At 40.0% G+C, this 72,089-nt stretch overlaps 1 protein-coding gene across 1 annotated transcript; it reads right to left on the reverse strand.

Annotated features, from left to right (window-relative positions):
- Positions 1 to 19,890: 19,890 nt before the first annotated feature.
- AQP11 (aquaporin 11) lies at positions 19,891 to 50,978 on the reverse strand. The gene is made up of 3 exons (XM_044073346.1): positions 50,270 to 50,978; positions 28,793 to 28,909; positions 19,891 to 21,748 (listed from the first exon to the last, which is right to left on the reverse strand). Exons 1-3 carry the CDS (start codon positions 50,907 to 50,909, stop codon positions 21,636 to 21,638), a joined length of 870 nt encoding a protein of 289 aa, XP_043929281.1. The 5' UTR covers positions 50,910 to 50,978; the 3' UTR covers positions 19,891 to 21,635.
- Between the last annotated feature and the right edge of the window lie 21,111 nt (positions 50,979 to 72,089).

Here is a 72,089-nt window from a genome sequence, read left to right on the forward strand (position 1 = left end):
ATCTTATCAGGTGGGTGGCCAACAGGCTCACTGATAGGACCCACAAGGTCAAAATAGGTGCCTTCACCTCCGTCAGCAGATCTGTCACTAGTGCTACCTACAGACCATGACCCAGGCGGCCAAGTGTTTTTGTTCCATCTATGCCTTTACATGTACAGCTTTTTATAAAAATGTGTGAAAATGAGTTATGTGAATATATGCATGGATAACGGGCTAAGGGCTGTTACAATTTAACAGCATCACAGCACCGAGCCCTAAAGGATTTAAAGAATAATCAGGTTTTAAGCATCAGACCCTCCGATAAAGGAGGGTCTATAGTAGTCATGAATCATAAAGATTATAATACGAGTATGTTTACCATGCTGAATGAGAATACAACATATGCACAGATCAGCATGGAGAGGGTCAGATCTATTATTGATTATGTACATAGTGATGAGGATACAACATATGTACAGATAAGCATGGAGAGGGTAAGATCTATTATGGATTATGTACACATAGTGCCTTATATGAATTATTTATGGAAATTTCCAGTGAACGTGACTTTTGACTTTTTGTATGTGACTGAACCTAAGATACCACTGATAAACGGCATTCCCAAGGTTCATAAATCTTTGACTAAACCACCTCTATATTTGATTGTGTCAGGGGCAGGATGGGTGACACAAATATGTTCTTTATATGTGGAATGCAAGCTTAAGACAATGTTGGCTTCAGTCTCTGTTGTACTCAGGGACACTGAGCAATTTTTAACCGACCTCTTCATATTTTTGAAGAGTTGTGGTGATATGACAGGGTTTTTTCTTGTGACCCCTGATGTAGTGAATTTATTTACATGCATCCCAAATGAGCATGGTCTTGATACCATTAGAGAACCATTGACACAGAGGGAATTTTGACAACAGTCAGGTTGATATGGTTTGCCGCTTGTTGGATTTGGTTTTAAATAATAATTCATATGCAAATGCAGTAATGAACTCATGAGAGGAACCATCTGTGCTTGACAATAACAATATATACAGACCACACATTAGATTTTACCGTTGTTTTGTGGATGATGTTTTTATGCTGTGGGGAGGGGGACAAGAAGAATTATATGTTTTTCTTCACTACATTAACCATACCACTGAATTTTTGAGGTTTACTATGTCCATGTCACAGAAAGAGATGGATTTTTTGGATGTACAATTATTGGTTAACCAAACAGGTCAGACAGATACCAATTTATTCCAAAAGGGATGTTGGAAAAATAGTTACTGTCCTTTGAACTAGTATGCACCCCAGGCATATATATCCTAATGTCGTAAGAGGGCAATACATGAGAGCCTCTAGGCTATGCACACAAGAAGAAGCATTTCATGAAAACATTGATGCATTGAGTCAACATTTTTTGAAAAGGGGCTATAAGAAGGATCTTCTGATACAGCATAAGGAGAGGGTAGTCAAGGACAGAAAAAACACTGCTGCCCCATATTTCTCTAGACGTGCTTTTAGTGCGCATAAGGACAGGAGCTTTGTCAGTAAACTCAGATTTGGTTTTAAGTACACAAATGATGTAAGCTCTGTATGTAATATTATAAGAAAAACTGGGGCGAATACTCAAGTGACAAGACAGCTGAAATAGTTGGGAACAATCCCTCTTATGTATAAAAATTGTTTAAACATGAAAAGACTACTTTGCACAGGGAATTAGGTTCATAGGTTAGCACTAGGCTAACTGCCCTTGTGGGCTATTTTTTAAGCATAGCCAATTACCCTATGTGAGAATCAAATCCTGCACCTTGCGTCTGTAAGGTAAACCTCCCATCATGCCAACCTCCCACCTAATTGTAATACTAGGTCAAGGAACTTGCTATCTGCCAGACTTGGTACATACAGTTGCAGGCATTGCAGAGCCTGTATGTATATTTCACATGAACAAGTGTTTAAACAGCCACGGATGAAATATATTTTCAGTCCCAGATTCTATGCAGATTGTAGTACAACAAATGTGATTTATTTAGCCACATGCAAGTCCTGTACAGGATTCTATGTTGGTAAGACCAACAAGAGATTAAAAGATAGAATTTCTAGTCATTCTTATGAGATTAGGACTTGCAATATGAACAATGCACTAGCTAAACATATTAAAGAAAATGTTGGACATGAGTTTGTTTTTAGAGTACTACAAATAGTGTATGTGGGTCACCGGGGGGTGGGGGGGGCGATCTCACTAACTATACTGAAACAGTAGAACTTAAATGGATCTTGGGGCTGATAAACATCCTGTATTAATGCTCGTGTCCCTTTAAAACCTGTATTGAAAGGGAGGAAATTGGTTTAATGAAGTGATGAATTGACATAGCTGATTGAACACCTATCCGTTTTTAAATTGAGCTGTGATTTTGTGTTTTTATGATCTGAAGAAGCATTTTTTACAACATGAAAGCGCTTATCTGGTTCATTTTTACAAATAAAGACTTTCTGTGTGAAGCTGTGGTGCTCCTGCCAATTTTTATGCTTTGGATTTTCGGTGTTTATTTGGCAGTTACCTTTATCAGTGGTTGGGACTTGGTTCTTGTGTTTGTAGTGGTGTTCCCCAGGGATATGTCCTGGGACCCCTACTCTTTGAAATCTACTTGTCAGAGGTCCAGGCAAAGACAAAAAGCCTGTGGCTGACCACGTTTGCTGATGACTGGAAGTTGGGTGCTGTCATTGACTCCCCAAATTATGTTAACATATTACAAGAGGGTCTCACAGCAACAAATGACTGGTGCCAAAGTCATGGCCTTAAGTTAAAATCAAAAAAATATGTACTATCATACCATTCATCAAAAACATGGCCTCTACTGATTACCACATCAACAGCAACCCCTAAGCACACAACTTGTGGTGAGAGCAACAGTCTCACATTCGACCATCATGTAGCAGAAGTGGTCAGAAAAGCCTTTTACTTGGTTCATCTTATAAGTAAAGGGATTGCATCCATAAAAAAGAAGGTTATTACCTCTCTGTACTCCTCCCTCATTAGGCCAATAATTGAGTATAACACCTCTTTTGGTATGTACCTCTCCAAACACCTGCACCAACTGAAAAGGCCACAGAAATACCTCAGAAAGAGAATCCATGGCCTCCAACACCGGTTCTATATGGACAGGCTCAAATCGCTATCACTCTACTTGATATTGTATAGATTGCTCAGAGGTGCTCTGTGTCTCACAAGACAACATTGGACCCTGCCCTATTAGAGATGCTCCACATCTGCAAGTCTAACTCCTCATGCATTACCCACTTGAAAGGCCTAAATCTACTATGCAACATCACCAAAACCTGCTGGAGAGACAGGTTTGTTTCCCAGAGGCTGCCCAGTCTCTGGAACAGACTTCCTGTACATACCAAACAGAGTACCTCATTGACCCCACTTCAAGTGCAACCTTGAAGAGTGGGATGGGAAACCACAGATTTGTCCCAGGGGTTTCACCTGTGTCCCTCATTGACAGGGGCGACAGGTGATGACTGAGGTTTCTTTTTTGGGGATAAACACTTGGCTAGGCTTGTAAGGATTAGTTTACACTGTGCAGTCTGACCGCCAACCTCACCATTCTTCTAAACAGTTCTTCTTGAGAAACCCCCACACTCAGCCAGCCCCTTCTCCACATCAGTCTCTGATACTTGCAGCTCCACCAGTTCATCTAAATGGCTAGTCAAATGATTGTATTGGTTTATGTATAAAAAGGAAGTCATGGTGCTTGTTGACTGTTCTGAAGAAGACTGGGTTCCAGTTGAAAGCGCTTAACTGCTATAGGATTGTGGAATAAAAGACAAGAATTTACATCCTTTCGTGCACGAGTTTCTTTGGGAAGTTCCTGTTCTTTTCAGTATTGGAGTTGTTGAACTTTCTTTTTGTTTATTGGTTGACATGGCTGAACAGGAGACTACCTTAGAGGCTTCATTGTCTCGAGAGGAGTTTAATGGACTTCGGGCTGAAGTATCAGCCGTGCAGGGCGAAATACGTAAACTGTTTGAACTCTTAAACAGTATTGCTTCTAACAAGGTACTTCCAAACAGTATTGGTTTTAATAAGGCACTTCAGGCTTCTAATGATGGATTGCAAACTATGCCTGATTTGCATTCACCCCAAAGTGATGGTTGTCCATCAAAAGAAAGCACGCTGGCGTTCAGAAGGGAAGGGGAAGTCCCTGAAGAAAACCGGAAGGTGTCTGGCGTTGATGCATTGGGGCATGAGGCAACGAGTTTCAGGAGGAGGTTACCCACACCTGAACGTGGCTTTCCCGTAGCTTTACTATCTTCGGAGGATGCAGTTCATAACAACAAAGCCACAATTGATTTACCGGATACTAGTGACGGTTTTGCTATATCACCTAAAGAACAGCGACGGTTTGTTTTTCACGATGATGCACTCACACCAGCCCAGGACTTCACTTTTGATTTTAGTATATCGAGGGCAAGACGTGAGGCCGAACGGAATGGGGCTAGACCAAAGACGGTATACACGAATAAACCTAACGGGAGCATTCAGCAGAAACATCATGTTGACAAAAAAGGTACTGTTGCCTATATTATATCTAGCCCTAAACCTAAACAAACAAAAAGGATTTTTGACCAACCTGAACATAATAAAATAATGAATAGTGAATTGTTTACCACAAAGACAAATGAAAGAGAGCTATTTGAAAATGTGCTAAATGGACATGCTGATATGTATGACTTTGGTAAAAAGAATTACAATAAGAAATTTAATGAGAAAAATCACATATATAGCTCTCTGAAAGAAATGATTTATGACTTTGGTAAGAAACTTACTGCATACAACAATGCAAAAATAGATGTTAATTATTTAAAAAATTGTATAAATCTGAAGATGGTTCCTAAAGGTTTACGATTTTTTAAATTACCATTAGGCATATTTTATAATGTGGAAGTGATGAATGAATTTAATAGTATGTTTGATGGTTTTGGAATTGCTTTCATGGAACTGTTATTAAAATATCAACAAGAGAAACGTGACCTTTTAGGAGATGAGTTAGAAATCATGTATGAGACTATATGTAATGATGTAGATTATGAGACTTGGAATGAACTTTTTAAAAAACAATTTTTTCAAGCGGAGAGTAGGGCCAATATTATATTTGAGAGGAAAAGCAAGAAACTTACTAGGGACCACGAAGCATACAGTAACAACAGAGCTTATATATGGCCTAAAGTTAAAGAGTCAGAAGTAGGTTTTATGTCCACCCCCCGTTGGACTACACATAGGGATTTTCAGAGTGCCAAGCCTCTTTTTGCAAGACATCCCAACAAACAGTGGACCCAATACAAAAAATAGATCAACATTCCCACACAGGAGCAAGTGTAGTTACAGTAGACAAGACTTATGAAACTGAATCTGTGACATTTACCCCTCTTATTGATCAGAATATTGTTTCAGAGGGAAATACTATTAGTAGTAGGAAGTCATCTTTGAATTATCCTATGGTCACATGTTTTGAAGGTTTCAAAGTCTATAACTACACAGATGTGGAGGTAAATGACGACTTCATTCAGGTCATGCACAAAGGAATGAAATTTATTCCCACTGTTAGCAATAATTTAGTTGATAATATCAAGCAGGTGAAACTTTTTTGTCGCAAACTCAATTTGGCTGTGATTTTTGATGGCTCAACGGACCAGGCAGTTGGTACGGAAAACATACAGTTGCGCAAAAAGAGTTCCTATGTTCCTGTATCTCATCCCAGTATATCAAATTTTGAGAAATTGGTTAGTCAAGACATTTATAGACTACACAGGGACATTAGACATAGGAATTTGTTGCATAACGGTCCACCACAAAATCTTACTCAATCAGAAAAGGAATGTCTTAACCAAGTGATGCAGAATAAAGAGGTACGCATCATGAAACCCGACAAGGGTGGTGGGTTAGTACTTTTTTATGTTGAAGCATACAAGTCTTGTATTTATGATATCTTAAATCAGGCAGACACTTACGAAAATGTCTCCTTAAATCAGATTAACATCGGACACCATCGTATAGATCTGGCTATAGAGGAATATTTAATAGACAACAGGATTACAAATGACACTTATATGTTTTTGAAGAATGACCACCCCATTTTGGCAACCATTGTTGGCATACCCAAACTTCACAAATCCTTGGAGCAACCACCCTTCAGACCCATCATCTCCGGCTCCCATTCCAAGACTTATAACATAGGGAAATGGATTGATCATCAACTAAAACACATTTATGGAAATATCCCACACATCATGAAAGATTCGTGGAGTTTTTTGGGCAAATTACAACATGAATATTGGAGATCAGACCTCATCTTAGTCACCATTGATGTGGTCGATCTTTTCTCCAGTATACCCAGAGAACTAGGAATCGAACATTTCTCAAATAGCCTCAGGAAACATGCAGGGGTTAGTTGGGACAAGGTTGTGTTGTTGTGTGACATGATGGGACTGGTGTTAGATCACAATTATATTGTGTTTCAAGGGGAATATTTCAAGCAAACAAAAGGTGTTGCTATGGGTGCGTCGTGTGCCCCCATCTTTGCCAACATGGTGATGCTGGAATGGGAAGAGGAAGTGTTATTTAAGAGTCATTTTATACTCACATCTCATTCTATGCCAGATTTTTGGATGACATTTTTGTTTTGTGGAAGGCCTCTATAGAGGAATTACAAGAATTTATGGCTTTCATCAATCTATCCTCTACATTTTTAAAATTTACTCATCAAACTAGTACTGTGGACATTGCTTATTTGGACGTCTTGGTTGGTCTTGACCAACATACATTCACTTCTAGAATTTTCCGCAAACCAACTTTTTCCAATGATTACCTACATTTTACAAGTAACCATCCTCCACACATTTTTAAAAACATCGTAAAGGGGCAGTGTATCCGTGCAGCGAGGATGTCTTCGACAGAAGCTGTGATGAGAACGGAACTTGATACCATTAGGACATTATTTAGTAATCGTGGATATCCGGACCACATGCTCCTGGATACAATTGAATATGTGGGTAATGAATGGGGTAAGAAGTACCCCCCTTTATTAGGTAAATATATAGTTAATGAAAAACATGAAGGGCTGCCATCCAGTTATTCTAGTCGAGCATGTATTTTGACTTACACTCCACATCGTGTTTTATTAAGGACATATTACGACAACATTGGAATATACTTGTTAGTTCGAATTTGGAACATAATGTGGGAAATTCTCCTGAATTTGTATATAAGACAGGCATTAATTTAAAAAGATTATTAGAGAAAGCCAATTATGATAATGCCACAAAGGATATGTACAAAGGTACAACAAAATGCGGCAGATGTAAACAGTGTAAGTTTATTAATGAATCCAGATACATTAGACTTAAAAACTTCAACTCTACATGTATTAGAACTAGAACTGGAAATTGTAACACAAGTAGGGTGATATATATTGCTACATGTTGTACTTGTCCTATGTATTACATAGGCAAGACTGAAAGAGTTTTCAAGGGGGTATATATGAACACCTTTACCGTATTCAGAGGAAGGACATGAAGAATGCATTGTCTAAACATATCCATGAATATGGTAAAGAGCACACTTTTCAGTTTGCTATCATAGATACCATTAGTTATTCAACATTTGGGGGAAACTGGAAGATGAAACTGGCTGCCTTGGAAAGCAGATGGCAGATTTTATTAGACGCTACTAGACCCCCAGGACTAAACGAGTCCATCAGTATTTAACCTTTCTTGATCCTCTCTTAGTATAAGTCATTGAGTTATTATAGTATTGGTAATATACTTATTGATTTAATAAAAGTCTCAAGTCTTCCAATATTGATAGTAGTATGAATATGAAATAGAGTTTTTAGTTTTTTTATATACTATATATAGTTTACATACAGGTTTAAAAATAATTTTAAATATACAAATGTTTTATAAATATTTTATATAGTTTAATAGTTTGACAGTATAATTATTGTATACACTAGATATGGGTTTATTCAAATATCTAGGAAGATTATAAATATTGATTTTTTATGGTCATTGCTGCTGAATGTGCACTATACCTTTAAATGTTTTGGCGCAATTTTTAAAATGATTGTATTGGTTTATGTATAAAAAGGAAGTTATGGTGCTTGTTGACTGTTCTGAAGAAGACTGGGTTCCAGTTGAAAGCGCTTAACTGCTATAGGATTGTGGAATAAAAGAAAAGAATTTACATCCTTTCGTGCACGAGTTTCTTTTGGAAGTTCCTGTTCTTTTCAGTATTGGAGTTGTTGAACTTTCTTTCTGTATTGAAAGGGAGGAAATTGGTTTAATGAAGTGATGAATTGACATAGCTGATTGAACACCTATCCGTTTTTAAATTGAGCTGTGATTTTGTGTTTTTATGATCTGAAGAAGCATTTTTTACAACATGAAAGCGCTTATCTGGTTCATTTTTACAAATAAAGACTTTCTGTGTGAAGCTGTGGTGCTCCTGCCAATTTTTATGCTTTGGATTTTCGGTGTTTATTTGGCAGTTACCTTTATCAGTGGTTGGGACTTGGTTCTTGTGTTTGTAGTGGTGTTCCCCAGGGATATGTCCTGGGACCCCTACTCTTTGAAATCTACTTGTCAGAGGTCCAGGCAAAGACAAAAAGCCTGTGGCTGACCACGTTTGCTGATGACTGGAAGTTGGGTGCTGTCATTGACTCCCCAAATTATGTTAACATATTACAAGAGGGTCTCACAGCAACAAATGACTGGTGCCAAAGTCATGGCCTTAAGTTAAAATCAAAAAAATATGCACTATCATACCATTCATCAAAAACATGGCCTCTACTGATTACCACATCAACAGCAACCCCTAAGCACACAACTTGTGGTGAGAGCAACAGTCTCACATTCGACCATCATGTAGCAGAAGTGGTCAGAAAAGCCTTTTACTTGGTTCATCTTATAAGTAAAGGGATTGCATCCATAAAAAAGAAGGTTATTACCTCTCTGTACTCCTCCCTCATTAGGCCAATAATTGAGTATAACACCTCTTTTGGTATGTACCTCTCCAAACACCTGCACCAACTGAAAAGGCCACAGAAATACCTCAGAAAGAGAATCCATGGCCTCCAACACCGGTTCTATATGGACAGGCTCAAATCGCTATCACTCTACTTGATATTGTATAGATTGCTCAGAGGTGCTCTGTGTCTCACAAGACAACATTGGACCCTGCCCTATTAGAGATGCTCCACATCTGCAAGTCTAACTCCTCATGCATTACCCACTTGAAAGGCCTAAATCTACTATGCAACATCACCAAAACCTGCTGGAGAGACAGGTTTGTTTCCCAGAGGCTGCCCAGTCTCTGGAACAGACTTCCTGTACATACCAAACAGAGTACCTCATTGACCCCACTTCAAGTGCAACCTTGAAGAGTGGGATGGGAAACCACAGATTTGTCCCAGGGGTTTCACCTGTGTCCCTCATTGACAGGGGCGACAGGTGATGACTGAGGTTTCTTTTTTGGGGATAAACACTTGGCTAGGCTTGTAAGGATTAGTTTACACTGTGCAGTCTGACCGCCAACCTCACCATTCTTCTAAACAGTTCTTCTTGAGAAACCCCCACACTCAGCCAGCCCCTTCTCCACATCAGTCTCTGATACTTGCAGCTCCACCAGTTCATCTAAATGGCTAGTCAGAGCTTCGCCCAATCCTTTCCACACTTCTTCAATGGTTCATTTATTTTAATCACTTTCAAGCACATTTGATGTACTCCCTCCTCTAAAATCACTGGAAACCATCTCCTGAACTGCTTTGCTCTGAACAGCTGCAGAATCCCTCCCAGACAGTGTCCTGTCTTTGCCTTCTATAGCTGACCTTCCCTCAGGCTCTCCAAATTTCCATTGTGCTGGCATCCAGGCAGTGTACCCATTGACCAGTAACTGAACCCCACAACAAATAAAATAAACATTTTTAATGGCGCTCCCTTTCCTCAGTTTCTGTTTTCACACTGAAACAGCTGAAGTTATGCTGTTGATTAGTGTGCAGTCATCTTGTTAGTCCTCGTTTCAAATTAGTCTTTGGTTACTGACGATGGGTACCATGTTATTTTCAGGTGTACATCTATACCCAACTTCATCAGATTACATAAAACAAACTCCTTACAAATTTAAATAAGAAAAAAATCACATGATCTTATTTAAATTTGTAAGGAGTTTGTTTTATATAATCTGATGAAGTTGCCGTATTAACGACAACGAAGAACGCTTCATTAACACAGTCTTTTATCGTACTTCGCAATTCTGTTGGGACCTTTGTTTTGGATTTTCTTGTTGGTTAGTTATTTTCTACTCAGTTTGTTTATATATATATATATATATATATATATATATATATATACACACACACACACATTAAATATATATATATATATATATATATATATATATATATATATATATAGTGTAAATCACACCAACAACTCTTGTAGTACTTTAGCACTTTCGTCTTATTTATTATCAAGACTTCTTCAGAAAGACATATGAGCAACCATTTTCACTTCCTTTAAATACATTAGTTTAAATTACTGTCACAAAGTTAATTTCTTAGTTAAAATTTCTTCTCTTCGTTCAATTTTTTTTGAGTGCGGTTAATTTTAGTTTTTATATATATATATATATATATATATATATATATATATATATATATATACATATACACACACACACACACACACACACAGTCTTCCTAATTCATTCATACATCTGCAGACATGAAAACACAAACACAGAGCACTACCTCTCCACTGAACTTAACAAAACTTACTTCCTACATGACCTCTCCAGCTAACTTAAATAGATGACAGCAGACTCTTGACTAGGTTGAATTTCATGGCTGGCCATAATAATTTATGCAACCATGTGAATCTTTGAATTGTTCAACAGTATAAATGGATTACTGGTGCTGCGGTAGCATTGTCGCCTCACAGTAAGACGCTGTCCGGTTCGATTCTCAGAGCGTCTTCTATGTGGAGACATGCGTGAATGGGCGTACCTTCGTTGAAGGTTGTGTGTCAGGCCTGGCAAGCCGGTACATAAAAATCAACTGCCAATCATTAGCGGACCGGAGTTCCGCTGTGGCGACCCCTAACCCAGAAAAGCCGAAAGACACAAAGACACAAACAATAAATGGATTACTGCAGATATTTCTGTGGAGAACACATGGCTAATTAGTGTTACCTGCTCCCACCAAGTATTACCTTTTTATCCTGCAGCAAGACAGGAAGATGCCCACTACAGACACTTCTGAAAGGAAAATCACTGCGATGGGCTATCTGAATCAAAAAGAGGTAATGTGAGGGGTTGGCTGCCCATGTTAGAGCTTACCTCTTGTGGCGGACCTTTCTGAATCCTGGCCATTGTATACTTGTCTCGCATGGGCTGGTCTGTAGCTGCTGGAATTCCATGATGTACTGTGCTGCAGTGTTTTCACATCACAAGAGGTGTTTTTTTTTTTTTTTTTGGTGGGGGGGGGGGCATAAAATTAGAAGTTATGTACCTACCATAACGTTCCATGTTAGTTGTCTTCTCTCGCCTTCTTTCTTGCTGGATGGGTTCGGAGCCGATCCTCGTCTCCGACTCGGCACTTGCTTTAGCTTGAGAACTCCTTTTACCCGCTCGAGGCAACCCTATATCCCATGATGCAAGGCGGAACTACCTCAGATCTCGTTTGGTAGCTAACCTACCCTGCTAAGGACTAACCTAACATATTTAGGAAACCCAAGTCCATAATAAAGAGTCCTCTAAAGAGGGCTCAGGAGGAAACAACCTGATAGGAACTCTTCAAGATCTATCCAGGCCAGGGGGAAGGAGGGAGGGACACAAGAAAGAAGGCGAGAGAAGACAACTAACATGGAACGTTATGGTAGGTACATAACTTCTAAATGTTAAGTTGTCAATTTCGCCTTCATTCTTGCTGGATGGGACCGCGTCCCTAGCACCTGTATCCCGGGTGGCTCAATGGAACAGACTCTTGAGAACTGTGGAACCAAAACTGGCCCTGTCTCTGGAGGCCAAGTCTAATTTGTAATGAGAGACAAAGGTATGAGGAGTGGCCCAAGTAGCTGCTGCACAAATGGTATCAATAGGTAGTCTATCCTGAAAGGCTGCAGAAGTGGATAGACTCCTGGTTGAGTGTGCTTTCGGTTTAGAAGATAGTTGCTTTCCTCTGAGAGAGTACACATATGAAATGGTGGAAGACAACCATCTGGATAAGGTCACTTTAGACACTGGGAGACCTATCCTGTTTTCCGCATAGGAGACAAATAATTGGTCCGATTTCCTGAATTGTTTCATTCTATGCAAATAGTACCTGAGCGGACGATGGACATCCAAAAAAGATGCTTTTGTTCAGCTCTGTCAGAATAGTTTGGGAAAAAGACTGGTAGATCTATGGATTGATTAATATTGGTTTGAGACACAACTTTGGGGAGAAAGGACGGGTTCGTTCTTAAGGATACCCTGTCCTTATGAAAAACCAAGTAAGGGGAACGGATGCAGAGAGCTTGAATCTCGGAAACCCTTCTTGCTGAAGTGACAGCCAGTAAAAATATAGTTTTCCAGGTCAATAATTTCAAAGAACATGAAGCAGATGGTTCGAAGGGAGGTAACATCAAGGATGCCAACATTAAATTTAGATCCCATTGCGGAGGAGGGTGCTTTATCGGCGGCTTTAGGAGAAAAACTCCTCTCAGAAAGGCCTTGCATAATCTATGAGACATAATGTTATTATCATGCAAGCCAACATGATACTTGGAAATAGCAGCCAGTTGAACTTTAACTGTAGATGAAGAAGATCCTGACTGAAAAACCTCAGCCAGGAAATCTAAAACAGAATGCACAGGAGCAGTAAAGGGATCAATATTCCTGGAATTTGCCCAAATAGAAAAACGTCGCCACTTGCTAGCATAAACAGTTCTAGTGGACGACTTTAAAGAAGACACTAAGATGTCTCTGACTGAATCAGAGATCATCGGAAGCCTGGCTAGGGAAGGAAGTAGAGCAACCAAGCAGTGAGGTTGAGAGAATGAATGGCCCGGTGCTGTTGACCCGACTGGTGGATCAAGAGATCCGGAACTGGGTCGAGATGCCAGGGCTGCACCAGGAGGTGACGATGCAGAGATGGAAACCAAATTTGTTGAGGCCAGTAAGGGGCAATGAGAATCAACTTGGCCCTCAAAACGGTGGCTTTCTGAATGACTTGTGGAATCAAGGGAAAGGGAGGAAAAGCGTACAGAAGTCCCCGGGGCCAATCCTGGGTTAGAGAGTCTCTCAGGGGTTGGCCTGGTAGGGGAAAGAGGGTGAAAAAATCGGGGCACTTGTTGTTTTGGGGTGTAGCAAAAAGATCGCAACAAGGTGTGCCCCACTTCAGAAAAATCTGATCCACTACAGATTGATTGAGAGACCACTCATGAGGCATGAGAATGGATCTGCTCAGCCTGTCCGCCAAGAGGTTGGACCTGCCGGGGATGTGCGTTGCTATCAGAAACTGATGAGAGGAGATTGCCCATTGCCAAAGTCTGAGAGCTTCTCGACACAACGGATAGGACCTGGTCCCGCCCTGCTTGTTGATGTACCAGACCACGGACATGTTGTCCGTTTGTACTGCAATAGTCCCCGTGGGAAGAAAGTCGTTGAGGGCTTGCAACGTTAAAAGCACCGCTCTCATCTCCAGGACATTTATGTGCAGATGGTATTCTATGGGTTGCCACGTCCCGTGGACCATCCTGCCCTGATAATGCCCCCCCCACCCAATCAGAGAGGCATCCGTAGTAACTGTGGCAACTGGAGGAGGGGGAACAAAGGGTCGGCCCTGATGAAAAAGAGGGGAAGATATCCACCAATTCAGATGAGTTCTGCACGATTGTGTGACTAAGATTTCGTGCCTCATCGGAAGACTGTGGAACGACCACTGAGTGAATAACATCCACTGCAGAAGATGCATGTGGAAGCGAGCCAGTGGTAGAAGAACAATGGCCGCAGCCATAAGACCTAGAACCTTTAGTATCAATCTGGCTTTGACCTTGCTGCTCTGCAATAGAATCCAAACGAATTTTTGGATGTCCAGAATTCTTTGATCTGTTAGTCTGGCTAACATTTTGACGGTGTTTAATTCTGCGCCTATAAAGGTGATAGATTGGCAAGGCCACAGAGAAGACTTTTCGAAATTCACTGAAATTCCCAAACTCCTGCAAAGCTGCAGAGTGTAGTCTCTGGTCTGAAGAAGCTGACACCTGGTGGTGGCGGAGAGGAGCCAGTCGTCTAAATAAGGAAACACCTGGAATCCTTGACGTCTCAGATGAGCTGTGACCACTGCCATGCATTTGGTAAACACTCTGGGGGCTGAAGTGAGGCCAAAGGGCAGGGCTCTGAATTGGCAATGACTGGTCCCTAGCCGAAAGCGGAGAAACCTTCTGGAGCGCCTGTGTATCCGCGTCCTGAAGGTCTATAGAGCACATCCAGTTGTCCTTGCCCAGAAAGGGCAGAATGGACTGAAGCGTGACCATCCGGAATCTTGCCTTCTTGACAAATCTGTTTAGACTGCTCAGGTCTAATATTGGTCTCCAATCTCCCGTCCTTTTGGGGACCAAAAAGAATCTCGAGTAGACGCCGGATCCTACTTGGTCTGCCGGAACAGTCTGGACGGCTCTTTTTCCTAGGAGCTTTGAAACCTCCTGTTCTGCCAAATCCCTTTGACCGGTGAGATGTCTGGAAGGGATTGTTGAGGTACGGGATACCTTTCGAAGGGGATTTTGTAACCCTCAGATATGATCGACTGTACCCACATATCTTGTGAAAGGGAATGCCAGGCTACTGGGTACAGCGAAATCCTTCCCCCGACTGCCTCCAAGGGTGGACAGTCGGGCAACACCTCAGGGGTGCTGAAAGGGCTTCTCAGGAAGAGACTCCCTGTTGCCCTGGTTCTGAGGACCCCCCCTGCCTCTAGGGCGGCGTCTATTATTGTTACCCCCTCTGCCTCTGAGGGTAAACTGACCACGTGTGTCCGGTGTAGCTCCTTGGGCTTTGCGGAACCACATCTTCCCTCCCTTCTGACCCTTGGGATATGGTCTAGAAGGGGTGGAAAAATGGACTCCAACAGCAGAAAGAGTTTTACCGTCCTGCTCACACCTGGTCAAGGTATCCTTCACCTGAGGTCCGAACAAAGCCGAACCATCAAAGGGGGTATTGGTGAAGGACGCCTTAAAGGGGTCTGCAAAATTACAAAGCCACATCCAGGCTTGACGTCTAAGAGCCACTCCTGTGCCTGCGGCCCTGCTCGCTCCATCGGCCGCATAGGATATGAGCCGCATGGAGGAGTTGGATAAAGAATTCAGGATTGCCAGCTGTGAGGCAATCTTTTCTTGAGCCCCAGCAGCAGAAGGATCCTGGACCACTTCACCTAGTTCCTTGAGAATATCTCTTTGAAGCCTGGTGAAGTGACAAAGGTAGTTCAGCGAACGCATAGCAAAGGTCGCTGAAGAAAACATCCGCTTTCCATACCTGTCCATGGTCCTAGAATCCTTGTTAGGAGGATGGACAGGTACTGAAGGATCCGCAAGTTCCTTCTTGGTGGCAGCCGCCACCACCATAGCATCCACAGAGACGCCCTTGGAAAGAAACTGTTTGTCCGTAGGGGCCGTAATAAACTTGGATGGTCTCCTGGGGACAGGTTCCACAGAATCTGGAGCTGCCCACACCTTCCGAGCCACTACCTGCATAAGTGGGTCGAAAGGCTGAGACACCCAGGAGGTGGAGGGTCGGGATCCAAAAGCCTCCAGGTATACAGACTCATCCTCGGAGGGGTCAATGGAGGGCCAATTCCCCCTCTGTTTGAGGAGCTCAAGGATGTCTGGAAAAGGAGACATCCTCAGAGGGGGATCGTGGGGAACCCTCCGACTCATCTAAGTCGGTATCAGATGTAGTAGACTCAGGGGAGTCTGTGTGTTTCCTCTTACACGTCCTCTTCCGAGGGGGTTCCCCTGCAGGATCAGGAGAAACCTCGGAAGAGGAAGATATTCCCAATGGGGAAACCTGGGGCGATGGATCCCTGGGCCTGAGAGCAAGAGGCTGGCAAGAGGTGTCTACAGGCACCGAAGAGGGAGGAGCTAGTGGGATGGACCGTTGACCTGGCTCAGGTGCCAGGACACTCCTCATCACCTCAAAGACTCCCCTCCCCGGGAGACCGGAATATCCCCGTTCCGAGGAAACAGGAATTCACGGCTGCACTGACAGGGAAGGCTCCGAGGCCGATGTCGGTGCAGAGCTTACCAAAGCCGAAGCCCTGAGAGGGAGAGCGGGGTCGGACAAGGGTCCGATGCCACTAGCCCCCTCGGAGCCGACCAGGGAAACTCGACGACCGGATCCCTCCAAGGAAGGTCTCATGGAAGAGATCGGAGCCGAAGACGACGGAGCCGAAGAGGGATGTATCGGCTCCGGCGCCGAAACAGTCGCTGTCCCGAGAAGCTCCGGTTCCGAACTCTGGTGGGGAGTCGGAGGAGGAAGTTCAAGGGGTAAAGTAATAGCTGAAGTCTGCTGAGATGGGCTATGGAGCATTTGGGCCAGTGCCTGCGACTTTAACAGCCTGCTTACCACCCTCTCCAAGTCGTGGTCAGACAGCCTGGAAGATCTCGAAGATCGGCTCCGATGACTCTGCTCCGACAAAAGAGGAGACCCCAGAGCCGAGTGGATACTCTCCAATGAAGGGGACCGAGATCTCTTTCGGGACGAAGTCATCGGAGCCGAAGTCCCCTGAATTCCAGATGGAGCCGAAGGTTTCTCGGCTCCGATACTGGATAAGGTGTCGGCTCCAGCCGGAGCAGACAAGGCAACAGTAGATTGGGTGTCGGAACCGATTGGTGCCGAGCCCACTACTTTAGAAGCAGAAAGATCGGCTCCAGCCGGAGCCACCGGAGGAGGCTTAGAAACTGTAGCCTGAACCTTCGGAGGCTTAGAAGGTTTACTGGACCCTGTTTTAGAGGGAGAACCTTCTGGCTTAAGCAAGCCACGGAGGATCAATTTATTCCTCCTTTCCTGCAGGACTCTCTGGCTAAAAGAGTGACACAAAGCACAGGAGTCCTGCAGGTGCAAAGGCCCCAGGCAGTAAACACAAGAAGTGTGACCGTCTGTCAGAGACATTTTCTGACAGCACGAGTCACACTTCTTGAAGCCTGAGACCTTGCCTTCCTTAGACATAGTCCTAGAGGAAGAAGTCACACACACCCCAACAATCACACAATTAATCCCCAAACACACAGACACACAGGTAGGGATTAAGCAAGGGGGTCTAGGCCTAACTGAAAACTCTTTTAGAATTATAAAAAGAATTTAAAAGTTTTTAACTATAAGGGAAATAGGGTGGGCTGTAAAAACACTACACACTATAAAAAGGGGAATAAGGGAGAAATAAATCCCTGACTAAGCTTTTTGAAAATATCAACTTACCTCAGCTGGCAAAAAGGAGACCTCTTTCGCTAAGCGGCAAACGAGATCTGGGGTAGTTCCGCCTTGCATCATGGGATATAGGGTTGCCTCGAGCTGGTAAAAGGAGTTCTCAAGCTAAAGCAAGTGCAGAGTCGGAGCCGAGGATCGGCTCCGAACCCATCCAGCAAGAATGAAGGCGAGATTGACAACTAAACATCTTTTTTTTCCTGGGATTCTTTGTTGTGGCAGGTACTTCCTCTTTCTCTCTACATAGTAAACTGGTCTTAACTGTTGGAGATAAGCTGGCCTATTTGTTTTTGCAGATGAAAAAAAAAAAAAAAAAAAAAAAAAACTTTGTCAAGTGTGCCTTTTCTGTTAAGAAATGCCAGATATATACCCCTCAGTTTCTTAAAATAGTTTGTCAATTTGCACTTTTACATTTTTTTGCATGGTATATTTTAAGTATTTCTGATTTTTCCCCCAAGTATTTGGAATACATTTAATTGCTGTATTTTATTATTTCATATCTAGAATGAGTTTGAGATTGGCTGGAGTATACAGAATCATTTTTCCTGGGTGGAATGCTAAGCTTTGGATGTTTGCAGGAAAAAAAAAAAAAAAAAATTCGCTATTGCACACATATCAGAGGAGAGTAAATTTTAAAGCAATCTCAATTAACTGGTACTCACCTATAACAATATAGCTAGATTTGCTACAAACCCACCATTGTCAGAATCTAAAACAACTTGGATGGCTAGAACTCAAAAATCAAATATTATTTCAACAACTTACTATCACACACAAGATCTTATTTCATCCTACCAATACTCCAATGCTAACTAATCTTATCACCCCCTACAAAAATCTCTCTACCCTTCGCTCAGCCAACCGGTTACTAGTAACTATACATAAATCCAAAAATAAGGCTGGGGAGACACTGTTCTCAAACACTGTACTTGGAACCTGCTCCCCAGGGAACTCTGATCTCCCTCTTCTACATCCCCAGGGAACTCTCCTCTCCCTCTTCTACATCCCTATTCAAAAAGCAACTTAAGGAACATCTCCTAACTCACTGGCTATGCCCTTGCACAAATCCTGACTAAAACTCTCCTTCATTTTTTATGCCTAGTTTTTCTTAATACTCTCATCCTATTGCCTACTAACCACTGTGAAGATGTGATTTTCATTCTACTAAAGTTACTAACACTGCCTTTCCTTAATCTGGTCATCATCATTCCCTTTCGGCTTTTCCCGTTAGGGGTCGCCACAGCGGATCATCTCTTTCCATTTCTTCCTATCCTCTGCATCTTGCTCTGTCACACCAACCGCCTGCATGTCCTCTCTCACCACGTCCATAAACCTTATCTTAGGCCTTCCTCTATTCCTCTTACCTGGCAGCTCCATCCTTAGCATCTTTTTCCCAACATACCCATCATCCCTCCTTAGCACATGTCCAAACCAACGCAATCTCGTCTCTCTTGCTTTGTCTCCAAACTGTCCAACATGAGCTGACCCTCTAATATACCGATTCCTAATCCTATCCATCCTAGTCACACCGATTGCAAATCTTAACATCTTTAACTCTGCCACATCCAGCTCTGACTCCTGCCTTTTTGTCAGTGCCACTGTCTCCAACCCATATAACATAGCTGGTCTCACTACACTCTTGTAGACCTTCCCTTTCACTCTTACTGGTACCCATCTGTCACGGATCACTCCTGACACTCTTCTCCACCCATTCCACCCTGCCTGTACTCTCTTCTTCACCTCTCTTCCACATTCACCATTACTCTGAACTGTTGATCCCAAGTACTTAAACTCGTCCACCTTTACCAACTCTACTCCCTGCATCCTCACCATTCCTCTACCCTCCCTCTCATTTACACACATATATTCTGTCTTAGCCCTGCTGACCCTCATTCCTCTGCTCTCTAGAGCATATCTCCACCTCTCCAGAGTCTCCTCAACCTGATTCCTACTCGCACTACAGATCACAATGTCATCTGCAAACATCATAGTCCACGGGGCCTCCTGTCTGATCTCATCTGTCAACCTGTCCATCACCACTGCAAATAAGAAAGGACTCAGAGACTTAAGGACTTTCCTTAATCTGGTATTGAACTTAAAACTCACTTAGCATGTGCTCTTCTTTAGAAACAGAACTCTACCTTAGTTTTAATCTGCCACAGAGCTTAAACTTGCTTAGCAACCTCTACCCTAGTTTCTTTTTAGAATTATTGCTTGTACACAATTGTAAACCATAGTAATACTATTATGTTGTTTTTCTAATTGTAATTATGTACTATGACTTTAACTGTAGTGGAGCTTTTCTCCCTGGGTCTCTACTGAAAATGGACAAGTGCCCAGCTAGACTAGCCCAGTCAACAAATGTAAAATAAATCAATAAATAAAATTACAATATTGCATAAGGAGGTATTAGGAGAAAAGTGTTTTATTTACACTGAGGATCTAAATTTCCAGCAGTTTCAACAGCTTTGTCCTCAAAATCAGGAGTCAGAACAACTCAGTGGTAGAAATGTGGCTCTGTATGTCTCTTCAGCAGTACTCTGTGTTATTATGCTACTAGTTTCCATTATGTCCTAGTAACGTGGTTTACAGCAGACAGACATACATGCACTATATTCATAAACAAAAAGACCCACACACTGTTTTGTTTTCTTTTTTTAAAACAGAATTAACAGCTGTACCCAATAGCAAGCAAAACATTAAACAATATATCAGTGAAACAACAAAGGAATGTTTCAAAGCAGGTGGCAAAATGAATATTAAAGCTTCAAGTTTGCTCCAACAGAAACACAATTCATAGAAATGGGTTACATGCAGTAATCACATCTATATGGTAATGATGACATATTTCCTTTTCCCAGGCTGAGATAACATTCTGTATGCAGTACTGAATACCTATATATGGGCTCCATTGGTTTGGTCAACATCTGTATAATCGACCGCATTTCATGAATTATAGGGATAGTCGACAGGTGTGGGAGATCAACAATCCCTGGCTGGGGAATATTCCCTTTTCCTGGGGATTGTGACATCTCGGAATTAGTACACATAATTAGCAGGGGGTGTAGGGATGTTGTTTATGAAGTAATACTTGCATATGCAGAGAAGCAACCCACACACACACACACACAAACACGCACACACAAACACGCACACACACACTATTCAAAGATTACTGTTGACTTTATTTTTTTAACAAACACCCATTTGTACTCTGGCAAGCATTTTTGTTTTTGTCTCATGGCACTGTGAGACAGCACATCCATAAAGCTAAGACTTCAGCATCTTTAGTAAAACATTAGACAGTGACAGGCACTTTTACTAAGTAGATACTAGCATTTAGGGATATAGGCTATTGTAATGAAATACCAGCACCTTAGTATAACTTGCATCAAAATTTTGCATTATGTACAACAAAGCAGGCTTGACTGTTTTAACTGTTTCCCTGTTCCAATTTTATTTTTAATTCTAAAAGTAAAAAAAAATAAATAAATAAAAGCAATACCGTTTTACAGAAAATTTAAACAAAAAAAAATCAATCGGATGGAGATTTGGATTATGAAGGAAAAAACCTCTACATTGCCTATATTGTTCATTCTATTATGACCAGAGATCAAATGGAAATAAAATATGAAATTAAGCACGTTTTTTTACGAACCTGTAATCGACATTTCAATTGTGAATCAAATGCCAAAGTAAACAATCATGGAAGAATGTCTGGAAGAATAAGATTCAAAAATAGCAAACATTCTCCCTTTTAAAATCAGTTAAGACTCCTGTTGGTAGATGGTTCCAGTTACTCCCTCATTAGATCAGATGCAGGAACCACAAGCCTGTCACATGACAGAGGAGGTGGCAGCAATGGCAGAAACAAAACTTGTACAAAAGCACAAAACACTTCACGACGGCCTCCGGGGGGGGGGGGGGTCATGGAGAATTGACAAGAAAACAGAACAAAACATCCTGCAAATATGCAGGCATAATCACAAATGTACAACTACACAGCAAAACCCTCATTAAAAAGGAGTTGTAGCAGTCAAAAATAACCTAAAATTATACTGTCATTTTGACGCAAAGTCAATAAATGTGACTGTCTTTGAAGCCAGTGTCATGCTTGCCCTTTTTTCCGCGCACGTTCCAGGCACTAATCAGTTTTATTGTCAGGTCTATTTACAGATAGAGTAGCTTGCTGTTTTCCATGTTGCTTGGAGAGTTGAGGACGGACTCTGTCCAAAAGCATTACAGCAAACACCATACCTGAGAAGAGAATGAAAACATCTTACAGTATACAGAAAATGCACTGACAGACACAAGCAAGTGACAAATACATGGCTGCATTCTTTTATGTTCCCACCAATAGCTAGCTAAATGCATGCAAAATGTGCATCTTCCATCTATATATGATTTTACCACATTAATCTTTCAAAAATACTAAGCAATACGTGTTTTGTTTCAATATCTGTACTTCTTATCTGTATCTTCCTGCTCAGCCAGGGTAAACACTCCTCCCTTATTTTCAGGCAGTAGACTTCTCTTTATCCTGCAAGTCTCATTCCTCATACCTCTCTCTTCCTCTCAAAAGCTGCTACTTCTACTATTGTCATCTAGTGCATACTTTATAATATTGTAATACTCTTCGTACTGAATGTTATTTTGATTGTACAGTTAGGGTGTTTAACCTTTGTACCTTTACAGTGCAACATTTCTTCATCCTTCTTTTAGTTGATGTACATTTTAACTATTGCTATCCTAATTTTATGCGATGTAAAATGTTTAGTGTTAGGCTTCTGTTCCTTTAACATTGTACTTTATTAAATGTGTTAAATGTGGAGCTTTTCTCCCCGAGCCTCCACTGAAAAAGGACTTGTGTCCAGCCAGACTTTCCCGGCAACCAAATGTAAAATAAATAAATAAATAAATAAATAAAATCAAATTCATTAATTAATTAAATTTATTTATTAAATTAAATTAACATCTATCAAGTTGGGTTAATCTATACACTGTGGTCTTGCATATCTTGTTATGGAAAAATTGAAAAATGGAGGTGGCTTGTAGGACTGTAATGGGGTTCAGGAGTGGGAAGCAGTCTGGTAACATCCAACATTCTGGGATTTTATAGCAAATGCTCTAACTTTCACAGCAGTGCCTTTAGCAGAGTGTATTATACAAACGGAATGTGGTATAGTAGAGGTACACCTCACCACTCATTGCCACGAAATATTTCACAACAGTCACCCTGCTAAGTGGTCTGCATTTGTGACACTAACCATAGCCTTGTTAGAAGGGCCAGGACTGTACCACCATCTCAGTACTTAAGAACAACCTTTCTACCTGTAAGGTAAATTGGGTATTCACCTTCCTTTGTCCAAGGGGTCATTTTATCTTGCTGTAAATACACACCACTGGTACTTGGGCAGTATTAGTCTCATTACTGAACGAGATCTACCCTGGAAAGATTGAAAATCTACACTACTCATCAATTCTTCCAATGACAAATGGCATAAACAATATGCAAAACAACAGATATGGTAATGCAACTACATATACATGACATTAGACCAGAGTTATTCAGGCTGTAACCCATAGCACGAAGCAGGTATCAAATACAGAATGCAAGAAATGCCTTTAATGATATTAACTTAACTTTCATACCTGCTCCTTTTTATTTCACCCACAACAACTTAAAGTTCAGTACAATTCAAACTGCTAGTGCATTCAACCAAAAGTTTTCTTCCCTCCCCTTTCCATATGCACAACAATCAAGACAGACTCCACTGTGCAAGAGTGAAATAAGCTCGCCCTGACACACAACTATACAGTTAAAAAACTAGATTACTTATCTTGAAAGCAAAAACTGGTGTGTGATCTCTGTCAACATAGCTAAACTTTCAGAAGACAATACTAGTACCCACTATACAGAGGGCTTTGACTATGAAAACAGTCACTCGTGTAGCTGGAGCAATGATCGTCCCAACACACACAATCGCAATGAAGTGCACACTACTGCTTGCCCCTAACCAAAGTTACACTGAGGGGGGGGGGGGTAGCTAAAGGAAAAGACTGCGTTTTAAATAGTAAAAGCATGCAGGCAGAAGCAGTGACAGTCTAAGTACAATAAAAAGCAAGGAGATAAAATATTTCAACATCAAATTCCAACTTAAAGCTATGAGCTGCCAGACAATCACAGCAGCTCAGCTACTCCCTTAGTCCAACGCATACATCAAGGGTAAACAGGGAAAGAAAAGAAAATATTTCAAATGTATCTGGATCGATGATTATTCAAAAACACACGTCATAGAAGCAGGTCACAGAGCAGCTTGAAAACTGCAAGGGTACAAAGCCTCTCTATAAACATGCTTTCATGTTATTACAGTAAAATGTCATCATTTGCTGTAATTCTCTCTTATATGAAAGAGATGTACTTACTATAATGACATACCTGTACAGGCAAGGTCCATCCTCTGTAACCTCTGGGACCAAGCACACAGTCATTAAGACCACTTGGCACTCCTAACTTTCCCAGATTAGTGTGCACCTCCTCTATCCCATAATGCACCTCATCAGCTCTCCCTATCCAGATCAGGGATAACTCTGCTAAGGTAGCAACCTAAGGTTGCCACCAATCCCGCTAATAGCGGGACATTCACAGATTAAAAAAACTTACATCCGATCACCCACATCACATGGCAATAGGACAGCTATTGTCTCGGTTTGCTGAGGTCTCTCTGGACTTGTAGGGAAAGTTGTTACCTGTTGAGTCTAGGTAGTGAAACTTAGGCACTGAAGAGGTGCAACCTCAGTGGGGGTGGGGATGCTATAATGGAAGAAGAGCTTAGAATTTTAGAAAGCTGACAGCTACAGAAACAATTCAACTTTGCTTCTACATTGGTATGGATGTCTCCCTGTTTTACCTCTAATAAGCTGCCCAGAATTTTACAGAACATTTAGATTTTTGTCTATTTTTCGTCTGTTTCTGCAAAAAAATACAGTTTTCTCACAAACAATCACAGACTGCAGGCACTATATAATGACAGACATCTGAGTTTCAGTAAAAAAAGAATGCTAATGCAAAACCTGTTATTCTAGCAACTTTCTAAGTTTAAATAGTATTTAAAATTTGTGCCTTATTTTTGACTTCTATCCCCCATTATTTTTGGCTCTTACATTACGTGTTTAATAAGTAAGGAAAGAAATGCAAGTACATTTAATCAAAAAAATTACATCCAAGAAACAGCAAAACAAACAAAAAAAAAATATTGACTTCATATGTTTCAGAAGAAACATGAGAATAAACTAGCTATTTTAGTGACTTTTCATGTTTATATCATCAAGCTTTAAAACAGGTTTCTAATTTTTAGCATTTCTTCCCCCATTATTTTTGGCTACGTCCTTGATTTTTGCACTAACAGAGTGTCAGGTATGCTCAGCCGCAGGCCAGTTTATTAAAATGTGTAATGCTTTTGTCCTCCAATAGATAAAACTTCATCAGAACTAAAGCAGCTCACATCCGCCTGACTTTATATAGCAAGTAAAAATCATGCGACTAACCAAATCTGTAACTTAAGACATCAAATGCATAAAAATTCAGACTGAAAAATACAGACAAAAATGATATGCAATCCATTTCTTTAAAAAAAAAAAAAAAAGAAAGGCTTATTACTTGTGTATATAACCAAGAAACACATTTCAAGGAAAAAAAAAACCTTTACCTTAATGAACAAGCATCCAGTACACATTTTATATTTATATGCTCATTTAAACGTGGTGTACTGTTTGTTCTCGGTAAAAATTTCCAATTTAAATTTTTTTTTTTTTTTTTGGAGCACTATCTAAATCTCCTCCGTGATGTTATTCTCTACAAGATCTGTGTCAAAGAACAAACATTTTTAAAATGACTACACGTAATAGAATGTTTATATGAGACATTTGTTTCATCCTTTTTCTTAACAGAATACATATGTTCATATATGTATCTTGAATGTCATCTACCAGTTTAACCTACATAGAAGCGGTCACATGCTCATAGAAGATGTCACATGTTCAACAGCAATATAAACCAGCCCATTTACATGTGTAACTTTGATTTTGCTCCATAAATCTTGTCTATAATTGGTAGATTCAGGCAAGTGCCTTCATAAGTGAATTTACAATTACTACACTTTAAGAATGCCTTCAGCATTTATCATAGTTAATAAAATCATGTGTAAATTCATTCACTTCTAACAAGTCATTGTTATATCTTTTAAAAACAAATGTCGGCACCTTTCCAGTTACATTATGTAATTCCTCATTTCCTTGTATAATCTTCCAACTACCGGACAGCAAATTTTGTCTGTGGCCACAGGCACATTTATGAAAAAGGAACAGGTGAACTTAAAATTATCCTGTCCGCCTGTCTCATTGTTTTGGCTGACCAACAAAAATAAATGAAGCAAATGTATTTAACTTCATTTCCTTAACTTCACTAATGGATTTATCCAGTAAACATTCTGTGGAGCCTCTAGCTAAAAACATTACCTTTAGAAATTCCCTTTCTGTATATTAAATTTTACGTCATCTGTAGTTAATCCCGACAACCTAATAAATTGACCCCTAGCTGCTTTCGTTCTGAGGAACTCTGATCTATTGGAGGAAGAAAGCGCCAACGGTTTAAAAAAAAGTGTGTTGCGGCTTCTATGGTTACTCTATGCTTATTCCTGTTTTAGTCAAATTATCACTGAACTGCTGTACTGTCAGGAATGTTTTCTTTTTTTTGTTTTCACGACTCTTCCTCCAGTTCCTTTAATCCCTGTAACACTGCAGTTTCGAATGCACCTTGTGTATGCCGGGGGCACTGCCTTTTCTCATTGTCACACTTCCCTCTTAAATATTGGGAAGGACTGAGCCTGCACTCCTCTATGCCGACCTACATTTCCTGAATTCCTGAAGAGGGATCTCAAATGCTGCTACTCTCAAGAGCCTAGTATGCTTGTAGGACCTTAACTGCCTATTCAGCATCCACAAATGCCATGGCTCCCATAGGGTACTGCACTTCCATCCATCCATCCCTCCATCACCCCTTTTCCCATTTTTAGACATGGGTTGTCACTTTGACAGTGAATTTTCTAGAGCCAGCATTCACAACACCAGGTGGCCAGGCCTGCCATTGCTGTTCTTCCATACCACACACTCCCATGCACACTCACACCTATGGCCAACTTAGAACGTCCAGTCCACCTACTGCATGTCTTTGGAATGTGAGAGGAAACTGGAGCTCCCAGAGGAAACTCTTGTGAACATAGGGAGAACATGTAGACTCTGCACAAAAGGTTTCCCAGCCAAGAATCAAACCAGAGAACCTCTTGTTGTAAAGTGACAATGCTATCTTAATATATTTTATACTCTTCTGCTCTCATTCTAATAGCAGTTATGAGCCAATTCTGCTGTTTCTCTTTGGCAGGTGAATAACTACTGTCCACAAACACTCTCATTTTTCTCCTGCAGCACCTTTGCAGTCTGACACAGCAGTGAAATCATAGTTTCTTTAGTATAATGAGACTTACAGCATATCAAGAGGTTCAGGGTCTCTTTTCTGTGCCCCAGTCACTTGGGATAAAAACTTTGTTGGCTCTTACAAGCTAAAGAATGTCAATCAGGGCATCTGTCTGTATAATGTAACAATTCAGTCATAAATTTTACAGTCAGTCTACTCTAGTCAGTCGGGTATCCCAAGAAATCTAAAAAAAATCTTTTGTTTAGTCCAGTCTTCATGTTCATTCAACCATTCCTCTAGCTCCTATGAACTTAGTTTCTAATGCTGTCACTCATCTTACTTTCAGCTAATGTTTTGGTCAGCAGCTGAATAATGCCCGAGTGGCTGGACAAGGTTTGCTCCATTTCCTGCAGTCTACTATTGTTGGGTTTAGAATAATCCTCAAATCTACTTATTTATTAGTTCTTTATAAATAAATCTTTTTTCAAAGACCTCTTCAATGACAATCTCTCCAGCTCTCGACTATCTGGACCTTCTGATCACTTTTGTTTTCACCATGTGGAAAGTAGCAAACTGTTGAATTATCAGGGCATTTTCTCAATTTTACCTCTGTTCTGCTTATTAGATTTTCACTCCAGTGTATGGTATATATTTCTTTTAATTCATTAATGAAAGAAATGCAATACATTTTTAAAAACTATAAGGCGAGAGAGTTATTTGGGGGTGATTCATTTCAAGGGTACCACAGCTGAAATTTAATTAGCTACACTTTTCTTAAGGTTTGTTTTACAAAGCCAGCACCATGGCTTAGAGGGATAAAAGCCTGACTATGGCACAGGTGACTCCAGGTTTGAATAGCATCTCAGGAGGGTGTGTCAATCCAGGGGAAGGCATTTATTTGCGTGTTCCCTGCAGTGAAGAGTGGTACATAAGGGCAGTAGCCCTTGGATACTACAAGTGAATGCAGGGAAGGGGGAAATCAAGGGGTAGGTCATAAATGAAAAAAAAATCCACCCCCATGGAAGCAGTCAACTGCATAACTACCCTCCCTCCCACTGGAAAGTCTTAAGTTCTAAGCTAGCACAAGCTGTTGAGTGGAGAAAGTCCAGAAACTGTAAGAGATACTGGTAGACCCCAGAAATGGATAGGGGCACTAGCGTAAGCTAGAAAGAATAAAGCAGAGGGGATTTAAAAAAAAATTGTTTTATGAAAACTTTGAACTTTTCACCGGAGTCTCCGTCTATAAGTCAGGCAGATACTTCCTTGTCATGCAGCTATTTACTACTAACACAGTATTTAGGCAGTTGAAGTTCCTGGTTTATGCAGTTTTCTAGTTCTCTTGTAACCAAATACATGAGTATGCTCTCTGAACTAATTTCTTTAACAGCACTGTCTATCTTCAGCACCTAAGATAAAGGTGAATTGGAGAAAAGAAGGCTCATCCCTCATCCTTGAGGGAAACCATCTCTTCTACAACTCTCAAATGTTTTATGACTACAGTCCGGGACTCAAATCCAAACTCCTATTTTACAAAGTAACCCTATATAGCAGCACATGTTTCTACTACAATATAGCCAGATTTTCATGAATATCTAATTCTTTCATTGATCTAGATTATGTATTCCAAACCCTGCTAAAACATCAGTAACTGTAACACAGATTTAATTTTTCATAAGTATCCTTCCGCTGTCCTGGGTTTAAATGTGAGCCCTGCACACAAGCATTGCTAAAACTGTAGCCAAAGTTTTCTATTACGTGAGTGCCAAAGTTATAATCCTACTCCAACAACTTAAAAAAGAATGATGCAAAAATGAGAGGGGGATGCTTACCCAGCACTGGTCCTACCCAGTATACAAAGACATACTCCTGAAATGAATTTCCAGTGCAATGAAAGAACAGAGAATATGCCAATGCAGGGTTAATAGCAGCTCCTGTACGACTCCCACCTATAAGAAAAATTAAAAGTAAATATGTTTTAGTCTTTATACAATAATATCAATGAAAGGAGTGCAACTGCTTAAACTAATTAGCAGAAAACTAGGGCTGACCAAAAGGACACACACACACACACACACACGCATGCACAGACACACGCGCACAAGTGCACACACAGACACTGCTGTAGCAAATGCACAGCTGGACTTCCTAGCTACTTTTTTCATTGTTTTTTTGATGTCCCTTTCAATAGCACATTCAGTGCTGCTTACATGGGCATTCATCGTGTGCTAACCATTACCATTTAAAGGTGCAGGACGATATAATTGGGGCACGCACATTTATTGATTTTCATTTATATAATAGCATAGTCCATGCCCCTTTTTCAGCAGGGACATGGGGAGAAAGCTCCGTAAGTGCTAATTTTAAGTAAATATGCATAAACCAATTGTCTAAAACAATATATACGTAGCATAACAAGCACACACATATATAATTTTCATTAGACAACAGCAAGATAAACTGAATAAATGATATAAAGTTACAGAAGCATATGTACAATTCAAATGTCAAAAAAAAAGAACAGTACAATGTATTAGCTTATTTATTGTAAGTGTATGATGTTTACTAATGTAACAATAAGCATATTGAAGCAAAGTCCCCTTGAGCATTCCAAAAGTAGAACAGGAGCTGTATTCGTTATAAAATCGGTCTTGAAAATTTGCTGTTCAGATGTGTCTGTAGCAGTACTGTACTATACAAGCGCAGCCGGTAAGTATCCTACAGGTAGCATGAAGTGTAACCCTGCTGGACTCTCAGCTAAATGCAAACTTGATTCTAAAATTATACAGCCCGTGCTTTGTAAATCTGTGAACAAAAGAAAATATCAAAGCCTCACATCTGAATTACGATGGATGGGGCACATCTGGAAAAGGCATTCCTCAATCCCAGAGATGACACCCGAGAGCTCAACTCTACTGAAAGTGAAGAAAAAACAAATGGTTTGCCTTTTAGTAGGTTGGTAAAAAATAGCACTTTATTTCTGCAAGCCAATGAAATCCTTACTCATGTCTCCAAAGACTCCCATCTCCTGTGATCACTATATTCTCAACGTCACTGTAAGACACTCATAAGATATCTGTCATAAGGCACCATCAAAAATAAAGCTGGTGATAACCCTAGACCATTTTAAGTCTAGACAATTTCCCTTTTGGTGCTTGAATTAACCTACCCTGTTTGGTATTAAACTGGCCTTACCTATCCCATGGTCAATAATTATATATGACCCCTAGTGCGAGAAGAACTGGGATCAAACCATAAATAACTGGAGGGGGCCCATGAGTGGTATAAAGCATTTAGGAGCTGCCTCTGTCCATAAGTAGTACAGGAGAAATCCCTGGGTAAATTTTTTATTACCCATCGACAGAGACAACATAGCTTTTGCTTGACTGAACTATTCTTGCCTTGGCAGTTCCCTTGCACTTCTATCTAAGCTTGAGGACTATAGTAAAGTCTTCCCAACAAAAAACCTAGGACAAAAAATGTCTTCCATTCTAAACTGCAAGTGTAGGGAGTTGCTTAAAACTGTAGCAATCTTCTTGTTTCAGTTACTAACAATGATATCACTCACTGCTTCTTAAATGAATGCTGGTTCTGCATGCATACCCCATCAGCAATTCGAGTGCATCTCCTAATAAAACTTGTACCTGGGCAGCCAACCACTTCACTTCACTCCACCCTAGTTGCAGCTCTGTCCTGCTGTCAAACACTATAGCAGCACATCATCCAAACAGGAAAACAACTACATTACACGTAGATGACTACAGCTGGCTACTATCAACATGCACTTTGTGATCACCACAGGAGCCAGTACGGCTAAAAAGAAGTGTGTAGAACTGATAATGGCCTGCTCACATCTGGCCACCTTCTTATCTGCTTCCAGGATTTATCTGCAAGTGTTCTGAAGGCCCATCCTAAACAAACAACCAGTCTACACTTGAAAGCAAATACAATCATTATCAGAGTTCTTGTTTTTATTATAGAACCTCCAGAATATCTTTTGAGTAACTTTTGCAACTCTTTCATTGTCTGGACTTTTTGCCCAGAGGAAGACATCTCACAGAGAAACCAGTGTGACTGGGGCAGGGGAAACCTACTACAATAAACAGCAACTGCCAATCATGTCTCCCTCTTGCCCATACCTGACTGTAAATTGTGAACCAAGCAGAAACATGGAGGGGATGTCTCTCTCCAAACACCTCTATTAAACAGTTGTCAAGAGTGTAAATAGAGAATGTTGCTGACTGCCCTTCAACTTCATATTTATACAGTACTTAATCTCCAAGCACTTGTTACACATAAAGTGAAGATAATGATTAATGGTAAAATGTCTTTAGCAAATAAGTGGCACATGATGTAACATTATTTGAAAATAAGTACTCTAAATATTAAACATCAGCAGCAGTCTTTAAAATAATACTGTCTAAAGGCATGGAAAAGGTCTTAAACAATTTCAAACTAAAGTAAACAATAAAAGCTGTGTAAAAAAAGAGCCAGTAAAACTGAGCATAATGGGTAAAATTCAGTTATTGGTTACTCACTACATTGCCTGGATATCAAAGACAAAATCTGGAAGTAGTAAGAAATCACCTAGAAAACAGAAAAAAAAACAACCCTGGTGAGGAAGAACTTGCACCTCTTCCACAACATGCAGTTGAAGTTTCATCTTTGGTAAAGGAGATGGCTTCTAGCAATTTAGAGGAAAAATAAATTAAATGCATTCAGAGGAGTTTAAAATATGTCAGATACTGGATGAATATATAAAGTCAAATAAAAGGCTGGAAAGAACAGATGATACTTTAAGTAGCTATTCAAACGAGCTGGTAAAACTACAGAAATCACAGGCTGAAATGAAGTCAAGACTGGTAGAATATGAGGCTTCTCAAGAACAATATTAAAAAAAAATAAAAAACTCTGTTTTGGAATTTGCCTTTTGAGTCTTTTCGGCTTTGCACCATACCGTACTTGCATGGGAATGGCTGTTTTACTAACTCTCTGCTATACCACAGAAACTGGAAGGAATAGACTGCATTCATTTTATGAAAGTAAAAATAAGCAATTGGACTGGCATTCCAAAGCAGGATTTGTTAAGTGAAAGAGCACACCACATAAATGCTCCAAATCTGGCCATGAGAAAGAAGCATAGACTTATATTTAGAAAGATGCAGTCATACTATAAGAAAGAGCTGTTCCTGACAAAATTGTGGCAGAAGGGAAAATTATTAAAAATTGGGGACACTACAGAGTTTATGGAAAATGATTATTCACAATACATCAGGCAGAAGAGAACAGACTTATCCCTGGAATCAGAGGATGTTGGGAGGCAGGTGTGAGATTCAAGTTGCTATAGCCAATTGTCTTTAGAATATTTTTTCAGAAGAAGCAAAGACATTTTTGGACGCAGAACAGGCTAAGGAGGGAAAAATGTTTAACCACAAAAGGTGAGCCAGTGAGCAGAAGGGACAATAACAAAGGCTACATACAGTACCAGTGTTGTGTGGTTGAGATAAGACCAGCAATAATGTAAAATTAGGAAATAAATGTAAGAATTGTAAAGCGTCATTTCCGTAAGATACAGTTTTGACATGAGAATTGTACTTTTGCAAGAAGTGACTAGAAAGACTGGAAGTTTGCCAACTGTCTTAAATTGGTGGAAAGATTCTAAAGCACAATTCCCACTTTGTCATTAATGTGTAGAAGGCTAATGAAGGGACTGAATATTTAACTAAAACATTTCTTGACATAAATTGCATCTTGTATTGTAAAGTAGTTCTGTTTAATATTTATTTATTTTTATTTTATTTTTTATTTTACATTTGTTGACCGGGCTAGTCCAACTGGATATATGTCCATTTTCAGTAGAGGCCCGGGGAGAAAAGCTCCAAAGACAGATACATTATAACAAAATGTATAAGGTTACAAATACAAACAGTGTTTGTCAGGTTACAATCAAGTTAACATAGCAGTAGATACAAACATTTTATAGTATATTACAAGACAAATATTTACAATAATGTGGGACAAAATATTCACATGAGGTAGATTAAACTTAAGGTTTACAATTTCATGAGAGTGGTTGCAGAAGAGTATTGATAACATGTTGCTCAAGATAACCATGTGAGGTAGAACGTCACTAAAGTGGGTTTGCTATTTTTCTAAATTTTGCAGAAAGAGCATTAAATTATAATTAAAGAGGAGTTAGGAGAAACTTGGTCAGAGGTACATGCAGAGGTATTTTCCATGTGAGGTGGGGAGGAGACGTACAAGCAACCACTGTTGAGAATAGTGATATTAAAATGAAAACATACTTTTTCTTGACATTAATGAATTCAGTGTTTGCAATGTAACAGGATAAAGTCAGGACATATGCAATATAATGTGCTGTTGAGGGAAATAAACATTTAGTTATTTTATAATATTCATATTAAAATGTAATACCATTTCCTGACCCTGTTTTATACAGATGTAAATATAGTATTTTTAGTTTATGCTTCAGACAAGGGAACTTTTTTGGCAGTCTAGAAAATGGAAAATATTAAACATGGTAGTTTTCTAGCATTTTAAAAGAGCTATTTCTTGCATTTCTAAAACTAATAACCGTTTTTTCCCATTAGCAAATGCCTGCAGATGGCGACAGAGTCTAGAGGTGCAGGCAATTAATCAGGAAATGACCAAGCAATGTGCTCCGAGGCATATGGACAAGAAACATTATAATTTGTATTTAAAGAAGAGCTATCGAGCAGTTCAGTGGAAAATAAATTAAATTTGACAATGAGGAAAGTGAATACCTTTGCAAGAATTTGCATCCCCAGCAACCTTAGTACTTTAAAAAAAATCCACTGTTATATTTAATAATCTTCATTTAAGAGTAACCTGTACACTTTTTCTTAAATGTTGAAAAAATCAGTTTACTGACAATTTGCAAGTTGGTTTTGCAGGCCATTTTAAACCTAGTCAATTTCTCTTTTGAAGCTCGAATTTACCTACCATGTTTGGTGTTAGACTGGCCTTACAGATCCCTTGGTCGATAATTATACATGAACCTTGGTGAGAATAACTGGAATTATACCACAGATGATTTGAGTGGACCCATGCTGTCATTTGAGTTCTGATGAATTATCTGTGTACCACATTGGACTTTGATTCATTTAAAGTAGAACGGTGGGTTTGAATCTATAATGATGTCATTTGTGGGTCAAGGAAGGAACAGCTTGGCAAACTTGTTCAGTAAGTCCTCAGGCGACAGTGAACCATTTGATGTAATATACAAGTTGTTTTTGTATGGAGCTATTTGTTTTCTTTCCAATAATGTGGCTCATCTTGACCCAGAATTTTTCAGGCTGTAATTGAGAGTGATTTGGTTGTTTTGGATGTAGGTAGCTTTTTGACTATTGACACCTTTTCTGTTCAATATTGATAATCAAAACTAACACACGTGCATTTCTTTTCACACAGCAAAGTGGCTCCCTATCACTGCCAGGTCCATTCACCTGCTCAATAAACTCATCTCTAAATTACTCAGAGAGACAGGTACTTCCATCATTGGGTCATGAACTATCAAGTCCATAAATAGACCTATTCTTGCCATACTATTAAACTGAACAGACCCCCAATTCTCTCTAGTCCTATGTGAATGACCCCACATAAAGTTTGGCCTCAACTCATGAAACAGTCTAATCAAATTACAGCTTTGCAAAAGCTTAACAATATTTAAGAAAAGGTTAAAGTCATATCCACCTCAGGAACATAAATTATCCTGATTTAAGATTTAAAGATGCTAGCCAGCTCTCTCTCATTTCTTTTTCAAAGTCATTCTCTGTAATATTACTTCAGTCTTTTCACACTGGAGGCTAGATAAGCCTCTGCTTACAAATGAAGCAGACCTGTGCATGATGATAAAATAGAAATGTGTTATTATTGGTCAAATATCTTAATTACTACTTATATACCAAAATGGGACAGGTGGTTTATTCTAATACATACACAGCATCTTTATATCTCTTAGCCTGACCTACTGCAATGTTTTTGTACTTTGGCATTCTATGTTCTCAACTCATTTTTGTCTTGTAAGTGTTCATCACTATACATGCTGCATTTTCCCATGTCATGCACACATGGTTGAAGTAGTGGATGAAACACGTCTTGCATCAGCCAACCATTATAGACCATCATCATCAGCCCCTCCCCCCCTTTTTTTACATGGGGTCGGGGTATCATGTTAACTGTCACCAACTCTCGATTCAGTGCCACACTCCTGCCGTCTTCAATACTCATGCCTGACTGTTGCAGATCTTCTTTCACACAGTCCATACACCTCTTTCCTGGACATCCTTGCTTCCTCTCACCTTATTCCTGTCTGTCCCAAATCTTCCTCACCAGATTGTCTTCTGCTTTTCTACACATGTGCAAACCACTGTAATCTGTTCTCTTTGATCTTTTCTGCAATTGGAGCTACTTTGGCTTCTGCTCCTATGTCCTCACTTCTTTGTCTGTCCCACAGTGTGCATCCTACCACCCTTCTCAGGCACTTCATTTCCATCACCTCTAGCTTCTTCAACTGTTCTGCCTTTACTGCCCAGGTTTCTGTGCCATACAGTAGTACTGTCCGCACCACTGTCTCATACACCTTACTTTTCAGATTCTTTGGCACGCTTCTGTCATAGACTACACCTGACACTCTACACCAGTTGGCTGCAGCCCTTCTGATACTAGCTTTGACCTCTTCATTCACACTTCTCTTCTCATCAACCACCCTCCCAGATACATGAAGCTGTTTACCTGTTCCTCTATCCTCCCTTCTAGCTCTATTCTCAGCTTCTTCCAATTACCCCAATTTGCTGCCATTACCACAGTCTTATCTGTGTGTATTTTCACCCCATGTGCCTTCAGTTTTGCAATCCATTCTCCTATCCTTTGCTGAAGTTCTATCAAAGAGTCTGCCTGTAATGTCACATCGCCTGCATACAGCAACTTTGTTGATCTGCCCCCTCTGACCTGTTTGCTAATGTAGTCCATCATTATGAACAGCAGTAGGCTCAGAGCTGAACCCTGGTGAACACCCACTCCCACTGGGACCCCCCCTCTGTGATGCCAAACACTGTTTGTACTTGAGTCATTGGGACCCTGTACATAGCCTGCACTAAGTCTACCAATGTTTCTGGGAGTTCAAACCACTGCAGTACTGCCCAGATCAGTTTTCTTGGGACCTTGTCATATGCTTTCTCCAAGTCTAGGCATGCCCAGCTGGAGTCTCTCTCTCCTCATTTCCAGCTTCTTCTCAAGTATCTGACTCACTGCAAACATTGGGTCAATGGTGCTACATCCTAATCTGAATCTGAACTGGTCATCCCCCATGTTATACTCTACTACTCTGCATATTCATTTATCAATCACTCTCTCCAGAACTTTCATGCAATGTGATAGGTGTTCGATGCCTCTGTACTGCCCACAGTTGTGGATGTCCCCTTTGTTCTTGTACACTGGCACAAGCATGCTTACTCTCCAGTCATCTGGGATACGCCTCTCTCTCCACACTGCTATTAGTACCCTCAGGAGCCATTTCTCCCCTATCTCACCCAGCATCTTTATCATATCTGCTCTGACCTCATCTGAGCCTGCTGCTTTCCCCGACTTCAATTGTCCTTAGTGCTGTTCTTACCTCTTCTAGGATGGACTCCTCTTCTTCGCTTATTGTACCCTACATAACAAGCAATAAACAAATAAAATGGGGACTGCTCTACCTGGATAAAAGAAGTATAGCATGGAGTTCATGAGCCCAACTGTGCACAAATGTTTCACATTACTAACAAGACATATTCACCAGAACTAATTTCAAACTGGCAAAACTGACTGTTAATAAATGCATCTTACAAAGTTAGAAATAAACACAACCATTTCACGTGGGCTTTTACAAAACTGGCCTACAAGAATATTCACATAGCTTTGGTAGTAAATTCTAAAATAAATGGTTGTCATATTAGTGGAATTAGCAATGATAACTATATCTTTATCAAATTATACTAAGATACATGAATTAAAAAATACAATGGCTGGGACTCAGAAATGCTTAATGCACTGCAGAATACTCTGCTAGAATTTTTCACATCATGCCAAGCCCTCCTGAGTTAGAGACTGCTTTTCTGTGGAGGATTTTCAGATCATGCCAAGCCCTTCTGAGTTAGAGACTGCTTTTCTGTGGAGGTTGTCCTCTTATAGTGGCCTTAGCGTGGAGGGTGGTCTCTCATGTACAGCTGCATGCTCTGAGGGAGTGGCTAATCTCCAAAACCAGCCAGAGACAGAAAAGAAAATCCAGTAATCCAACAAAATGGTGAACAACCAGTAGGTAAAGCAACAGCAGGTCCAACATGAATAAAAGTCCATTTAGAAGGTTTATTAACTCACACTCAGTCCATTTAGAAGGTTTATTAACTCACACTCAAAAACAATAAAAAAGTATCATTAAATAAAGTGTGATACTAGCTCTTTCGCCCCAGTACCTTCCTCAGATAATGTTCATTTAGAAGGTTTATTAACTCACACTTAAAAACAATAAAAAAAATATCATTAAATAAAGTGTGATACTAGCTCTTTCGCCCCAGTACCTTCCAGAACTTCCTCAGATAATGTTCATTTAGAAGGTTTATTAACTCACACTTAAAAACAATAAAAAACGTATCATTAAATAAAGTGTGATACTAGCTCCTTCATCCCGGTACCTTCCAGAACTTCCTCAGATAAACCTAAACAGACTACACCCAATATAGCCCTTAAATAATCTCTCTTAAAGCCACAATGTTTCCTCATCTCCAGATTTAAAGAGACATTACATATTATAGCTCCTAAAATCTAACAAACATAAAATTAACTTTTAATTGCATAAAAAAAGCTGTCCGGTTCGATTCTCAGCTAGAGAGTCTTCTGTGTGGAGACATGCGTGAATGGGCGTACCTTCGTTGAAGGTTGTGCATCAGGGCTGGTAACTCGGCATGTAAAAATCAACTACCAATCATTAGCAGACCGGAGTTCCGCTGTGGCGACCCCTAACCGGGAAAAGCCGAAAGACACAACAACAACATAAAAAAAAGTAAGTATACAACAACAATAAATTATATGATCCTGAGACAAAAACAACAGTCCATGCAATAGCGGCACTCAGGTTCATCAAGGCCAAAGAAGTTCAAGAAACAAAGTCAACAGGAAAGGACATGGCCACAGTGTTTATGGATCAGGAATGTGTTGTAATGACTGGCTATTTCCAAGGGGCCAAACAGTTACTGCAGAATACTACTGTAACTTGCTGTGCCAATTAAAGGAGGCACTGAAAGAAAAAAAGGAGATGGAAGCCGTGGAAACGATTTCTCTTTTTGCAAGAAAATATATTTGTTCACAAGGCTGGGAAAATGGCGCCAAGTGTGTTGAACATCGTGGAGAATATGTTGAATAACTTGTAAGTTACATGGCTGCACGCCATTCCCTTCTAGGTCGGGCTAAGAACTTTTCAGTACCCCCTTGAATTTGTATGCAAAATATAAGGGAGGAAAAACTACCATGGGAATGTAAGGCTATGCTTAGTAAGATCATCTCAGATCAATATCGTAGTATGTATCTATGAACCTAGAAGATGCACAACAGGTTCCTGAAATAGCACAGACTTACTGAAAGGCACAGTATGCTCTAGAATAAAAACATGCTGTACTTTCATGTCTGTTGCCAAAGGGACATGCACCAGATCGATTCCCATGTGAAGATGAGACATGGTCCGTACTCCTCAGGCATGTAGAGTACAAAATACTGCTACAGAACACCTACTGAACATGTACAAATAGTGTTATGATGACTTTTTATTGAAAACTATCCATGTTCAAGCTAGTTTTACCCCCATTTCAGTTAGTACCGCCCACCTCAAAGTAGCCCTAAAGAATTCCAATTAACACCATCCATTCAATTGTTGCATACAGCCCCATCTTACTCCGACATCCCCAGCTGCCCTTGCCTACAACCCCCTTTCACCATCCGAAGGGGTCGAGACTTATTCCTCTTCAAGATCAGCATTTGCTTAATTTCCTTCACATATAAAAATGACCCCCCCCCCCAAACAGTCTGGTAATCTCTCATCAGCCTGAGCTTATAATTTTCTCTTTAGAACATAGTTTTCTACCTTCTTAGTTCTGAATACTCTGGTCTACTTTTTAAATAAAATTTCCTCCACTATTTTTAAATCAGGAGCACATTCATTTTTGGGTAGATTAAAAGGACCACTAGCACCCATGTTCAACCTCAACACCTACTTATAAACATAACACAAACAGCAGCATGCATGTGGCGTACAGTATTAGGAACACAAATATAAAACAATATGAGCATAATATTGTTTGAACCAAAACAGACACCAACATAACAGGTACATCTGGATTAGAGGTATAATTAATCCTAGGAAGCCAAATGATAAGCATGCGACATTCTCTGAGATAACAGGATCATTAAATCACTCTAGCACAAAATAAACAAAGCATTTTCTTCCTAAGTCTAATATTGGGAGGTCCATAAATAAGGGGGGAAAAAAAAAAAAAAAAAGAGTTTCATGTCCTGAAAAGAAGCATCAAACCTTTAAAAATATAATGATATGAAATGATGGGGGGTGCACCCCCTTTTGTAAATGTCATACTTTACTGGGATTGACAGTGAATCACTAAACCTACTATGATCATACTGGGAAACATTACAAAAATAAAACTAAAACAGAAAAGGTTAAGTTTCTCCAAAAACATAAAAGCATTTCTATAGGGATGGCAAGTCCCCCCGACCCTCCTGTTGGGAGGATAAAACATCCCACATCCTTCCATAAATATACTAGCACCAAAATCTTTCAGACACAGAGGTATGTGGAAAAAAAGGTTTTGAGATTTATGAATCAGAAGTAGCAGCATAAAAAACTAACGTTTACCTACGTATGACTGACTATTCCCATTCCAAAAAACTCAGACATTGAAAATCGGTACAACGGTCCTTGAAAAGCAGTCATATTTTACCCATAATGCACCGTGAGGGGTGCAACTGATCAGATTACAATGCTGTACTATCACAGCCCCATTCACTTAGACTGGATGAAGTAAAAATGCTGCCATGTTTGGGAAACCTCAGTAAACATTTCAGTGACTCTGAAGTTGCAACATCTATGAAAAGTTATTGAAAATGACGAAGAAATAATGGAGATAACGTAGCCTTTTCTTCATTATATTTGGTATATCTTCCATTCCCGAGTCAGACAATGTTATATTTTTGGCTTGCAAAGCTCAGCTATTTAATGAAGTAAATTTATTCATCTTCACACTAAAAGGTTTACAGCATATGAGAGGGAAAGAATACATTTTGTTTTTACAAAAGAATCAGAGTTGTGAATTTTGATACAAAATACCTTTCTGACCCTCTGCCATTTCCATATTTATCAACAAAGTCCCATCCGATCATCCTTGGATACCTTTAATTATTTATGCAGATAACAAGGTCATCTACATGTCAAACAAATCCCACTCTAACTCTCAAGCAATGGCTAATAGGCGAGACTTCTACTCAATCCCTCAAAAACAAAAGTAACGGTATTTGGAACCAACCAAAAAATAGCCAAAGCACCCAAAGTATCCTTACTATTTAACAATACTATCATAGAAACTACCACATCCTCCAAATACCTTTGCATTTGGCCAGACCAGTTTCCTAACTTTCAACTACACTTTCAAAACATACACAAAAATATCAACACACTACTGCCCTAGGCAAACAAGCTATTTATTACCTCTTCTGTCTAAGCCAGCCAAAGCTACCACAGGTAAAGGAATACTGTTACTTCAGCCTGAATATGGACTACACAACAGCTACAGCCTCAAAGAAAAATGCCACCACCTTGCAAACTATCTCCACTAACATCTGCTTGTTCATTACCAACTCCCTGATTGATGAACACCACTGCCTAACTCTCACCAAAGCTAAATGGCTCTCAGTACATTTCCGAGCGGATTGCCCACTAGGATCAGTAATTTACAAGCCCTTTCACCAGAATCCCCACATGTAACTCAGGAGTTATCACTCTTAACCCTCCCTAACTACTCCAAAAAGTAAACGTCATTGCACTGACCGTGCATTCTCCACCTTAGCACCTAAACTATGGAATCTCATGCCCCTCTCAATCAAAGATGTCCAAAAATACTCATACGTCAGATAACAGCTGAAGGAACACCTCTTCACCCAAAGTGCAGCTGTACGCACACAGGTCATATCACATGATCGCTGCAGCTCTCTCACACCCCTTTATCCATACTTCATCCTTCCTTGTCTGATCTTGCCATCCTCTCACTTACTGCCTCTCATTCATTCATTCTACCTACCTCTTCTCTTTCCATATCTCACCCTTCCCGTCCTTTCTACTCTTCTTCACTCTGCATGCCGCTCTCACCTTTTCTCTGTCTTCTCCCCATGGTATCCTTTCCTACAGCTATTCACGCACACTTTTTCTAATGACTTCATACTCTATATAATAATATGCTGCTATCCCTGTAGCATAAGCCACCTTAAGTCATTATGACTACATATTAACCAAAAACCTTTGCTAAGCATAATTCCATTTTCCACACTTGTTTTGACATTATAAATTGTTTCCTTAATTAACTGTTGTAGCATATTCTTGCATCTGTAAATATGTATGTGTTTTCAGCAAATCCTTAGCTCTGTAAATAAGTTTTGTTCATTTTTTTTTATTTGAGCCTATTCACCCAGGCCCTGTTGGCAAATGGCCCATCGAGATCAGTGCACTATCCTGGTAAACAAATATATATATATATATAAATAATTAAATAATAAAACTTAGTAGGTGTCATATAACAAAAAAGAATTAAAACTACCTTGCTGTATTCGTTTTCCTTAGCAAATTCCTTTCAGGTGTCATAACCATTGTGATGCAATAATAAGGTAGATGAATTCCTAATGAAAGTGTTAGGAGGTTTCGTTCTGTGACAGAGTGGTATACAATTGGAATGCAGAACAGAATAAAAATGCCACAGTCAGCAGAAACTGCTAAGCCGTGTTTTTTTTTTAATACACATAATTACTGGGATCACTAGGGATGTAAATACTATCTGGGGGAAGGCATGTGTTTCAAAAATATACATGCTCCAAAGATACGATTCACATGCACTAGTCGGGTTTAAAAATAGACAATGAAATATATGCATACATGTCTTGGTGGGATATAATCTACAACAAATGTGATTTTTTTTCTTTCAGTTTACAGTGCACTTCTCATGCTGGTTGTAGGAAGTTTAAGCTGCGAGACAAGTGAAGAAAGTTGTTACATTTTGAGGTTATGCTTTGTTTGTCAGATAATGCTGAGAGCAAACACATTTGACATGTAAGGAAATTACTGCATTTAGTGTAGCTGACATTGGCCAAATGTGGGAAGAGTCCTTTTCACTAATGCTTTCATGGGGATATGCATTGGTTCACCAGGTCAGTATGTTTGTAGTTTGTTGGGGATGAGTATGTTGGTAGTTAGTACAGTTTAGGACACTGGTTAAATTGCAGTGTCTGCACAGCCATGCTGGGGTGTAGTGTGTAGTGAAGGAAGGTTGGGCACTTAATTCTGAGGTGTGGAGACATCTGGAGTTACTGAGTTGGAGGTGATTGTGTTCTTGTATGATAGGTGCATGTTTGTGTATTTGAATGCTTACGTATGACCAGTGTTTGTAGACTTGTGCTATTTTTTGTTATTATCTTTTGGTCTTTGTACCGTTACTGAGTTGGAGATGATTGTGTTCTTGTATGATAGGTGCATGTTTGTGTATTTGAATGCTTACATATGACCAGTGTTTGTAGACTTGTGCTATTTTTTGTTATTATCTTTTGGTCTTTGTACTGTTACTGAGTTGGAGGTGATTGTGTTCTTGTAGGATAGGTGCATGTTTGTGTATTTGAATGCTCACATATGACCAGTGTTTGTAGACTTGTGCTATTTTTTGTTATTATCTTTTGGTCTTTGTACCGTGGGCGTTTGTCACTACGCCAATTATATGTAACTAATACGGTTTCCTATTTTTCATAACATCAGACAGCGTTTATATTATCCATGACATAGAAACACAGCAAGAACCATGAGTAAATGCATTTCCATACTAGATTTTAAGAATTCAAATTTATAAGGACTGTCCGCTGTGCTCATGGTTAAATAATGCCCTTAAAACAGTCTTACAAGCATCAAAGTCGTTTGATTCTTGGGAGTGAGACATATTACATTTTCAGTTTTGAGATATTGAGCAGTGTGGGATTAGTTAGGTTAGACATAGACTTACAAGTCCAATCTGAAGTAAATTCGATTTGAGCTTGAATACTGCATCAAGAAGTCTGATTTCCTAATGCATTTAAGAACAGTAGAGAATCGATCAGTGTGTAAGAGTAGTATTAAGAACAAATATTAAAATGTAGAAACTTGCTTTAAGCCTTCCTTTAGCAGAGAATTTTGCATATAAAATTTGCATATAAAATTGACACTGCAAACTGATACTAATCCTAACTAGGATATATATATTTAGCTATTTAAATTTTGAGCATGGCATGTCAAAGAAACAACCCAAGTGAAGATATTGAAATAACAGGGTGAATTATGGGGGATTTATGTTTGCTTCTGATTCCAGGCATGGAATGTTGTCATTTTGGTTTGCTCTACTGTGATGAATCCAAATACTTCTGTGACATTCAAGACATCAGACTCCTTTTATTTTCTTACACTGTTTAAGTTGGTGGTGTTTCCTCTCCATAATACCATTCCAAAGTAAGTATGCATTCACGGTGTACAAATGAGTAGCAGTAGAGACTGACTTTTAATACTGTATGAACTGTAACCAATGTGTGTTCTCAATACTCAGGATCAGTCCAGTTATGTTGAATCTTTCCAGGGTACTTATCCACCCTTCCACAGGACACAGGTTAGAGGTAGTATAGACTGGGTTTTAATGTTGTGGGAACTGTACTCAACTTGAGCTGTAAACATTCAGGACAACATCAGACCAGTATTGTTGCAGTATTGCTTTGGTCAGATAATGACCAGCTTTTCTTGGCAGCTGTTAAGCTGCTAAGCCACAAACTGGGGGAAAAAAAGCCTGTGTCACAGAATTGTGGTCTCACAAGTCTGCAGTGATGAGGCACAGCCTACCTAGACCTCGCAAAGGCTTTCGACACCATTCCCCATTTTAGTATTATAGACAAGCTCACCAGCTTGAACATAAACCCCTACGTCATGACATGGGTTGCCAACTGGCTCATGGCTAGAACCCACATGGTGAGAGTTGCAGGCTCTACGTCCGACTCTAAACCGCTTACAAGTGGCGTCCCCCAGGGCCCCTCCTGTTCGGTATATACTTCTCAGAGGTACAGGCAAGCATAGGAGGACTATGACTGACCAAGTTCACAGACGACTGCAAACTAGGAGCCATAATTGATTCTCCGGCTGATAAAGACACCCTCCAGATGGGTCTCACTGAGACGGATACCTGGTGTCAAAATCATGGCCTCAAGCTAAATGCCAAAAAGTGCATAGTCATTCCCTTTGGAAAAAACAAAGTACCCACGAACTACCACATAGGTGGTAGTCCCCTAAATACAGAAAATGTAATAAGGGATCTGGGTACCCAAGTAGATAGTAATCTCTCCTTTGATAATCATATTGCCAAGGTGGTTAGAAAATCCTTCTATGTGGCCCACCTAAATCACAAAAGGGTTGACATCTAGAACACAAGAGGTTATTGTGCCTCTCTACTCATCACTCATTAGACCCATCATAGAATACAACACCCCATTTGGGATGTACCTTACAAGACACTTGCAACAGCTGGAAAGGCCACAAAAGTACCTCACCAAGAGGATTACTGGCCTCAAACAGATGCCCTATGCAGCCCGACTCAAGAAACTCCAGCTGTACTCGGTTGATCTCTACCTGACATACAAGGCCATGTCCAACCCAGAATTGATGGACATGCTCCACCTAAAAAAAAAAAAAAAAAAAAACAAATCCCGGAGAGCCACACGCTCTAGAGATATAAACCTCATCACAACGATAAATAGGACATGCTGGAGGGAAAGATTCCTATCCCAGAGACTCCCCATGCTTTGGAACAGGATTCCAATATACATCAGGCAGAGCCCCCTCACTAACACTTTTCAAGAGAAACCTTGACAAGTGGATGGGAAACAGAAAATTTACCCCGGGGATCACTGCAGTGGCTCTGCTGGACAGTGGCGCAGGGAACTAATGGCTCTGCTGGACAGAGGCACAGGGAACTAATCTAAGGGGGTGGCGAATGCCAACACATTCTGGCTAGGCTTATAAATGCCCTTGGGCAGATAGCCTCAGGCTATGTGTGTCCCTATTGTTAACTTAACTGGTATTTCCTTTTTAAGGACAGGGCCAGACTTCTGTGGTCTTAACTGAATGCAGAGGAATCCCTGTTGTGTATTGTACATTCCCCTTGTGTTACTAATTCATTTGACAGCAGTGACTGCTTTGTTGTCTGCCTTATCCCATCCAGACTGTTGGGTTTATTTTATTCTGAACTTTAAGTATCACTTCACTAATTTCAAAATAACCAAACAATGTACAGGCCCACAGTATGTTTGAGTTTTGTGGGGGACCTTTAAAGTACATTTTACCGTTCATGATGGAATACATCTAGCAGTAAATCAGTGTATATGTATATACTTACAACAAATAAGTTCATGCGGCTGAAGACTGGATTATAATAAAGTGTGCGTGTGTGTGTGTGTGTGCGGTGTGTGTCCGCACACGTGTTGAAAGAGATGGTGGAGTCCATTGTATCTGCATGGAATAAGAGTCTGAAGAAGGGTGAATTTCTAAGCTTATCCTTTTTTATCTTTACAGTTTGAGCTTTGTTTATCAGAATTTGATTTGTCCTTCAATACTTTGTTCTTCAATACTTTGTCTGATTTTATCAAAGCACTGCAGCCTACTCATTTTAAGTAAAACATTTGGTTTTGACAGCAGATAATGGCCGAATCATCTACATGTTCTATATTTTACCTAAGCTGCAGTTTCTACTTGAGTGACCAGATCTTTTTTGGCTATAGTGAAGAACGTTCACCCTGGATGTGCAGTAGCAAACTCTGTCCAAGTCCCATCCACACTCCCTTGTGTCCTCTCTCACTAACCGTACTAACACCTATGACACTAATGTTCACATCAGTACAGGAGAAATAATGAATATTATCTTTTCCCCTGCCCTCCGTCTTCACTCTTAGAAAGTTGAACATGAGGCACAGGGAACTAATCTAAGGGGCGGCGAAAGCCAACACATTCTGGCTAGGCTTATAAACGCCTTCGGGCAGATAGCCTAGTACCTATCTATGAACCTATGTTAAGTTACAGTAATAATTCTCACCTGCCAAATGCAGTGGAAGTGCATGCTATAGTTACATATTCATTAGGTAGTTACTTAACTGTTGAGACTCAGGATGATGGATGTTATTACATTGAAGGGAAATGGGTGTTGTTGTCTACGTTTACATTTGTTTTATTAAGCTTTAAGTGTTTTAAGTGTTTCAATCCAGTAGATCTAAGCCATCGTATGTGCCATTGTAACAGACTATTTTGGGTTGGGCAGGATTCCATCTACCCTGCAGTAGACTCTGCAAAAATATCAGGTGCATATACCTTTCTTAGCTTCTGCAACAGTAAGTTGCGTGTGTGCACTCCTTCCTTAGTTGCACATTTTGCTATTCTAAGCAGTAGACAAGCTGGTTACTGTTGATTGTGCGGGACTGCCAAGAACTACAGAGCTGTAGAGTAAAGTTTTATCAGTTCTTTTCTTGTTGTCAGGTCAAAGCTGACCATTTATCCTATGTAATGCCTCTTGTTTTCTGTGGAGGTCTATAATTACATTGTAAGTGACTGTGTGCTCTTACAAGTTTATAGTCAGTAGTAATACTCAAATACTTCGAATCACTCTAGTGATCCTTGAATAGATGTAGGTGCATTCTGGGAGTTAGCAATGCATCCGTGTTCTTTGAAATCATATGAGATTGGTCTTCTTTCCACCATGGATTACTTTGTTTTTGTTAATGCACTGGTTGAAAAGAGTTACAGCTTTCTTGTAACTCAGTGAAAAGGGTAGGGATTGTCTAAACAGAGTATACAAATAAGTTAGCGATATAACAAAATATCTTTTACACGATTACACATGCACTTTGAATGAGTATGCATTTCATTCATGAAGATATGGGTTGAAAATAAATTCCAATGACGAAAGGAAGGTGAGAGACACCAAAAAGTTAGAGATGAGTACTCGTATTCAATCTTGTATATTTTTCTGTTTTGAGTACTTCAGTAAGACATTATGGCTTACTCACACTACAGTAAGTCTACAACTGTTTAAACTAATACAATATATAACGTACTAGGTACACCAAAATGTGATATGTCCATATATCTTGCAGTTGGTCCTGAGGATCATGGCTATGAGCCATTAATGAGTAGATCCCCACAGCCCACAGTTCTATTTCATCAGCCTCCATTTTCTTATTGTGCGACTATGGATCCTGGATCCTCTCTTGTTTGGTATCTACTTCTCATAAGACCAGGCCAACACGTAGAGACTCTGGCTGACAAAGTTCGCAGACGATTGCAAGTTGTGAGCCATTATTAACTCTCCAAGTGAAGTTGACATCCTACAGAAAGGCCTCACTGAGAGACTGGTGTCAGAACCATGGCCTTAAGCTCAATGCCAAAAAATGTGTCGTCATCCCCTTTGGGAAAAACCCAGTTCCCATGAATTGCCGCATCAATGGTAGTCCACTGAACACAGAAGGTGTTATAACAAATTTGGGAACACAGGTTCAACCTCTCTTTTGACGACCACATTGCCACTGTGGTTAGAAAGTCCTTCTATGTGGCGCATCTCATTACTAAGGGTTTTGCATCCAGGAAGAAAGAGGTCATGGTCTCCCTCTACTCTTCCCTCATTAGGCAAATCATAGAGTACAATGCCCCATTTGGCATGTACCTCACTAGACACCTGCAACAACTGGAGAGGCCGCAAAAGTACCTCACAGAGAGGATCCTAGGCCTTAAACACTTGTCCTATATGGACAGACTCAAAAGACTCCCAACTATTCTGTCTCATATCGCCTACTTAGAGGCGATCTCTGCTTGACTTACAAAGCCATGTCTGACACAGCTCTTGTTAGAAATGCTACATCTAAAGAAATCTCAATCCCTCCACACCACACCCCACCCTCCAGAGACCTCAACCTCATTATCACAATCAACAGAACATGCTGCAGGGACAGGTTCATAACCCAGAGAATGCCCATGCTATGGAATAGACTTCCCATACATGTCAAACAGAGCACCTGACTGGCCCTCCTCAAGAGGGATCTTGATGAGTGGATGGGGAAACAGAAAATTCACCCCATGGGTCATTCCAGTGGCTCTACTTGACAGAGGCACTGGAAACTAAGGTTGGGTGGCATGATGCCAGAGTAATCCTAAGGGTTAGACATGTAAAGGCTCCAGGGCCATTAGCCGTCATAACTGAAGTATTAACCCACCAGATGCGCAGTAGCAAGCCCCATCCAAACCCCGCCTGCAAGCATTTTGACATAAGGTAAATATGCGAAACACAAATTAAATGCACAAAAAGATGCAAAAACAATGAAACCAATATAAAAAGCAATTCAAGTGTACTACAGAGCACTAACAGAAATGATAGACTGTATGTGTACCACAGCATGTGACAAGGGGGATCCCATATTTTCACAGTTAAATACTAGCTTGCAACTTCATGTAGCAACTACAAAAAAATTAAGCAGTGTGTGTTAACGTCTACCTTATCTAGTCATCCTAGAAACTCAGAGTATCTAGACTTTCAGTACGCACTGCACGTTTTCAGTGCGAAAATGCCATGGGGTGAGATACATTAATGCAACTTCCCAACAGTAGCATTTATTTGGTTTACAAATCCATCAGAAATCCATTCCGTACTCAGTCTCCTATCGTTATCCCCATCCCACCTAGTAATAATAATGCCCTCCAAAACTTAATAATGTATATGTCATTTCAACTGTCCCGTTCCTAGTAATGAGATGGGTATGTTTGCGGAACAAGGTAAACGTGAATAGACACAAATCAGTTTATACGTTTACTTTCAAGTGCTCCCTATTTCTGTCTTACAGAAATTTCCTTCCATGCTGTGCCTCTTAGCAGATACTGAATTTAGTGAAATGTATTTAACAAAGTAACCTGTCGATCAAAGTAACGATGTCAATCACGCACATTGCCATTGTTAATCCCACCCTCCCGCATGTCAGTCATGGCAGGCATGCCCATACCTGCGCGAACTCTGTGGTGGGTTAATACACTTCAATTTTGCCCATTAGCCTAGTACACACCTATGAGCAAGACACTTAACCAAACAAGGCTCTTTGGTCACCCCTACAAAGGAAACGTGTCCAGTAGACTTGCCTGGTTGACAAACAACTGATGATGCATTGTACTGTGTCAAAACAAGGTAATTATGCAATTTATGCAAGGCAATTATACCTACTTTAGGTGATGGGATGACAGGCTTGCTGCCTCATTCAATAGGAGCACCACTTTGACTGGGTATTTGTAACTTAGTTTCTTAAAACTTATAAATGCAGGAAAGTTGCAGTTATTCATGCAGGTGTAACTCAAATTCTTAAAGCCTATATAAACAAGTTACACCTGCAGGGTGTTGTTAGCTGACAGTCATTAACCATTGAGGCTTGGGTTGTGGCTGAATTGTGTCCAAAAACCAGCTCAGTCAACTAGTTAACACATGATAACAACACAACAGATCTATGCATAACATGTATAGAAATGGGCTTGTTTATTTAAGCCACCTTTTCTGCAGCAACAGTGAAAGCTTACATACTTTGAAATATAAGGTAGTCGAGAGTAACAATATGTGACTAGGAGTACAATATGCATTTTTCTGAATGCACTCTTAAAAAGGGTATGGGGTTTTGCTGAATCCTGTCAACAACAACATACAAGTAAAAAACACATAATTGCTGCATCATCTCGCCATCCTTAGTCAATAATACTGCAGTAACGCAGTCCGGATGACACACAGCGCTGAACAATTAATATGACAACGAAATGCATGGAAGATGCACAACCGATCATCATTCCCATCAACTTATAAAACGTCAAGGATGTTTGAAGGTGATTACAGTATTACAAAAAAGTGAACTCAAAAGTGCAGACGAAAAAAGACTAGAAAAAAATAACAGACCTGCATAAACAAGGACAGCGATGATTGCAGCCACGAAATGAACTCTGTATTTGGTTTCAAAGTGCAGAAGGTGCATGACAGTGGCGTGGAGAGTAAAGGTGCACGCCAGCTCCACTGCAGCCCCTTGAAGCACAGTTGTGTGCAGTCCACTCCAGCACTTAAACTTATGCAAGAGATGTTTCTGGTGCAACTCGGACAGCCCCCAGGACCAAATAACCTCTGTACCGACCCTACCGGCTACCGCTGCAGCAAACTGGCAGGCAAGTTTCAGCGTGACTATCTTCCATGACCCCGGGCACTGGAAGGTCCGTTCAAGTGCCCACGTTGGGTTACACAATGCCCCATCAAACGTGAGTCCGTGCACAACAGTAATAATATAAATAAGACTTAAGCCAACAGTCAAATCCACCACGCTGTTATCAGAAAGTAAGCGCAGCTCATGACTGCAAGCGCAAAGCTGAAAAGTGGAGATGAACTCTATGACAGCGTCCGTGCACACCGGAGCATGAGGAGCTAGGGCTTTCCGTGTAAACCGGCGTGCCACCTCACAACATACAACGATAAAAGTCAGCACTGTCAATGACAAGAAAAGGTTAGAGTCATGACCCGGTATAAACGAAAATAACCACCTTCGATACATCCTGCCATCTGGACGGTAAGCACCAACGTCTTACTATATACACACTAAAAATACCCCTTCCCTCTAGTCTTGCCACGCCTCTTTCTTAATGTAGCCACGCCCATGTTTCTAAGAGCAACGTGGCAACGGGGTTCGTATTAACCAGATTGGCACCACCTCCGGAAGTGATAAAGCATTTTATTGCAACTTTGGATTTACAATAGTAAGTAGTAGGCAGTAGTTAAGTGTTGGTCACGTTACTTACGAGCTCCGAGCTACCTACCTACGACCACGAATGAGATAAAGTAGACAGCAAAAACTGAATTTGAGTTCATAGAACATTTTTTCCTGTATTAATTTGTACAATATAGGTGCATAGGTCTCAAAAGATCAGGGATAAATCTCAATAGAATCAGGGACAAATCCAGAAATAGTCAGGGTCGTACACTTAAGAGATTAGGTCCATTAACTTGAGACATTAACAGTGTTAAATGGGGCTGCCACCTTTTCAAATGTCAAAAGTGGGACATTTTTGGTACAGATGTCAGATTTTGCAGAGCGAAACATATCCATGGCCAGTACAAAGGACAGAACATCTTTTTTTTGCCTAAATAAAATCTTTTTCTTGTAGCATTTTAGTTGCTTATTCTATTTCTTACAACATTTAGGTGTTTCAGATACAGAATAACTGTTTTATGCAACTATTACATAAAATATAGGAAATAATTCTGTCCTAACATCTCAGGACATTTGCCATTTTTTCAATTTTTTTGCAGGACACAACTGCCCAAAGAGGGACTGTTCCTCACAAAGTGGGACAGGTGGTAACCCTAGCGTTAAATTGTTTGTAAAAAATGTCGGAATCACCAGACTCGCAACGTACTGCTGTTTCCGTTATAGTTCAATCTGTCCAAGCAGTTACTGTCTGAGATAATTTCAATTCTATTATACAATGATTAGCCATTAACATCATAAAACGAGCATGCTGATTGACCAGCCCAACCAGCGTGCCCGTTGAGAATATACAACGGAAAAAGGTCCGGTCGCTGATTTCTATGAACCAACATGGTGTGCTGCTTTTGCTTGGATTTTTATTAGCTGAAAATGCTATTTGTCTAAATTCTGATTAAGTTTTTTTAATCACTCTGTACTTTACTACCTGTATATATTCCTGTGTATTATTCTCAGGATGGCAATTACACCAGTCTGACTAATGATGTTTTTGCTGTACTAGTTTGTTTACAAAATATATACATCTGTTTCACATAAGACATTCTTCTGAAAATGTGACATTGCAGTCACTGTTTCCTACCAATATTAATCCTGTTTGCTGTATGCATAAGCTGCCTTTGGAGACATACTGTACTCTTAATGTGTGTGTGTGTGTGTGTGTGTGTGTGTGTGTGTGTGTGTGTGGGGGGGGGGGGGTTGACCCACTCTTGTTTTTTTATTTAGGATTTGTCATAGGTACTGCCTTAAATGTTACTTCATTTCCAGACCTGGATGTGGACTTATACCCAACATTTAATTGCATTGTTTAGTTTTGCATATACCATTTGCATTACTGTAAATGTATTCACTGTATTTGTATTAACTTTAACTTTACACTGTATATAGGTTCATAGGTTCATACTAGGCTATCTGCCCTAGGGCATTTATAAGCCTAGCCAGAGTGTGTTTGGCTTTCGCCACCCATTTTAAATTAATTTTGCTATGTCCTTTTTCGAGGTTAGTATACTGTGCCTCTGTCTAACAGTGACACAGAAGTGATACCTGGGGTAAACCTATGATCTCCCATCCACTCATCAAGATTCCTCTTGAAGAGAGTCAATGAGGGACTCTGCCTAACCTGGACTGGGATTTTATTCCAGAGTGAAGGGAGCCTCTGGGTTATGAATCTCTCCCTCCAGCATGCCCTATTTATTTCAGTGCTGAGGTTCAAGTCTCTCGAGCGCATAGCTCAATGGGATTTGGATATTCTGAGGTGCAGCATGTCCATTAATTCTGGGTTGGACATGGCTTTATACGTCAGGCACAGATCGCCTCTGAGCAGGCGGTATGTCACTGAGTAGAGCTGGAGTTTCTTTAACCGGGCAGCATATGGCATCTGTTTGAGCTCTTTGATCCTCTTGGTGAGGTACTTTTGGGGTCTTTCCAGTTGCTGCAGGTGTCTGGTAAGGTACATCCCAAAAGGGGCATTGTACTCAATTATGGGCCTGATGAGGGATGAGTAAAGAGGCATGATGACCTCCCCTGATCTAGATGTGAATCCCTTCATGATTAGGTGGGCTATATAAAATGTTTTTCTAACCACTTTGGCCACGTGGTTGTCAAATGAGAGCTTGCTATCAACTTTGGTAACCAGGTCCATAATTACTTCTTCTGTACTTAATGGATTACCACCTATGTGGTAATTTGTGGGCACTTTGTTTTTGCCAAAGGGGATGACTATACACTTTTTGGCGCTTAGCTTGAGGCCATGGCTCTGACACCAGTTGTCTGTTTCTATGAGGCCCTTTTGGAGGATGCTTGTGTCGGCTGGAGAGTCGATTATGGCGCCCAGTTTGCAGTCATCTGCGAACTTGGTCAGCCGCAGTCCTTCCATGTTGGCCTGTACCTCCGAGAAATATATACCGAACAAGAGAGGTCCCAGGACTGAGCCTTGTGGGACGCCACTTGTAACTGGTTTGGAGTCTGACATGGCTCCAGCAATTCTAACCATGTGGGTTCTGTCCTTGAGCCAGTTTGCAACCCATCTAGTGACATAGGGGTTTATATTTAAGCTGGTGAGCTTATCTATAATGCCTGAGTGGGGTATTGTATCGAAGGCTTTTGCGAGGTCCAGGTAGGCTGTGTGGACCACCTTCCCTCGCCAATGGCCTTGGTGACTGTTTCAAAGAAATCGACCAGGTTTAAGAGGCAGGATCTGCCCTTAACAAAGCCGAACTGGGTTGGATCCAGTGTGTGTAGGTCCCCAATATCTTTATTTATGAGGTCCATGATGATCCTTTCCATAGCTTTGCAGACCAAGCTAGTCAGGCTTATGGGGCGATAGTTTCCAGGATCCGTTGAGGCACCATCTTTGTGGAGAGGGACCACTGTTGCTGTACGCCACTCTTTGGGTACATATCCTGTAGTAAGGCTGAGATTGAACAGTAGTTTTATGTTTGGGTTTAGCTCTTCTTGGAGTTCATGTAGGACGCAGCCCGGGACACCGTCTGGTCCCATTGATATATATGTATTAACTTTAATTTGTGTCTGTATGTCTGTAGGTTATTTCTGTGTTTGTTTATTCTGAATCTGTCCTGGCTTATTAAACTAGTAAAGTAATATTTATTTATTTTTGTTGTCTTTTTTTTTTTTTGTTCCCTTTAATTAATTTACATTGAGTTATGTGTACTAACAGTGTCTTCTGTTACTTTAAAAGGTCCTTGTACTTTGCTGCCAACTGATAACCTGTTTTCTGTTAATTTATTGCTTTAATGCCTATTTTCATTGCCGTGATCTGCGTTATAGGGAGGATTATCCCCATATTCTTTTAGGCATAATTTACCATTTTCATTGCAGAATGTCATTAACTGTCTGACAAAATTGCTTTAACATGCCATCATGCCTGACCAAAACATCTGTTGTTTTTTTCTGTCATGATATTTAGACTGTCTGTCTGATCATTTTCAGATATTTTTTTCATTTTTTTTAAATGGTGTAAACTGGCATTACCTTGTCTGTGTGTTTAAAACAGTTATGTGACTCTAGGCACTTACCTGTTTTAGCTGCTTCCTTCTGTAGCCTCTTCTGTGTTACACTTTTTATGTGCTTTGATGTTGACAATACTAAACTTTCCCTGTAAATCATTCTGGGAATGAATGCCCATAACTCACATAGCACTGGAGCATGTTTTAGGGGTTTGCCACCACTGTCAACGAATCCCCTTCTGACCCAAACTGGCATGTGTAAGCATAACGAATTTACCACATAGGCACTGTCACTGTAAATACTGACAAGTTAAAAATGTTGTAAAACATATTTTATTGCTTTTATATATGACTTCAAACATTTGGGAATAAATGCAAAATAAATAAATAAATAAATAAAACATCATTTCAAATAGACCACACAGTGTATGTCAACCATTGTTTAAATTGCCAACACACTGAAAAAAAAAAACTTTTTTGTCTTGCCACTGAGGCAGAGTCTGCAATAAACAAGACTATTGATATATCAGCAGGAGAAATAACTGCCATTTCTGCTGAACCCTGTCCAATGTCAATTGATGTATTTTGTGCCACTTGTAAATCTTGTTGCACTTTCTCTAACCATCTTGTCAGATTAACCTCTGTAGTTTGTGCCCTTAGTAAATGTTGTTGGGCTCTATCCAATTGTTCTGTTAAACCAGAAATGTCATTATTTAAAGTCTGAATGCTATGCTAAGTTTCTTCCTCTAGATGGCATTATTGTCCCTTACTACTGTCCCTAGGGAAATTTTGAAAAGCTGTGAAAACCTTTTCTTTAAAAGGTTACTGGTTAATAGGTAGGTACTAGGCTATCGGCCCAAGGCCCATATAAGCCTAGCCAAAAGTTCCCTGGCTTTTGCCACCCAAGAAGGTTATTTTCCTGCACCCCTGTTGAGCAGAGCCACCGAGGTGATCCCCGGGGTGAATTTCCTACCTCCCATCCAATTGTCTAGATTCCTCTTAAAGAGGGCTAATGAGGGGCTTTGCTTGACGTGAATGTGTAGTCTGTTCCAGAGTATGGGAAGTCTCTGGGTCAGGAATCTATCCCTCCAGCATGTTCTGTTTATTGTGGTGGCAAGGTTTAGGTCCCTGGAGTGTGTGGCATGGAGAGATTGGGTTTTTTTTAAGTGAAATATGTCCAATATAACTGGGTTTGACATGGCTTTGTTTGTTAGGCAGAGGTCACCTCTGAGAAGGCAATAGGTGATGGAATAGAGCAGAAGTTTTTTGAGGTGGTCTGCATATGGCATCTGTTTGAGGAGAGTAATCCTCTTAGTGAGGTATTTCTGTCGCCTTTCTAGTTGTTGTAAATGTCTTATGAGGTACATGCCAGACGGGGCGTTGTACTCTATGATGGGTCTGATGAGGGATGAGTAGAGAGGAACAATGACTTCTTTTTTTCTGGAGGAGAACCCTTTAGTGATGAGATGTGCCACATAGAAGGATTTCCTGACTACTGTGGTGATGTGATTGTCAAAGGAACGACTAGTGTCCACCTGTGTCCCAAGGTCTCATCACATTTTCGATGTTAAGTAGGCTACCGCCTATGTGGTAGTTCATGGGTACAGTGTTTTTTCCCAAATGGGATGACAATACACTTTTTGGCATTGAGCTTGAGGCCATGACTTTGACACCAAGCATCAGTCTCAGTGAGGCCCCTTTGTAGAAGGTCCACATCTTTAGGCGATTCTATTACGGCTCCCAATTTGCAATCATCTGCATACTTTGTTAGCCAAAGACCTGTTGTATTAGTCTGGATGTCTGAGAAATAGATGACAAACAGGAGAGGACCCAGGACTGAACCAGGTGGTACTCCACTTGTCACTGGTTTGAAGTCAGATTTGGAGTCGGCTACTTTCACTGTGTGGGTTCTATCAGTGAGCCAGTTGGCCACCCATCTTGGGAAATAGGGATTTATGCACAGTCTAGTGAGTTTATCTATAATTCCAGACTGGCGGATGGTGTCAAAAGCCTTGGCGAGGTCAACATAGGCTATGTGCACCACCTTACCCTCTTCCACGGGTCTGGTGACTGCCTCAAAGAAATCAATCAGGTTTAGGAGACATGATGGTCCTTTTCCAAATCCAAATTGAGTGGGCTCCAGCATTTGCAGGTTACCTATGTCTTTGTTTATAAGTTCCACGATGATACATTCCATAGCCTTGCAGACCAGGCTCATCAGGCTAATGGGGAGATAGTTCTCGTGGTCCATGGTGGCAACCCCTTTGTGGAGTGGGATAATCGTTGCTGTGTGCCATTCAGTAGGCACAAAGCCTGAAGTCAGGCTATGACTGAACATGGTACTTAGGTGGGGTGCCAGTTTGTTCTGTAGTTCATGTAGAACGCAGCCTGGGATGTTGTCTGGTCCCATGGATACTGTGTCTTTGGCTTTGGAGAGTGCGATCTTAACTTGTGCATCTGTGATTACAGGGGCTATGCATTCTTCTGGTATAGAGATGGGCCCTTTGGGGAGTGAGGGGGGTAAAGTTTACAGTTTACTAGTGAATATGAAGCACACATTTTTTCCATGCTCCAGGATAACGAACAATATGACATGGTATCCCGAAATGAAGTCAACATTGCTTTTGCTCAGATTAACTACTATCTTAAAGATCTTTTATTACAGCAAGCAATAAATGAGAGGGTGTATAATTATTTGCATGTAGAAAAACCCAAGATAACCGGTCATGTTTGGGATTCCCAAAATTCATAAGGGAACTCATCCTTTAAGGTTCAGACCTATAGTATCAGGTGCGGGAGGTGTCACTGAGCCCATTGGAAAATTCATTGATCACTTAACCAAGGCTTTTATGCCCCTTCTCAGCCATGTTTGCAAGGACTCCTGGCACTTTCTCCGTGATGTTCCTGTTTCCTGTTTTTCGCCTGATTTGATCATGATCACCATAGACATTAAGGACCTCTTTTCGAGCATTCCTCACCAAGAAGGTCTAGAGTGGTTTACAGAATTTCTCAGTAATGAAACCAGCCTCAACAACAAGCTTACAAATTTACTAACAGAGTTGATGGAGATGGTCCTGATGAACAACTTTATTTTTTTCAATGGCGAACTGTTCAGGCAACGTAAAGGGGTCGCCATGGGGGCATCTTGTGCCTCATTTTATGCTAATGTGGTGTTGCATAAATGGGAACACACGTTTGTCTTGATACCCCCCTGGCAGCAACACATCCTTTTTTACAGACGCTACCTGGACGACATTTGCATCCTCTGGGGAGGCTCAGAATGTGAGTTCAAAGAATTCTTCCAATACATCAACACCTCGACTGGTTTTCTACAATTCACATACACTGCTAGCCCTCAAGAGCTCCATTACTTGGATATTACCTTGTTCAAGGATTTCAACCTGAATACTTTCCATTCTAAATTATACCGCAAACCCACCTTTTCTAACTCATTGTTACACTTTGATAGTGCACATCCCTTATACCAGAAAAGGGGAATCATTAAAGGGCAACTCATAAGAGCGAGTAGAATCTGTAGCACTGATGAGGACTTTGAGTTTGAAGTCAAAACCTTGCGAGCCTTATTCCTGGAAAGAGGATATCCCCTAGAAATGTTTATGGGTTTAGTTGATGAGATCAAAGTATTGAGGAAAACTTTATACACACCTATTTTGGGAAAAGGACCAGAGCTGGCAATCCCACCAACTTCCAGAGTATCCAACCACCCCACAAACAGCTTTATATACACCTATTCATCTAGTTCCAAAGAAATGGAGGAAACCGTCAGAAACTACTGGCCGGTCCTAGCCCTTTATGAAGATTTTAAGGACCTTTTACCCCCCAGACCTACTTTCATTAGAAAAAGAGGTATTAACTTCAAAGAAATTTTTGAAAGGAAACCAGATAACAAAAAGAAGGTGAAACAATCTAAGATGGGCACTTACAAATGTGGCTCTTGTAGCCAATGCCATGCTTTAATGAACGTCGAATCCGTGTACATTCCATCCAGGAGGTTTAGGACGAAACCAACTGGTTCCTACTCTTGTGGAACCAAAGGGGTGGTATACTTGGGTATTTGTACCACGTGTTCTAGTTTCTACGTGGGGAAGACAGAAAGAGAATTCAGGAGACGGATCTACGAACACTTATATGACATGGCTAAACAGAAAGAAACTAATGCTTTTTTTAAGCATTCCCTTCTTTGCCCAGGTTCTGTCATCAAATTCTTTGTTTTAGAACAAGTGGAACCGGATCTCAGGGGTGGTGACTGGGAATCCACCCTCGAGTACCGTGAGCTAGTATGGCAATTAAGGTTAGACGCAGGGAGACCACCTGGATTGAACGGGACTATTAGCATTAAACCCGTATTAAAGCTTAGAAAGGCACGATTATAGTTATTCCATCCTAACTAATTAGTTTTGTTGTCCCATGTTTACAAACACTATGCCCTTGTTTTACTACCACCTGGCACTTGCGCATCTTATCAGAATACACGACTCAGGGACCCAAGATTCACTAGTTTCCTTTTCTCTAGCTCCCACGGTCTTTTTCTTTGGTTTGATAACCTGACACTTGGTCCTAGGGTGCCTTTTTTGATGTGAATTATGAAAAAGTACCAAGACTCCTATTACAAACTAACATTAAATAAAATGCTCCCTAACACTTCTAACAGAATTCTATCTTCCAGGTTCATCAGAACTTATGGATTTTCAATGTTTCCAATAGCAGTATTTTAATTATTTTAATTTTGATTCTATTATATTTTAAACAGTGTTTTTAATGTTTTGTAATTATATATGCATAACCCAGCTGTTAAATATATATATATATTTTTTTCAACAACACAAGTTTTTATCTCATGTTCAAATTAATGCAAAGCCCCTTTAAGGAATCCAACAACTGATTGACAACACTTGTTTTCAATTAATGTGTTATTCATGGTTATATAAAAAGGTTTGGCTTTAGCAAATGCTTTTTTACTCACTTGAAAAAGCTCAGGATTACCCTGAGCGAAAGCGCTTGTGTTTATTTTCTCTTGGACCTACTTGAATAAAGGATTTTCGTATTCTACATCAGCTCTTGGCTTTTTGTTCCTGGTGGCTGTGGAGTCATGTTACTTGGATTTCTGGCATTTTTTTGGATCTTCATTTACCTATGTCTTTGTTTATAAGTTCCACGATGATACATTCCATAGCCTTGCAGACCAGGCTCATCAGGCTAATGGGGAGGTAGTTCTCGTGGTCCATGGTGGCAACCCCTTTGTGGAGTGGGATAATCGTTGCTGTGTGCCATTCAGTAGGCACAAAGCCTGAAGTCAGGCTATGACTGAACATGGTACTTAGGTGGGGTGCCAGTTCATTCTGTAGTTCATGTAGAACGCAGCCTGGGATGTTGTCTGGTCCCATGGATACTGTGTCTTTGGCTTTGGAGAGTGCGATCTTAACTTGTGCATCTGTGATTACAGGGGCTATGCATTCTTCTGGTATAGAGATGGGCCCTTTGGGGAGTGAGGGGGGTAAAGTTTACACTGAACCTATCCGCCAGGATGTTGGCAATATCAGTTGGTTCTGTATATCTAGTGCCGTTCTGTAGCTCAGAGCAGATCTGAGTGTTGCCATTGAGATTCTTGACATAGCTGTAGAATGCCTTGTGGTTGTCTTTAGAATCAGTATCAATTTTATTTTCATAGCTAGCTTTGGAGGATTTTATGAGGGATCTCAGCTTCTTACTGAGGGTGACCAGGGAGTTCCTGCAATCAGGGGATTTTTCTCTTTTTTGCAACAGCTTCTTCTTTCTGTTGTAGAGTTTGTTTATGGCAGGGGACCACCAGATTGGCTTCCTTTTTTTGGAGGATAGCGTCTTGGTTCTATTGGGGATGGCACGATCCATGCACTCATGTATGTGTTTATACAGTGATTTGTATAGGATTCAGCAGTCGTACTTCTATTATCCGTTTGCATGGGTGTAGTAAAGTTTGCTACTTCTGTCTTAAGAAGAGTGAAGTTGGCTTTGGAGAAGTTTTTTTATGGTTGTTTCCTTAATGAGGGGTGGAGGCAGAATATTGATGTCTAGGATAATTAGGTTATGACCGGATCTGACCAGTGAGGAGTTGACCTCTGGAGTGGAACATTGGTTACCCATGTTGGTAATGACCAGGTTCAGGATATTGCTGCCCCTGGTGGGGGTATAGACAACTGATCCAGGGCACTGGAATTTATGAATTCCAGAACGCATTGAGCTAATGAGTTAGTACTTGAGTAGTTTTCCAAGTTGAAGGTCGGGTAGTTGAAATCTCCCATTATTAGGGTATTGGGCTGTACCTTAATATTATCTAGTATATCGAAGAATGTGGAGTGGGCATCCTGGGGCATGGCGGGGGATCTGTAGCAAGCTAAAACCTGGATTGCAGTCTTGTCCAGTGTTAGTTGCACTTGGATAATTTCGGATGCATTATGTTGAGCAGCTAGCCTGGAGGTGTGGATATCCTTAATGAACATGGACACTCCTCCTCCATTAGTGTTTCTGCTCAGGTTAGGTGGTTGAAAAGTGTGGTATGAATTATAGCCTGGTAATGCAAGGGTGCTCTCTGGTGCTTTGAACTAGGTCTCTGTTACTGCACAGATGTCGATGTTCTTCATATTGAGGAGTGCTTCGAGTGAGTGCATTTTGAGGTTTAGACTTCTAGTATTGAGTAGCATTACCCTCAGTTTTTTGCTTGCTTGTACCGGCTACGGTGGTGGGTTTGTCATTTGAACCTTGCCTAAAAAAGGCACTATAGGGGTGGCAAGAGCCTTAGCCAGTATCCGGAATCCCAGGGGCGACAGATGCAGGCCATCTCTGGCAAAGCATTGTGATCTGTCAATCATGTTGTCCCAGGCAGACAGATACTGGATCCCCTTTGAATGACACCAGCAGCTTAGCCAATTGTTGAAGTCAATCATTTTGTTCTTGTACTGTGGTATCATTCTGGGTGATGGCAGGATGCTACTCAGGGCTAGGGTCATACCTGCCTTGGCTACATGATCCAAGAGCTCTTCCATGTCTCTTTTTATGTAGTCCAGGGAGGTACATCTTGGGTCATTCACACCATCATGGACAATGACAGAGTCATATTTGTACTTGTTGTGGAGTGACTTGAGTGCATGTGTTATGTGGCGGATCCTGGCACCTGACAGGCAGCTGACAGTAATTTTCTCCTTGTTTAGCCTGGTGAGAGAAACATCAGTGTGCCTGACTATAGAGACACCTATGACAGGTAGGTTGGGTACGTTGTTTTGCTTTAAGGGCTGAGGTTGAATGGCACATTGATTTTGTGGCCTGTGTGTCTTATGGATAGTAGGGGGGTGATGGTTGCTTGCGTTTCTGCTTTGGAGGACTCTCTTGTTTGGGCAGATTTTTATTGAGAGCCTCTGCGAATGTAGGTGTGTGTTTTGTGTTACTATGTGTGGGTTTAGGTGGTGTATGATTTGATGGACTATGTGTTGAGTATGGTGTGGTGCAGGTGTTTACCTTCTCCTCTTGGCTGTCTAGTCCAGTCTTGGCTGGAGAGAGCTTGGCTTCCAGTTTGGTTATATAATTACATCTCTCACAGATTGTAGTGTTGGGTGGTAGGAGGAGAGGGTTGCCAGTGTACATGAGGCAATTGTTACATTGCCTCAAGATGCTCAGATTCATCAGGTAGACAGGAGAAAACACAGGGAGCTGACCCTTAGACATGCCTAGATAGCTGCTTTTTAATTTAAGTACTTAAAAAAACTTTTCTCTTCCAGACAAGTGAGAAAAGTTGAGTGCTGTAGAAGTTTGTAGTTTGCTTAGTGCTTGCAATGAGTTTTGAACAAGTGCTGAGCACAAGGATGCAGTTTTGAGTGTTAAAACAAGAAGACTGGCTAGTTCTAAGGGACAATTTGAAGAGTAGACTTTCTGGCACCAGGAATAGTTTAACCCTAGTTAAACGGTGCTATGCGATGCTCAAAACCACGCAAACATGGCTTTTTAAACAGAAAGATGAAAGGGGTAGAACTAGCACAAAATGGCCAATAAAACTATAGTTTCTAAACTGAAACCACTTCTCCAGTGACAGACAGGCTGTTCCAAAGCTCACCATTCTCAGTGATGAACAGAGAAGCTTCCCTCTATCTTAGAAAGGTCTGGGCAACACGGGAACTTATAAACAACCCGGTAAAATCTGAAATCTAGACTTTATTAGTTCTATGGAAATGAGTAGAGGAATAGGATTTTTTTTTAAAGTTAAGGCAAATACAGCAATACAAACAATTTTAACACAGAAAACAGCCTATCACACTTGAGTATGTAGCCCTTTACAGTTAAACAGATGTAAAACACTTAAAAATGATAATGTAAAGTGCAAACAGTATAAGAATTCAAAAAACAGTTCGGATAAGGAGCAAGGTTAATAAAAAATGGTTGGAATAATCCGGCTAGCAAAAACAAGCAATAAAAAGCAAAACAGAGGTACTTAATCCACTCAAAGTCTCCTTTTCTCTCTCTGCAGGCCACTCAGGTCGGCTCTTGCTGAGGTAATGCAAGTGCATAAACTGTGCAAACACAGGTTTTTTAACAGAAGGATGAAAGGGATAGAAATAACCCAACATGGCCAATAAAACTACAGTTTCTAAGCTGAAACCACTCCTCCCATGACAGATAGCCTGTTCCAAACCTCACCACTCTCACTGATGAATAGAGAAGCTTCCCTCTATCTTAGAAAGGTCTGGGCAACACAGGAACTTACAAACAGCCCAGAATTCAGCAACATCTGAAAAACTGATTTTATTAGTTCTAGAAAAGCAGGAAACAAGTAGAGTGATAGGATTATTTTTTTAAGTTAAGGCAAATACAGCAATACAAACACTTTTAACACAGAAAACAAGCTATCACACTTGAGTGTGTAGCCCTTTACAGTTAAAACAGATGTAAATTACTTAAAAATGATAATTTAAAGTGCAAGTAGTATAAGAATGCAAAAAAAAACAGTTTAGATAAGTGGCAAAGCTAATAAAAATGGTTGGAATAATGCGGCTAGCAAAAAACAAGGAATAAAAAGCAAAACAGAGGTACTTAATCCACTCAAAGTCTCATTTTCTTTGTCTGCTGCTGTAGGACTCTGCAGCACACCCAGGCAAGCTCTTACTCAGGTAATACAAGCGCAAAAACTGCGCAAACATGGGTTTTTAAATAGAAGGATGAAAGGGATAGAAATAGCCCAAAATGGCCAATAAAACTACAGTTTCTGAGCTGAAACTACTCCTCCAGCAATAGATAGGCTGTTTCACAGCTCACAACTCACACTGATGAACAAAGAAGCAATCCTCTATCTAGAAAGGTCTGGGCAACACAGGAACTTATAAACAGCCCAGAATTCAGAAAAATCTGAAAAACGGATTTTATTATTTCTAGAAAGGCAGGAAATGAGTAGAGGGATAGTTTTTTTAAAAGATAAGGCAAATACAGCAATACAAACACTTTTAACACAGAAAACAGGCTATTGCACTTGATTGTGTAGCCCTTTACAGGTAAACAGATGTAAAACACTTAAAAACGATAATTTAAAGTGCAAGCAGTATAAGAATTCCAAAAAGAGTTCAGATAAGTAGCAAAGTTAATAAAAAAAGGTTGAAATCATGCAGCTAGCAAAAACAAGAAAGAAAAAGCAAAACAGAGGTGCTTAATCCACTCAAAGTCTCCTTTTCTGTCTCTGCTGCTGTAGAACTCTGTAGCACACCCAGGCAGGCACTTGCTCAGGTAATACAAGTGCAAAAACTGCACAAACACGGGTTTTTAACAGAAGGCTAGAGATAGCCAAAAATGGCCAATAAAACTACAGTTTCTGATCTGAAACCACTCCTCCAGTGACAGATAGGCTGTTCCAAATCTCACCACTCTCACTGATGAACAGAGAAGTTCCCCTCTATCTTAGAAAGGTCTGAGCAATAAAGGAACATACAAACAGCCCAGAATTCAGCAAAATCTGAAAACCGGACTTTACTAGTTTTAGAAAGGCAGGAAATAAGTAGAGGGATAGGATTTTTTTTAAAGGTTAACACAAATACAGCAATACAAACACTTTTAACACAGAAAACAGGCTATCACACTTGCATGTGTAGTCCTTTGCAGTTAAACACATAAGACACTTAAAAATGATAATTTAAAGTTCAAACAGTATAAGAATTCAAAAACAGTTCAGATAAATAGCAAAGTTAATAAAAAAAACAGTTGGAATAATATGGCTAGCAAAAACAAGGAAAAAAAAGCAAAACAGAGGTACTTAATCCACTCAAAGTCTCAGTTTCTCTCTCTGCTGCTCTAGGACTCTGCAGGACACCCAGGCAGGCTCTTGCCGAGGTAATAGAAATGCAAACAGTGCACAAACATGGATTTTTAAACAGAAAGATGAAAGAGCTAGAAATAGCCCAAAATGGCCAATAAAACTACAGTTTCTGAGCTGAAACCACTCCTCCAGTGACAGATAGGCTGTTCCAAACCTCACCACTCTCACTGATGAATAGAGAAGCTTCCCTCTATCTTAGAAAGGTCTGGGCAACACAGGAACTTACAAACAGCCCAGAATTCAGCAACATCTGAAAAACTGATTTTATTAGTTCTAGAAAAGCAGGAAACAAGTAGAGGGATAGGATTCTTTTTTTAAGTTAAGGCAAATACAGCAATACAAACACTTTTAACACATAAAACAGGCTATCACACTTGAGTGTGTAGCCTTTTACAGTTAAACAGATGTAAAATACTTAAAAATGATAATTTAAAGTGCAAGTAGTATAAGAATTGAAAAAAAAAAACAGTTTAGATAAGTGGCAAAGCTAATAAAAATGGTTGGAATAATGCGGCTAGCAAAAACAAGGAATAAAAAGCAAAACAGAGGTACTTAATCCACTCAGAGTCTCATTTTCTCTGTCTGCTGCTGTAGGACTCTGCAGCACACCCAGGCAAGCTCTTACTCAGGTAATACAAGTGCAAAAACTGCGCAAACATGGGTTTTTAAATAGAAGGATGAAAGGGATAGAAATAGCCCAAAATGGCCAATAAAACTACAGTTTCTGAGCTGAAACTACTCCTCCAGCAATAGATAGGCTGTTTCACAGCTCAGAACTCACACTGATGAACAAAGAAGCAATCCTCTATCTAGAAAGGTCTGGGCAACACAGGAACTTACAAACAGCCCAGAATTCAGAAAAATCTGAAAAACAGATTTTATTATTTCTAGAAAGGCAGGAAATGAGTAGAGGGATATTTTTTTAAAGACAAGGCAAATACAGCAATACAATCACTTTTAACATAGAAAACAAGCTATTGCACTTGATTGTGTAGCCCTTTACAGTTAAACAGATGTAAAACACTTAAAAACGATAATTTAAAGTGCAAGCAGTATAAGAATTCCAAAAAGAGTTCAAATAAGTAGCAAAGTTATTAAAAAAGGTTGAAATCATGCAGCTAGCAAAAACAAGAAAGAAAAAGAAAAACAGAGGTGCTTAATCCACTCAAAGTCTCCTTTTCTGTCTCTGCTGCTGTAGAACTCTGTAGCACACCCAGGCAGGCACTTGCTCAGGTAATACAAGTGCAAAAACTGCACAAACACGGGTTTTTAACAGAAGGATAGAAATAGCCAAAAATGGCCAATAAAACTACAGTTTCTGATCTGAAACCACTCCTCCAGTGACAGATAGGCTGTTCCAAATCTCACCACTCTCACTGATGAACAGAGAAGTTTCACTCTATCTTAGAAAGGTCTGAGCAACAAAGGAACATACAAAAAGCCCAGAATTCAGCAAAATCTGAAAACCGGACTTTACTAGTTTTAGAAAGGCAGGAAATGAGTAGAGGGATAGGATTTTTTTTTTAATGTTAATGCAAATACAGCAATACAAACACTTTTAACACAGAAAACAGGCTATCACACTTGCATGTGTAGTCCTTTACAGTTAAACACATAAGACACTTAAAAATGATAATTTAAAGTTCAAACAGTATAAGAATTCAAAAAACAGTTCAGATAAATAGCAAAGTTAATAAAAAAAACAGTTGGAATAATATGGCTAGCAAAAACAAGGAAAAAAAAGCAAAACAGAGGTACTTAATGCACTCAAAGTCTCATTTTCTCTCTCTGCTGTTCTAGGACTCTGCAGGACACCCAGGCAGGCTCTTGCTGAGGTAATAGAAATGCAAACAGTGCACAAACATGGGTTTTTAAACAGAAAGATGAAAGAGCTAGAAATAGCCCAAAATGGCCAATAAAACTACAGTTTCTGAGCTGAAACCACTCCTCCAGTGAAAGATAGGCTGTTCCAAACCTCACCACTCTCACTGATGAATAGAGAAGCTTCCCTCTATCTTAGAAAGGTCTGGGCAACACAGGAACTTACAAACAGCCCAGAATTCAGCAACATCTGAAAAACTGATTTTATTAGTTCTAGAAAAGCAGGAAACAAGTAGAGGGATAGGATTATTTTTTTAAGTTAAGGCAAATACAGCAATACAAACACTTTTAGCACAGACAACAGGCTATCACACTTGAGTGTGTAGCCCTTTACAGTTAAAACAGATGTAAAATACTTAAAAATGATAATTTAAAGTGCAAGTAGTATAAGAATTGAAAAAAAAAAACAGTTTAGATAAGTGGCAAAGCTAATAAAAATGGTTGGAATAATGCGGCTAGCAAAAACAAGGAATAAAAAGCAAAACAGAGGTACTTAATCCACACAGAGTCTCCTTTTCTCTGTCTGCTGCTGTAGGACTCTGCAGCACACCCAGGCAAGCTCTTACTCAGGTAATACAAGCGCAAAAACTGTGCAAACATGGGTTTTTAAATAGAAGGATGAAAGGGATAGAAATAGCCCAAAATGGCCAATAAAACTACAGTTTCTGAGCTGAAACTACTCCTCCAGCAATAGATAGGCTGTTTCACAGCTCACAACTCACACTGATGAACAAAGAAGCAATCCTCTATCTAGAAAAGTCTGGGCAACACAGGAACTTACAAACAGCCCAGAATTCAGAAAAATCTGAAAAACTGATTTTATTATTTCTAGAAAGGCAGGAAATGAGTAGAGGGACAGTTTTTTTTAAGATAAGCAAATACAGCAATACAAACACTTTTAACACAGAAAACAAGCTATTGCACTTGATTGTGTAGCCCTTTACAGTTAAACAGATGTAAAACACTTAAAAACGATAATTTAAAGTGCAAGCAGTATAAGAATTCCAAAAAGAGTTCAGATAAGTAGCAAAGTTAATAAAAAAAGGTTGAAATCATGCAGCTAGCAACAACAAGAAAGAAAAAGCAAAACAGAGGTGCTTAATCCACTCAAAGTCTCCTTTTCTGTCTCTGCTGCTGTAGAACTCTGTAGCACACCCAGGCAGGCACTTGCTCAGGTAATACAAGTGCAAAAACTGCACAAACATGGGTTTTTAACAGAAGGATAGAAATAGCCAAAAATGGCCAATAAAACTACAGTTTCTGATCTGAAACCACTCCTCCAGTGACAGATAGGCTGTTCCAAATCTCACCACTCTCACTGATGAATAGAGAAGCTTCCCTCTATCTTACAAAGGTCTGGGCAACACAGCAACTTACAAACAGCCCAGAATTCAGCAATATCTGAAAAATTGATTTTATTAGTTCTAGAAAAGCAGGAAACAAGTAGAGGGATAGAATTATTTTTTTAAGTTAAGGCAAATACAGCAATACAAACACTTTTAACACAGAAAACAGGCTATCACACTTGAGCATGTAGCCCTTTACAGTTAAACAGATGTAAAATACTTAAAAATGATAATTTAAAGTGCAAGTAGTATAAGAATGCAAAAAAAAAACAGTTTAGATAAGCGGCAAAGCTAATAAAATGGTTGGAATAATGCGGCTAGCAAAAACAAGGAATAAAAAGCAAAACAGAGGTGCTTAATCCACTCAAAGTCTCCTTTTCTCTGTCTGCTGCTGTAGGACTCTGCAGCACACCCAGGCAAGCTCTTACTCAGGTAATACAAGCGCAAAAACTGCGCAAACATGGGTTTTTAAATAGAAGGATGAAAGGGATAGAAATAGCCCAAAATGGCCAATAAAACTACAGTTTCTGAGCTGAAACTACTCCTCCAGCAATAAATAGGCTGTTTCACAGCTCACAACTCACACTGATGAACAAAGAAGCAATCCTCTATCTAGAAAGGTCTGGGCAACACAGGAACTTATAAACAGCCCAGAATTCAGAAAAATCTGAAAAACAGATTTTATTATTTCTAGAAAGGCAGGAAATGAGTAGAGGGATAGTTTTTTAAAAGATAAGGCAAATACAGCAATACAAACACTTTTAACACAGAAAACAGGCTAGTGCACTTGATTGTGCAGCCCTTTACAGGTAAACAGATGTAAAACACTTAAAAACGATAATTTAAAGTACAAGCAGTATAAGAATTCCAAAAAGAGTTCAGATAAGTAGCAAAGTTAATAAAAAAAGGTTGAAATTATGCAGCTAGCAAAAAACAAGAAAGAAAAAGCAAAACAGAGGTGCTTAATCCACTCAAAGTCTCCTTTTCTGTCTCTGCTGCTCTAGAACTCTGTAGCACACCCAGGCAGGCACTTGCTCAGGTAATACAAGTGCAAAAACTGCACAAACATGGGTTTTTAACAGAAGGATAGAGATAGCCAAAAATGGCCAATAGAACTACAGTTTCTGATCTGAAACCACTCCTCCAGTGACAGATAGGCTGTTCCAAATCTCACCACTCTCACTGATGAACAGAGAAGTTTCCCTCTATCTTAGAAAGGTCTGAGCAATAAAGGAACATACAAACAGCCCAGAATTCAGCAAAATCTGAAAACCGGACTTTACTAGTTTTAGAAAGGCAGGAAATAAGTAGAGGGATAGGATTTTTTTTAAAAGTTAACGCAAATACAGCAATACAAACACGTTTAACACAGAAAACAGGCTATCACACTTGCATGTGTAGTCCTTTACAGTTAAACACATAAGACACTTAAAAATGATAATTTAAAGTTCAAACAGTATAAGAATTAAAAAAACAGTTCAGATAAATAGCAAAGTTAATAAAAAAAAGTTGGAATAATATGGCTAGCAAAAACAAGGAAAAAAAAGCAAAACAGAGGTACTTAATCCACTCAAAGTCTCAGTTTCTCTCTCTGCTGCTCTAGGACTCTGCCGGACACCAAGGCAGGCTCTTGCTGAGGTAATAAAAATGCAAACAGTGCACAAACATGGATTTTTAAACAGAAAGATGAAAGAGCTAGAAATAGCCCAAAATGGCCAATAAAATTACAGTTTCTGAGCTGAAACCACTCCTCCAGTGACAGATAGGCTGTTCCAAACCTCACCACTCTCACTGATGAATAGAGAAGCTTCCCTCTATCTTAGAAAGGTCTGGGCAACACAGGAACTTACAAACAGCCCAGAATTCAGCAACATCTGAAAAACTGATTTTATTAGTTCTAGAAAAGCAGGAAACAAGTAGAGGGATAGGATTCTTTTTTTAAGTTAAGGCAAATACAGCAATACAAACACTTTTATCACAGAAAACAGGCTATCACACTTGAGTGTGTAGCCCTTTACAGTTAAACAGATGTAAAATACTTAAAAATGATAATTTAAAGTGCAAGTAGTATAAGAATTGAAAAAAAAAAACAGTTTAGATAAGTGGCAAAGCTAATAAAAATGGTTGGAATAATGCGGCTAGAAAAAACAAGGAATAAAAAGCAAAACAGAGGTACTTAATCCACTCAGAGCCTCCTTTTCTCTGTCTGCTGCTGTAGGACTCTGCAGCACACCCAGGCAAGCTCTTACTCAGGTAATACAAGTGCAAAAACTGTGCAAACATGGGTTTTTAAATAGAAGGATGAAAGGGATAGAAATAGCCCAAAATGGCCAATAAAACTACAGTTTCTGAGCTGAAACTACTCCTCCAGCAATAGATAGGCTGTTTCACAGCTCACAACTCACACTGATGAACAAAGAAGCAATCCTCTATCTAGAAAGGTCTGGGCAACACAGGAACTTATAAACAGCCCAGAATTCAGAAAAATCTGAAAAACAGATTTTATTATTTCTAGAAAGGCAGGAAATGAGTAGAGGGATAGTTTTTTTAAAGATAAGTTAAATACAGCAATACAAACACTTTTAACACAGAAAACAAGCTATTGCACTTGATTGTGTAGCCCTTTACAGTTAAACAGATGTAAAACACTTAAAAATGATAATTTAAAGTGCAAGCAGTATAAGAATTCCAAAAAGAGTTCAGATAATTAGCAAAGTTAATAAAAAAAAGGTAGAAATCATGCAGCTAGCAAAAACAAGAAAGAAAAAGCAAAACCGAGGTGCTTAATCCACTCAAAGTCTCCTTTTCTGTCTCTGCTGATGTAGAACTCTGTAGCACACCCAGGCAGGCACTTGCTCAGGTAATACAAGTGCAAAAACTGCACAAACACGGGTTTTTAACAGAAGGATAGAAATAGCCAAAAATGGCCAATAAAACTACAGTTTCTGATCTGAAACCACTCCTCCAGTGACAGATAGGCTGTTCCAAATCTCACCACTCTCACTGATGAACAGAGAAGTTTCCCTCTATCTTAGAAAGGTCTGAGCAACAAAGGAACATACAAACAGCCCAGAATTCAGCAAAATCTGAAAACCGGACTTTACTAGTTTTAGAAAGGCAGGAAATGAGTAGAGGGATAGGATTTTTTTTAAAGTTAATGCAAATACAGCAATACAAACACTTTTAACACAGAAAACAGGCTATCACACTTGCATGTGTAGTCCTTTACAGTTAAACACATAAGACACTTAAAAATGATAATTTAAAGTTCAAACAGTATAAGAATTCAAAAAACAGTTCAGATAAATAGCAAAGTTAATAAAAAAACAGTTGGAATAATATGGCTAGCAAAAACAAGAGAAAAAAAGCAAAACAGAAGTACTTAATCCACTCAAAGTCTCCTTTTCTCTCTCTGCTGCTCTAGGACTCTGCAGGACACCCAGACAGGCTCTTGCTGAGGTAATAGAAATGCAAACAGTGCACAAACATGGGTTTTTAAACAGAAAGATGAAAGAGCTAGAAATAGCCCAAAATGGCCAATAAAACTACAGTTTCTGAGCTGAAACCACTCCTCCAGTGACAGATAGGCTGTTCCAAACCTCACCACTCTCACTGATGAATAGAGAAGCTTCCCTCTATCTTAGAAAGGTCTGGGCAACACAGGAACTTACAAACAGCCCAGAATTCAGCAACATCTGAAAAACTGATTTTATTAGTTCTAGAAAAGCAGGAAACAAGTAGAGGGATAGGATTATTTTTTTAAGTTAAGGCAAATACAGCAATACAAACACTTTTAACACAGAAAACAGGCTATCACACTTGAGTGTGTAGCCCTTTACAGTTAAAACAGATGTAAAATACTTAAAAATGATAATTTAAAGTGCAAGTAGTATAAGAATTAAAAAAAACAGTTTAGATAAGTGGCAAAGCTAAT

This window comes from Protopterus annectens, chromosome 5.part1, assembly GCF_019279795.1.
Source record: "Protopterus annectens isolate FY-2018-M chromosome 5.part1, PAN1.0, whole genome shotgun sequence".
Lineage (NCBI taxonomy): Eukaryota > Metazoa > Chordata > Ceratodontiformes > Protopteridae > Protopterus > Protopterus annectens.

What these genes read in the sequence shown, in the direction of transcription:
- AQP11 (XM_044073346.1), bottom strand. Translation starts at nt 50,909, where the DNA reads ATGTATCGAAGGTGGTTATTTTCGTTTATACCGGGTCATGACTCTAAC. An exon ending in CGCTGTCCTTGTTTATGCAG is followed by an intron (nt 28,910 to 50,269) that starts GTCTGTTATTTT and finishes TTTTTCTTATAG; the next exon opens with GTGGGAGTCGTACAGGAGCT. An exon ending in CTGGGTAGGACCAGTGCTGG is followed by an intron (nt 21,749 to 28,792) that starts GTAAGCATCCCC and finishes TTCTCTTCTCAG; the next exon opens with GTATGGTGTTTGCTGTAATG.